The 56665-nt window shown below is 36.4% G+C and overlaps 3 protein-coding genes across 4 annotated transcripts; 2 read left to right on the forward strand and 1 right to left on the reverse strand.

Moving 5' to 3' along the window:
* The first annotated feature begins 1105 nt into the window (after positions 1 to 1105).
* Positions 1106 to 4576, forward strand: LOC128858584 (cap-specific mRNA (nucleoside-2'-O-)-methyltransferase 1). The gene is made up of 2 exons (XM_054094976.1): positions 1106 to 1838; positions 2845 to 4576. Exons 1-2 carry the CDS (start codon positions 1190 to 1192, stop codon positions 4536 to 4538), a joined length of 2343 nt encoding a protein of 780 aa, XP_053950951.1. The 5' UTR covers positions 1106 to 1189; the 3' UTR covers positions 4539 to 4576.
* Positions 4577 to 9655: 5079 nt separating this feature from the next.
* Positions 9656 to 46570, forward strand: LOC128858585 (structural maintenance of chromosomes protein 3). 2 transcript variants are annotated; one of them, XR_008454035.1, is made up of 8 exons: positions 9656 to 9817; positions 9868 to 9982; positions 12243 to 12382; positions 21413 to 23799; positions 32096 to 32828; positions 45280 to 45494; positions 45651 to 45732; positions 45909 to 46570. XR_008454035.1 is itself a non-coding variant. In XM_054094977.1 (7 exons), exons 1-6 carry the CDS (start codon positions 9803 to 9805, stop codon positions 45490 to 45492), a joined length of 3603 nt encoding a protein of 1200 aa, XP_053950952.1. In that variant the 5' UTR covers positions 9656 to 9802; the 3' UTR covers positions 45493 to 45494; positions 45651 to 46570. The 2 variants fall into 2 exon arrangements, 1 of the variants encoding a protein (XP_053950952.1); XM_054094977.1 differs by having other exon boundaries at positions 45651 to 46570.
* A 7122-nt stretch (positions 46571 to 53692) lies between these two features.
* On the reverse strand, positions 53693 to 54428 carry LOC128858586 (uncharacterized). Its single transcript, XM_054094978.1, has 2 exons — positions 54199 to 54428; positions 53693 to 54141 (listed from the first exon to the last, which is right to left on the reverse strand). Exons 1-2 carry the CDS (start codon positions 54397 to 54399, stop codon positions 53794 to 53796), a joined length of 549 nt encoding a protein of 182 aa, XP_053950953.1. The 5' UTR covers positions 54400 to 54428; the 3' UTR covers positions 53693 to 53793.
* Positions 54429 to 56665: the final 2237 nt, after the last annotated feature.

A 56665-nucleotide genomic window follows, 5' to 3' on the forward strand; every position in this document is an offset into this window, starting at 1 on the left:
TTCGGCCACGGGGGCCGCCAACAACATAGGTGACAAAAATTAGAGAGATGAAACTGTTAGCGAAGAACTGTAGTAATTAGAGTAGAACTGTAGTGAATATGAAATTACTAATAATACAATAAAAATAATAGTTATAAAAGGAAAAACAATGTTGACGATGGCGTTGGCAGCGATTGCGTGTGCTCCATTTTGTACGCTTATTTTATTCCTTTAAGTAGTCTTAGTCTTCAGTGTACCAAAGAGTAGCCTGGTGTTAACGGTCGAAAATTATTGGAGTCTGATGAAATCGGTGTAAGCGATAAAGTTTTTTGCAAGGAGGGTGTGAACACGGCATACTTTGATATTGTCGGTGGCACAAGTTTACTAACGGGTACCCTCTTTACGGGGTAGCTTCCCTCTTACTTAATTCCAAAATAGAATGCAAAACAACTTTATTTCACTGCCATGAATGTAAGGTATTATGCTGGAAACCGTCACCGGCATAAACGCAGTCCCCTGTCAGCTGTTACGTCAAACTAATAAGAACTCCATGTAAATGAAAAATTACTTCCTTCCGTATCGTAGTATCGTATATTTAATGGCAGGGTTTTTTTAAAATTCCCGTAGAACCCTGGGAGCGGATTGCTCTCTCACCACACAGTGTTGCCAAGCGGTAGGTTTCGAAGTCATTTACAAAATAAACTTAGAAAAATTATAATTTTTATTAAAATAACTTAAAAGCACTGTTGAATAATGTTAATTATAGATAAATGAACTATTTGCATTTGTTGGTTTTTGGCTTTGGTTTATTGATCAATGAAAAATTGTAACTGATAACGCGGATGTGTGAAAAAGTGTGTAAGCAAATATATCAATGGCAACATTGTGTATATACAACCAAACACATACACATACAAACCGATGTATTGTGTAAATATGTAACTAAACGAAGCAGTTGTTCTCTACGGGATGAGTTTAACTCAGTTTTGTGGTCGTTTGGGGCTGCGGTAAGGGACTACGTACATCGATCACTGTTCAGCATTAGTTGTTCACTGGATTGATAAGTTGCTTGTGTATAGTGCGCTTAATGTAGGTATATCTGTATTGAGTAGAACATATCGAGCTTTCGTGCTATTTTTTAATTTATCGATTAGTTGTTCAAAGTGTTTGACTGTTGTATATCCTTACAATAAATGTTGAGTTTGTGGTAATGGAAAGAGAAGAAAATATTTGCGAAGAAAATGTGGAGCCAATGGCGAAAAAGATTAAAACAGAATGGGTTAAAAGTTATTCTGACAAGGCACTACTCATGATGACCAAAATGGGATACGAAAAGAACAAAGGTCTGGGAAAACAGAATCAAGGTCGGCTTGAACCTATTGTTGCTGTACAACAGGATGGCAGAAAGGGGCTGGGGTTAAAAGCAGATGAATGTCAGTTAACTTTGGAATCTTTCGATATTTCCAGCGAAGTAATTAACTTACCTGAAAAATTTGCCTGGATTACTAATAGTTCACGGGAAGATTGGGAATTCGATGAATCCAATAATTGTATTGTCACAGGCCCTCGCAAACAAACGATTGAAGACGAATGCTTATATTGTGATCCAGATATTTTAAAAAATATTTTAGACGCTAAATCGGAATTTGACAAATTAAATGATAATGAGTTAAGACGAGCAAGAGCCCGTTCTAATCCCTTTGAAACAATTCGCAGCTCGATATTTTTGAATAGAGCCGCTGTTAAAATGGCTAACATCGACTCCATGTGTGATTACATGTTCACCAATCCTAGAGATAAGAATGGATCTTCGTTATTACATGGCAACGAACTTTTGTATTTTGCTGATATATGCGCAGGTATAACAATTATTATGGTGGTAAACATTCTTGTCTTGTTTGCAATTGGCTTTTTTTTAGTGTAAATTACAAAAAAGTACAATATTTATTTCGTGTTATTTTACCGTCTAAAAGTTTGCTGCTGATGACATCTAAGTTATATGCTGTTAAAACTCCTTCATCGATGGGGTTGGTCTTAGCTACAAATACCGTCAGTTAACAGTTTATTAAGTGAAATAAAATCTAAGTAGATTATCCTATTATTTTAGTGGTACCACTAAAAAGTGGGTGTGGCCCGCCACTTCTTTCTGATTTGATTTGGTTTAATACCATTTCTTGTGCAAATGTGTATAATGGGGATGCAAGAGAATGGGAGAGGTCGAAATTTAAAGTTTTTAAAATCAGTATATTCCAGAACACACAACCTATTTAACGAAATTAGTATCATTCCAAGGGGCTATTAAAAAACATTTCACTTGAAATACATAATATTTGAAATTTCCACAATTATTTAGTTGTACAGTAAACCTTTAAAATCAGTTTAAAGGTCCTACCGCACACTTCTATTTTTTGTGTGGGATGTGTAGGATGTATTTTATTATTATACCACAGAGATGTTTTGGACTCCTTGAGGTGCCAGCTCTGTGAGTCTGTTGGAACTGCAAAGTGCGAGCAACAATGGTATGCTCTTAATGAGTTTTACGGGCAGAACTCTTAATATGAATCAATACCTTGCAAGAAGTTCATCTAGCCGGAGATTTCCTTGAACAACTAAGAAAGGTGTCACCGTTATTAATCCCAAAATTTCGTTCAATGTTTTTAAAAAGGTAGCATTTCTGTTTGTTTCTATTTGTTTGTGATTTTGATAGTTTGCAATAAGTTTACTTTTCTGAATATTTACAAAGTGGAACTCTTGACTTAAATGAATTTATTTATTGAATATATATTTAGAACTATTATAAGAATATTAATATTTATAGGAAAGTTTTCATTTAAGTTTTGTATCTTATTCCTTTGTATTCAACAGGTCCTGGTGGATTTTCAGAATATGTTCTTTACAGGAAATCGTGGGAAGCAAAAGGATTTGGATTCACTTTACGGGGTCCTAACGATTTCAAGCTAGATAAATTTTTTGCAGGGTCGCCAGAGTCCTTCGACACTTTTTATGGGATAAGAAAAGATGGAAATATTTTCTTTAAAGACAACCAAGATTCCTTCGCAGAATACGTCTTAAAACATTGTAAAAGTGGTGTTCATTTTGTAATGGCGGATGGTGGTTTTTCAGTCGAAGGTCAAGAAAACATTCAAGAATTACTTTCCAAGCAACTATATCTGTGCCAATGTCTAATGGCATTGAAAATACTTCGAGTCAATGGCAGTTTTCTGTGCAAGATGTTTGATTTATTCACTCCATTTAGTGTAGGACTTGTATATTTAATGTATAAATGTTTTGAACAGATATCTATACTGAAACCAAATAGCAGTAGACCAGCAAATTCGGAGAGGTACTTAGTTTGTAAGTGGAAAAAATCTGATACAGATTCCGTTTGTAAATATTTAGATCACGTGAATGATATTTTTAATGCGGCTGACGAAGATGTTTTAGAGATTGTTAGCCGAGAGAACATTATGGCTGACAAAACTTTTCTAGATTATATTGTTAAAAGCAATAATGAAATTGGACAAAACCAAATTGTTGGGTTAAGGAAAATAGCAGTATATTGCAGAAATATACAACTGAGAGAAACAAAACAATCTGAAATCCGTAAACGATGTCTTGAGCTGTGGGGTCTTCCAGATAAACTTAGACAAGCCCCAGAATCCAAGTCTTCCGAAAAACTCCTCGAGGAGATTCTAGGAGATTGGAATGATAAGCTTTTATTTAATTTTACACCTACAGAATTGTGTACCGCAGTACAGTTACAAAACAACATTAATAGCATTTATGATTGGTATTTCGTCCCAATTGGTAGAGGTGAAACTAATATTAACGCTTGTTGTATGTTTTTATGTAAATCTAAAGGGTGTTTACTTCGTTATACTGATAGCAAAAAATGGGAACCAGTAGAATATATTTTTGAAGTATCTCCGAGGTCTATTTTTTATGGTGAAATTGTGTATGAATACACTGGCGAAGGTCGGACGCAAACACGAGTATGCGCTTTGCACATTATAGATGCTATTATGATTGGTGGGATAGATATAAGACGCCTAAAACTCTCTGAACGATCTCGTTTATGTCAAAAATATGCTCTCAGCCTTAATAAACCATACAAAGAAGGGAATTCGGGTCCCATTCGAAGCAAATGTTTATATAAATTAAAAGAGTTTCCTAATTTCTTTAACAATATGAGTTCACATGTACTGAAGGATAATTCAACGCGACTTGGATTATCTTTGTCATCGGAAAACAAATTTTTTGTTCCAGGGGGTATTTTACTATTATGTGAGATTTGTCACAACTTCTTTTCAACTATATCAAACTCAACACAAAAACTGTATTATTTTGATAAGCAAACAAAAACATCTTATTATAAAGATGGCATGCCAATTGAGATACAAAATGCTTTATACGCTTCATTTAGAAATACTTTTCAAAGACGATTATTATGGAAATGGACTAATTTGATGCAAGTTGAAGAAAAAAGTAAGCATCGGGAGAAAAATTTACTGTATCGAGAAGATTTTACAACATTTATATGCAATAAAGAAAAAATATGAAAAACGAGTAATGCACGGTGAATTTACTACAGGTGCTGATATTCATATAAATGTATGCCTTGTGGATCCATCACGGCAAATTTAGGTGGTCGTTTCCATGGCGAAATGGGGTAGGTAGGTAAGTAGAAGTAGCAGTCGGTCTCTGAATCAACTCATACCAATGCCGATCCATTGTGATACCAATGAAGCAGTTGATCTGGTTGACACTTATATCTCTAACGTCATCAGTATCATTCACAGTGAGGTAAAGTAAATGAACTTGGTGGCATTCTTGCAGCTTCTGCGATAGTCGAAATAAGGTACACCCAATCTTCGAGCATGTCGGAATTAGTTACCACCGCCAAGAGATTTGATCGATGCTTAGGTATCGGAATAAATATGTATATACTTCTCTAAAGATAGTCACATTTTGTCTAACCAGAAAGCAAATATAAACGAAATTCACTACACTGACTAGGAAAACGAGTGGAAACGCTTATTTTGGTTACAGTAGACACCAAACTGAACTTTATCGTAAAGCTTTGATCCATCAGCAAAGAGCCGTAAGCAATTTTTCCGATCAAGTATGTCATCAACCCACTCACCTCTAGCTTGAATTCTAGTACTATATAACTTAATAAAGTATGGTTCATTCAAACAATAGTCAAAAGAATTGGTTGGATCCAGACCGAGTGCTCTAGCGAAGTTTCTAACATTTAAAACGCGCCATTGATTAGTTGCGGCAGCCGAGCAGCGGAGTTACCTGCATTTTATTTACCAACGAAAACTAGGGGAGGTGAGAAGAAAAGAGTATTCAGAACATCAGAGGGTGTGCTTCTAATAGATCAGCTTATACATACATATGTATGTATGTACGTTGAACATTTTGAAGCCCGTTTCTAATCAGTATTGTCAAGAGCCGTCCACCAGACTATAATCTCGTAAAGGAATATAGAGGTATTATAACAGTCTTATACAGCCAGTGAGTGTTTGGCGTTAACTCCTACTTCTTGCCTTACAAAATTTAATGTTAGCTTTACAGATAGTGAATTTCTATATTTCATCGAGAATGGCTCTAATTCTATTTTTTGAAAGTTCACACCCAAACCGCTATATGTCTGCATTAGATCGTCGCTTATAAAACTTTCACATATAAGTAGATGATCTACTTTTTCGTGCTTAACTCCCAATCCATAAGTGCCTTTTTACACTTGGAAACATTTTGTTCGATGGAGAAGGACAGCAGCGGAAGAGAGAAGGGAATTTGTTTCCCGTACTGGCAACACGCTTTGTGATAGATAGATACTCAAGTTAAGTTTAAGTTAATTATTTATATATGAAGTATGAAGCACATGCGGGCCCTTTCCAATTATGTCTAATTCATATAAATACGTATAATCTCGAGTCCGGGCCCCATTTGAGAACTCCGGGCCCGGCGTGTCTTCCCATCCATTGATATCTCGCGTCTCTTTTTTCCTTGTTTCTTCGTTTATATTCGTCAATGTTCCGATATTTCCTTCTCTCATTCATCAAGTTCAGAATTTCATCATTCATCTATTTTTCTTATGCTACATTAATTTTGTTCCTAGTGTATTAGTTGTCAGTATTCTTATCTTGTCAACAGTATTATTCCAGCATTCAATCGGATTTTCACCAGTATTGCAACTTGTCAATATGGCGTAGCCGGAGTTGGACTGATGAGGGTTATTTTTTTGAGAGCAAACGAGTTTTTAATAAAGAAAACTACAACCACCCTATTTGTTTTGCTGACATGATAATCGAATTTTTGTGGAGTAAATCTATTTATAAAAAGCATGAGAACCCATTTACAAAACTGATCGAAGCCACACAATATACTTATAAATGGTTTGGGTTCTAATTACTTTATTACTTTTTGCAATATTAAATATCATTGTTTTTCTTCTTTGAGTTCAATACGTGCATAACATAATCCAGACAATCGCACTGTTTTTATTTTAAATTTCCTCCTGCATCGCTTATTTTGTATGTTTATATTTTCAAAAATGTTTCTCAATTTTAAATTACAGCAAAAAATATTGCAGATTTACAATCAACCCTCCAATGAACATCTCTGCACACGAACTTCGTTTTTATTTCAGGTGTATGGCAACACCAACTTTTCGTCAAATTACACAACTTTTAAGCTAAATACACACCAGGCAACCGTTGCAGCAACACGGCCATGTTGAAGCAACTGTTGCCTCGTGTGTAGCTGTGTTGCCAATTGATTTTCGTGTTGCTGCAACCGTTGCCTAAAATATCAAATAAATTTGATTTTTGGGATAGGTTGCTGCAACCGTTGCTTCGTGTGTATCATTGTTTACTGCTTTTACTCGTTCAGATTTTGAAAACAAGCGAAGAAGAAGGTTCGTGCGGAGTAAAATAAAGTGAAAAAGGAAAAAATGGCAATTGAAAATAATGAAAATTATGTTAATTTTATTAACGAATATAAAAATTTGACAGAGCTGTGGGATATAAGTAGTGAAAAAGTTAAAAATAGAAATTTTAGAAAAAAAGTATACGAAAAATTAAAAAATGAATACAATAGAATTGATAAAAATTTCAAGTCCGCAAAAAAGTTTCCTGTTGCAAGATACCGCAAAGTTATTGCCAGTATAATTTCTGCTGATATTGCCTCTCTCATTATAGTATCTTGTTTCGTTATTTTGGCCTTTACGAAGTCCAATAATTTTCTAAACAGGGCTTTTTCCATCCTCATGTAATTTTTATAGTCCGCTGGCTCATTTTCCTTCAGTTCTTTCAGCAGCCTCTCGTTCGAAAATTCGATTTTTTTAAAAGCCAATTTTTGTACCAAATTTTCTTTCTCTTCTTTTGTTGCATCTCTTCTTCCTCATTTTCGTACAAAAGTTCGTGAATTATAATAAGAGAAGTAATTTTACGTATTTCGTCGATCATTTAAAAATTTTAATTTTACGTATCTTCCGCTTGTACCTTTCCTGCACCACAGTTATACACAATACTGAGATTGAATCAACGGTCGCAACGTGTTTCTTAGACAAAGGCAACACGTTGCTTCAACGGTTGCCTCGTGTATATCAAGCTTTACATTAAATCACTTAAAAACTATGTCTCCGAAGGGTGCGGTTTTCAGTTTTAAGATGGGGATACACGTCTCAATCCCCCCTTTAAACCTTTTTTTCAAAGCGATATAAATTATACTAAATATTTCCCCTTTAAATCGCCATATCAGTGCATTTTGCACATTGCAAGTTGCAACTTTGAATAGACAGCTTCTCGTATCTTATCATCTGCTTAGCAGATTTGCCACACACTTAAAGCATTCGTATTATTTGTATTATACTGAAGACATATATGGCAGGTAGATGCCGCTATCATAACCGGTCTACGGCCACCAATCTGTGATTTGGTTTAATGTAAAGGCTAATGGCGCCTCCACTCACTGACGTGTATGTCGTGATTTACTCAAGATTAAACAAAACTTGTGCCCGTAGAAAACACTTGCTTTCGTTCGGTTACATATTTACACAATACATCGGTTTGTTTTTTATTGCATCGACACAGAGCTGCCATGCATATTTTTGCATACACACTTTTACACACATATCAGTTACAATTTTTCATTGTATAATAAATCAAAGAAAAAATCCAACAAATGTAAATAGTTCCTTTTCCTATTACTAACATTATTAAAAATCGTTTGTAATTATTTTCATAAAAAATTAAATCTAAAAGTTTATTTCGTTAACGACTCAAAATGTAATGTTTGGCAACACTGTGTGGTGAGAGAGCAACCAGCTGAATCCTTTTTACGGAACAATCAAAATTTTTCATTTACACAAGTACACGATACACGATACCGTCGTAAAGAGACGATGTTGACTTTTCATTTAAATGGCGCTCTTATGGTGCTCACACTCTCTAACGAAAACGTACGTTCTGTGTCAGCTAACGATGAAACTTATGAGAACGCCATGTAAAATAAAACTCACCACCGTTCCCTTGCCGTATCGAGTATGCATCTATGTAAATGAAAAATGTTGAATATTACATAAAAACGTGTCAGCTGGTTACTCAGGAACAGACAGGGACTACTGTAACGTCAGTGAGTGTGGGCACCTTTATAAGTTTAATCGTGTCAGCTCACACGGAAAGTAAGTATACAAATGCGGTGAATACAAATGTGGAAATAGCCCGAATTGGACTGACGAGGTTAATTTTTTTGAAGCGCGGTCGAAGGTGGCCTGCGCTAAAAGGAGTTCAACACAAAAATATTGTGAAGCGTGGCCGAAGGCGGCACTCGCAGAAAGGAGTACTACGCCAAAATACTGTGGGTGGTGTAGCCGTAGTTGAACTGATGAGGGTTATTTTTTTGAAGCGTTTCCGAAGGCCACCCACGCAGAAAAGCGTTCTGTGCAAAAATTCTACAAATATACAATAGGCCTTCTAGTCGACATTCCAGTAAAATTCACTTTTACATGTTTATATTTTCAAAAATGTTTTTCAATTCCAAGTTAAAGCACAAAAATACTTCAGATTTACAATCATCCTTCTCGTGACTATCTCTGCAGGCGAACTTCGTTTTTATTTGAGGTGTCTGGAAACACCAACTTTCGCTAAATTGCACAATAAATTACTTCAACTCTTTTGTGTTGCGAAAACTCACCGACCTAAACGCAGTCCCCCGTCAGCTATAACGATCAAACTAATGTAATGTAAAAGAAAAATCCATGCAACAGAAAAAGAGTGTCCATAAACGTGAGTCCTTTTACTACTTATTATAAAGTGTCATTCGAATTTCGAATGCGTATTGCTGCCATAATTTTTTGAAACTTCAGTAATCGTCGTTTATGGATATCCTCCAACTGTTTATTATTAGCAGCTAATTTCGCAATTAAATTAACTATTCCTTCTCCTTATCTTTCCTTCATATCGTTAATAATAATTAATATACAGTATTGGCAACTGATTGTCAAATTTGGAGGTAATCTGCCAGATGTGAACGGGTAGATTAATTTTGTGGATTTATTGGTAATTAATGAATATGTGAACGTACTTTTAATAGATATTTCACTTTCCCAAAAACATCGACATATTTATCGTTCATCAATAAACAAGGTTTTACGGGCCTCGAAGGTGTTTACAAACATCGATGTTGAATTTGCATCCCTAGCAGTGTAGCGAACAAATCCTTTTTGGCTTCAGTGGCATTGCTCCTTAACTAATTTTTCGATATTGCAAATGTTCTGATTGCTGGTCTGCAAGAAAATAAGAGGAATACAAAAATGCATATTAAACAGGTTAGCAATGATCATTTTGGTAACCAGTACACTCACTGAAAATATTACAGATTATAATCCAAGGGTTTAAAAGCTACAAAGATCAAACTGTGGTTGAGCCCTTTGACAAAAGGCACAATGTTGTTGTGGGTAGGAACGGATCTGGAAAGAGCAATTTCTTTTATGGTAAGTTATGGAAATTTGTCTATATACCATGAATATGTTTCATATTGTATATAAAGGTGCCGCGATTATGAGTGGCCGAATGGAATGTTTTCGTTAGATTATGAAATCTAGATAACGAAATGCATCCTAATTACCTGCTCAGTAATATGTAGCAAATGGTAGAATTTGGGAAAAGAAAAGTGGTTATTGAAAAGACTCGTTATCGGTGTCTCATTTTATAATAGTATTGGTTGTGTTTTACGGTGCATTTACGTACTTTCAAATTTGAATTTTTTTAAAATGGATTTAACTAGGGAAAACAAAGAACAAATACTTCTTGATTTTTTGTTTGAATATTCTGTGAGCAGTGATTTCAGTGATGATAGCGATTACAGTACCAAATTACTTGGCATTATACAAGGAGGAATGGAATAAGAGATTCTCACTAAACAACTTCGTCACTATAGTCTATATAAATGGCGATGTTGGAGCAGGTATATATTTTCATAGGCTTATACCTAATACCAGCAGTGTGTTCCAGCTGGAAGTACTGGCAATTGGAGAGCTGCGTGAGGGATGCGTGTGGTTGTCTACGTTGGCGCTGCTGTGCATTCTACTGATGTTGCGCTTGATGGTGATAGTCGGTAGTTGACACGTATGCGCATGTCCATTCTGGAATGGTGCGCAGGCCAGAGCAGCTCCGAAAATAGCTCCAGCCATTGCAAGAATGGCATCTGACTGAAGTCAGATTCCGAGGTACTGTTGCCTGACACACGGAACAGACTGCTGGTTAGTTCTCGCACTAGGATTGGAGCGGGAATTAGGAGAGGTTGGGAATGGGGATGGAGAACATTGTTAAGGTTGCGCCAACACATTTGTTGATGCGGTAGCCATAGGGCTACAGATGGTGCTAGATGTCGAGAGCAACACTTGGCCTCAAACCGTGTGCACCACTATCTGTGCATCTTATGGTCTGAGCAGGAGAACGGAGCGCATAGATTATTTTTGTTTGTCGTGTTCGTGTTGTCTTGATATTTTACTGGCACTGAGCATATATCAGCAAGCCTTTAACTTTCAAAGATTTCTCTGAGTTGCATATCAGGAGAGTTGTTGCCTTTGAGATGTTTTATGTTTTATATTATATATGTTATTGCGTCTATTACTAATTTTTATGACAAAATAATAAACCATTTTTGTATTTCATTATTGGCTGTGATAATTGTAATGTATTTGGGTGGAATATGCGTCAAATTTGTTTAGCATAGCATATCTGTTTAGTGGTCTGTCAGGAAGCTCCTTGGTATAGCTCTAAGTAGTTTATATATTGTTGGTAGTGAAACTTATCCACTAATGAAAAGCAGTGCCTTAAAATGTTTCTCTGAAGTTCCAAAGATTGATGCAGAGAAATTTCCCTACAGGTAATAAAAAATATTTTATCATTCTATGAATTTGAAATATGAATATGAAATTTCTATTGAATTACACACAAATTGTAGCAAAAACCTATAAAGATGCACAGTCATTCGCTAGGTATGGATAATACTTAACTACACTATTGCGTAAGCAAATGCTTATGTGTCCTACATGTAAAGGGTTTTCCAATAAGAGGTGTTATTTTGATATTCAAAGAAAAATGCTATTTTTTTAATATAAATGATCGGATGTTTATTTCATTATAAAAAGGAAGGTATGCCGATAATAGTGGAAAATAACATCAGGGAAATGACAACCACGACCACGCTTACAGGACAATATCCTTTTCATGAAATTTTCCATAACGGAATTGCAAAGTGGCTGCCCTATGTCCTCGATAGCCTCACGGATTCCATCTTGAGGTCTTGAATCGACCCTGGGCTTTCACGTGGCCCCAAAGAAAAAAGCCACAAGGTGTTAAATCACAATTGTGATTACCTTTTCGAGAGATAATACGGTCCGGGAACTTTTCCCGTAAACGATCAATGGTTTCGTTGCTTGTGTGGAACGTAGCGCCGTCTTGTTGAAAATAGACGTTGTCCAGATCAATACCATCCAATTCCGGCCATAAAAAATTGTTAATCATCTCTCTTGTTTAACACCTAACACCTGTTATTGGAAAACCCTTTAGAACATTGGGCATTGGGTCAAATTACATCTAATTTTTTCCGGTTCTAAAAAAAGCAGAATCCTGATATTACACGCGTTACCGGAACGACCCGACTTATATCCGACCAAGGACTCTAATAGCATTCCCCAAACAACAACGAACGATTTATGAATTAAATTAAAAACATTTTTTTTTCAGCAATACAGTTTGTCCTTAGTGATGAATTTACTCATCTCCGCCCGGAACAAAGACAGGCACTCTTGCACGAAGGAACCGGAGCTAGGGTGATTTCAGCCTACGTGGAAATCATTTTCGATAATAGTGATAATCGGGTTCCAGTAAGTATGACAACAATTCGAATATTCATGTGCATATGTACTTTTTACTTGAATAAGGATTTATTTTCCATCTCGCCTTAAATATGGTATGGTTTCATGTTATTTAAAATTTAGCTTTTTGCGATTTTTCGGACCAAAGTCTAGTTTATTGATTGAAAGAAATTATGCGAGTCCACTGTATCACCTCATCATATTCTTTGGCAAGCCAGTGAACTACACTAATTCAAAATAAAGAGCTTCAGAAACCGCTTAGGTCCCTTCATGGGTGCGTTGGGGGAAGCAATATTTACGTAATAACCGTCGTGAAAGCCTTTCGATGGTGTTGATACTCACATCTATTCCCTTTTTAGAAAGAACGCCATGCTTGGCGTAGTTTTAAAGAAGGGCCCTGCTTAAAAAGTTGGACAATCACTTTATCATATTTATTCATATTTTTTGTCTTCACACGCTTCAAGCCGCGCTCGGAAAAGTCAACAACATTTTTGTACACTTTATACCGCTGATTCCACATCACAACAAACGTTTTTGATTTTTTAAGACAATTTCGGTCTTTTCGAATGCGTGCATAAAAATACCGCCTCAAAACGATTCGCGTACTTTTCACTCATTTTAGTTTGGTTGCGTTTACTGGAAAGTTTCGAACGACTCTAACCTGTGTTAGCTCTGGCGTCATAACCCTTGAGTGCGACTATTATGCAGCAAAAAGCAGAACGAAATATAACTTGATGTTACAAGAAAAAAAAGACGGTTATTTTCTTCTGACACACTAAATCCGCGGCAACTCTCATTACCACTTGGGCAAGTAGATCAAACTACAGCTTAGGGTTATAGTCGACGACACACTAATGCCGACAGTAAACAACCCCAAAATTTTGGGAGTTACCATCTATAGTTTGGTGTCTTTCTCTGCGCACCAAACCGCCATTGCTACTGAACAAGGCGAGACAGAAGTTGCCAGAAGATATAGGGTTTTTCAGTAAAAGCGCTTCAACTTTTGAACTTTTTTGAATAAAACACAAACGGTTTGACTTTTTTAACTAATTTTTTTTTATTATCGAGTTTGAACATATACATTTAAGTATGAAATTCGATTTCTTTTGCATGACCACCGCGTGCACGTTTTACGAAGTCCAATCGTTGAACCCAATTTTCGACCACTCTTTTGCATAAATCGGCCGAAATTCCAGCAATTTCGCGTTCAATATTGGCTCTGAGCTCACAAATCGTCGCCGGCTTGTTACTGTATACCAATGACTTCACATAACCCCAAAATGGGACGGCTTGTTAAATGGACCGTAAAATGGACGTAATGCTCTTAAAGTAGCAGCAACAGAACGATTATTTTCATAAAAAATTTGCACGATTTGCAATCGTTGCTCAAGTGTGTAGCGTTCCATGATGAAATGTATACTAATGAAGTTTACAAATGACAAGCGAAAAATAAAAAATATTGCGTCGTTCGCCCTCCCTATCGGAAAAAAGTTGAAGCGCACCTATTGAATAACCCTATACAAGTTACCACCTCTGGAAATTTCGATAATTATTAAGTACAAGTATATAAGCAGAGGTGAACGTACGCAAAGCAAACAGTTGGAACAGCGTAACTTTACAACTTCTGGAAACAAAGAGTTGCAAGCACGGCTATGCGAGGATATGGAGGTATGTAGACGAATTTGTGTTCCAGCTGGCAGCTGTGGCAACCAAAGTGGAAGAGAAGGCAGATAATCCAGGAGTAGACATGCATGTGCTTATGGCTGTCATCACAGATCGATATTCGACATTCCTGCAAACCAGGATATTCGTATATACAAATTCGAAGCAGAAAAGACACATATTTATAACGACGCAGCCGGAAACGATGGTAAATACAGTGAAGATTGGCCTACCTATATATTCACATAAGTCGATCATCTCGTCTGTGAGAGATTAATCTGTAATTAAGAAAGAAATAGTCCAGAAATCGACGCATATTCTGTTTTATTACAATATATAAAAACGAATTTTTCATGCGTCTTGGCAAAAAATACGAGTTCCCTCATGTAGAAATTACGGTTGTTGTAAACCATATGCACTAAGGTATTCAATAAGAAAAACACAATTTTCTGGTTTGAAATACACTTTATTATTCGACACATTCGGTGCCCTGAACATCAATACACTTATTCCAACGAGATTCCAATTTATGGATTCCATCCCTGAAGTGAAACCTGGAAAGGCTACAAAATACGCTTCCACAGCTGTTATTATGACCTAATCATTTGTTGCCGGAATTTTTGCAGGTCTGGAACCAGATGACTTCTTCTGCAAACAAATTTACAGCCTTAGATATGGATGATGAAGAAGAATTTGCTCAAACTGCAAACAGTGGGCAAAGATTCACTGTCACAAAATGCAAATAAAGACGAAAAAGAAAAAAAATAATAAGCGACCGTCAATATACATATGTTCAAGGTGTAGAATGCATAAAAACATTAAATAGTGCTTTAAATGAAGTAGCAAATAACAGCTTCACTCTAAAAATTTTAGCAAATAATGCAGATGCACCACATGCTAAAAGAAAAAGGAACGAAACTGTATACATTTAGGCCAAAAAGTGAAAGAGGATTTAAAGTAGTCTTACGAAATATGCACCACTCTACAGACCAAGAAGAAATTAAAAAAGAACTAAACGAAAAAGGCCACAAAGTACTTAACATTACTAATATAATACAAAGATCAACAACTGCCATTATTTTTCATCGAACTACAAGCAAGTGATAACAACAAAGACATTTACTATATAAACAAGCTAATCAACTGCATACTCATTTTTGAAGCACCTCACCATAAGCGCACCATTTCACAGTGCACGAAATGCCAGAAATATGGGCACTCAAAAATTATTGTACGGATCCAGTATACGTGAAATGTGCTGGTAGGTATATTTCAATGGAATGCAAAAACCAAACAAAGAAAATTAAATGCCGCCAACTACAAAGGATGCGAAATTTATAAAGCACTTAAAATCCAAAGATTTCCATCTCTGCGTAATAAAGAACCAACATTAAACACGCATAAAAATAATACACCAATAACAACAGCCGTAACAAATATAATTCCCGGAGTAAGCTATGCTGATGTTGCATCTTCTTCAAGGGAACATAAAGCAGACCAGGAACTGATTAACAAATTTGAAAAAACAATGATATTGAAGAGCTTAAAGACATGGTATAATCCCTAGTCAACCAAATGACAAATATGATGAATATAATTACAATGCTTTTAACGAATATGAATGGACAAAAGTGATAAAACTCTAATTTGGAATGCAAATGGACTAACACAGAACTATTTAGAACTAAAAAAAAATTTTTAGTTGACAAAGACATTGACATAGCATTGGATGCAGTAACACACTTCACTGACATAAGTCTTCTGAAATTTCCCAAGTACAAAGTGTATGTGACAAACCATCCTGATGGAAGAGCCCACGGAGGGGCTGCTATAATTATTACATCAAGCATAACGCACAACTAACAACTCCAATATTCGACGCCTTATCTTCAATCCACGACAGTAGAAATCTATGACAAAAACAGACCAGTATCTATCTCCTACATTTATTGTTCACCTAGACACATAATAAACTCGGTGCAATATGACAAATACATAAAGATGCTTAAGAATAGATTTATTGCAGCTGGAGATCTCGAATCTTATTAACGCAATTAACAAAAACAATTGCAGATTTATAAGTGCCGGAGAACCTACCTATTGGCCAATTGACGTAAAGAAAATTCCAGACTTGATCAATTCTGCCAAAAACATAAGCCATAACCAATTGACAATTCAGTCGTGCTATGAATATGTAAGTTATATTAAATCTATAGACACATCTTTTCGCATACTTAATGACAGAACCAACTGGAAAAAATTCCACCACTTTATTGACGATCAACTTATATCAAATGTGACAATAAAAGTGCAACTGGCATTACTATTAAGACGCAAATTATAGGAAAAAGAAAGTTAAGAAAAAGATGGCAAAAAACAAGATCACCTAACGACAAAAGAAAACTAAACTTAGCTACAAAAATTCTAAAAGATACCTTAAACAAGAGAAATAACAAAGAAATCGAAAACTATTTGAAGAATCTGACTCCCAACCAAGATACAAACTACTCTTTATGGAAATGTACTAAAAAATTAAAAACTCAAATAAAACATCAACCATCATTAAAAAAAGACGACAATTCATGGGCTGTTACAAAAAATGAAAAAGCGAAAACATTGGCAAATTACTTCGAAAAAGTTCTACCAAATGACGAAGAAAAGAAATAAAAGAGAAAATGACGAATACACCCTAAATAATAGCTTGCATCAAAAAAGGAATAAAACATAAAAAAGCACCCGGATATGACATGATAACAGGAAAAGCATTAGCGGAGCTACCAACCAAGACATATATGTATTTGCGAAACGTTTTTAATACAATGTTTCGCTTACAATATTTTCCGAAACTCTGGAACTCTGGAAAGTGCCAGAGATTATTGCATTGCCAAAACCGGGTAAAGATCCAACTTCCGTGTCATCATATAGACCAATAAGCTTATTACCGACAATATTTAAAATTGCTGAAAAATTACTGCTTGATCGAATAAGCCAATTTCTATACCAAAAACGTATAATACCGGATCATCAATTTGGATTTAGAAAAAAACATTCCGACTATTCAACAGATCCATAGAATTACAAATAAAATCCAATCAGACTTTGAAAACAATCGATACTGTGTCGCAGTATATTTAGACGTAGCTAAAGCGTTTGACAAAGTGTGGCACAAAGGCTTACTCCAAAAAAATAAAAAGAATGCTACCTTTTGACTCTATCTCATCATAAAAAGCTACCTAACCGACCGAAGGTCCTATATTTAATATGACAATCCATGTTCAGATATTCCTCAAATAACTGCTGGAGTTCTGCAAGGAAGCGTTCTAGGACCTCTACTATATGTTTTATTCACCGCAGACATACCACCTCCTGCCGAAACCAATTCTTCAATGTCTACGTTCGCAGGCGATACAATACTATTAGCATCAGACAAAAGCTTAATTATCGCTACTGAAAAACTGCAGCGATACACAAACGCAGTTAAGGAATGGTTTGATAAAAAAATATGAAGGCAAAACCGTACAGGTTATATTTACTAACAAAACAAAATTTACTGCAGTTCCAATTAAAATAAATGGCAAAGCAATTACAATAGAACCAACTACTAAATACCTGGGAATTCACTTGGACTCCAAACTAAATTGGAATCACCACAAAAACAAAAATTAGTTATTAACATTATTACATATATTCGTAATAATATTAATACAATACTAGCTGAACCCGGTGCGCGTTGCTACGCCAACAACTAAAATAAATTTAAGAAAACAAACTTTAAAGACAAATCAGTACACAAATATTCAATTCGTTCTAAACCATTTTATTGATTCTGTTTATAACGAAGAATTCAGTTGAACGAGGCAAAAGTTGCTACTCTGCAGCGCCACCTGGTTGCGAGTGGCATCAAGGAGCACATTCTACAAACCTTCTCCGTGGAAAAATACATATTATATATGTATATACCTCCAACATCAGAAATAAAATACGAATGTTTGTCCATTTTATCATCAATAAAAAACATTTTTCTTACCCCAGATGCAGCTATGCACCCCCAAACCATTACATTTCCTCCTCATACTTGACGATAGGATTAAGATGTTTTCCATTCAGTTCTGTATTTTCATTTCGTCAAACTTTTGGAGGGTCATCTGATCCGAAAATATTAAATTTCGACTCATCACTGAATATGACGTTTTCCCAAAAAGAATCTGGCTCATTTATATAGCACTTGGCGAACTCCAATCTCTGCTTTTTGTTAATATCTGAAATTTAGGGTTAGCGGCGTTCCATTCTGCTATGATACCAGCGTTATGCAGACAATTACGGACTGTTTGTGGACTTACTTTTTTATGCAGAGACTCTTGAATATTTCAGCATAGTATCGGGATAATTATTTTTGGGTTTTGAGCGACTGATGCTACTATGTTGCGTTCCTCAGGTGAAGTCAATAATTTTCGCCTTCCGGCTTGGTGGTGATTAGTTTCCAATTTACCAGTATTAACGTAATTAGCAATAACACTTTGCACCCTAGAATGCGATTTGTCAATTGTTTTGGCAATTTCGCGCAGATACCAATTACAATTTAATTACAATTTTACGCATTTCTAATTGTAAATCCACACTTCGTCCCATTTTGTCACTTTCAATCAAGATATTACGCGCAACTCAAATTGAATCGGTGAGAAAACTAAAAAAAACAATTTTTTTTTTCGTTTTCAGCAATATTAGAAAAATACGAACGATTTTTACTGTTACTTTTGCAGCAACAATATCATGAGCTGAAAGTGTACGAATAAATGTTTTGCAGAATTTTGCCACGTCTGCCTGCTTTTCTTGAAACCATTCAGTGTGAGTTGAAATAACGGGAGTTTTGTTTGCGGCAATTCATTAGGAATGTAACATTCTTGCAGTGACCCAAAAAAAATATATATTGTCACAGCAAACATTTTGCGCTAAGCTAAAAAAATTTTTAAGTACTACGCAGGGTGTACGAATAAATTGTGTGACCGCTATAAATATGTATGTATGTATATACCATATTCTATTCTGAACGTAAACTTCTGCACACAAATGTCCTCGAATCGTGTATATTTCTTTATGGCTACATTAACACCACTTTTCCTTAAAATTGATTCAGCTTTCACGCAATAATCTTCTGATCTTGCTGTGGAGAGGTAATTTTTTTTGCCCTGTCTGGAGAAGTCGTAACGTTTTTAACTTCGGTATATCGATGCACCCTATTTATGACTTCTTCAAACATTTTTCTGTAGATGTACGAGAAATTTGTTTCCTTTTGGCTGCGTACATAGGAACTCTTCTTTGAATCATTTTTCATACGTGGAACTCATTTTGTAAAAACAACGTACGCTTTCTCAATTTTTCACAAATTGTACAATGCGTAGTCCAAAAAGGAGACGCCTATTTAGCAGCATTTACTTTTTTTTATAACCTTGTGTTGAAGTAAAAAATCGAAAATTTTTTTATGGCATATTCTAAAAGTACATACACCATCTCAAAAATATAAATTTAAAAAATCATAAAGATCGAAGCACTTGAACGTGGAAGCGGAAAAATTCTCCACACAGTTTCGTGGCAAATTTCGCTTGTTAACAATGGAGTGGGGAGCTGAGGATGGAAGGAACATTGCAGTAATTGCATTACATAATTGGAGTAAACGTGCAAGTGAAATTTACGAATTGCTGAAAAAACTTAATGTTTCGAGAATGTTTGTTTACCTCACCATCAATAGTTTTTCCCAAACGTCTGAAGGGACAGACAGAACAAGAGGTGGTCATCTTGGCGTGGTTCGAACCAGTGTAACCATAAAATCCTATCGAGAAAGAAATCGCGGAAATCCTCTGGAAAGCAGAAAATCATAGGGAAATGAATGTATCGATCAGATCAATGTCAAGACTAATTAGAGATGATCTTCACATGAAAGTCTTCCGTCACTCAACTGGTCATCTTTTGGCAACGCGCTTGAAGAAAATTAGACTTGGCAGATGCAAGCAACTTGTTCGGTGGCACGCGGTCAACGGCCATGAAGGATTTTTTAATAAACAAAATGACAAAAACTTCTAAAGACGCAAAAAATGTTATTCCAAGCGTTACCTGTGGCCACCACCCACCTTCCGTAATGGTTTGGTGGGGAGTGTTTTGTAAAGACGTTACAGCTCTTCATTTCTGCGGAAAAGTGGTTAAGAGGGTTGAAGCAGTTAAGCAGTACACCCTTCAATGGAGAGCGTTGGATCTTCCAGCAAGATTCCGCTCCAACCCATAAGACAAAAACCACCCAGCAGAGGCTAAAAAACAGTATTCCTTGGTTCATAACCGCAAAAGAATAGGCGCCTAGAAGTTCAGATCTGAATCCATTGGTTTACATTTTGTAGTCAGAATTGGAGAGCATGGCCTGTCGAAGACCTCTCAGAATTTTGGAGAGTCTCAAACAATCTTTGGTTCGATCAGCGACGTCAATATCCATGAAAACCGTCCGTGCTGCAATAGCTGAATGGCCTTATCGTTTCAAGGCTTGTGTAAAAGCAAATGGTGACCATGTCGAATAAAATCTATTTTTTTTTTTAATATTTACATGATTAAACAAAACTAACGTTAAAAAAAATTATATTGTAATTTCAGACCTATAACGGGCTTGGTGTAAACGCCAAGTTAACTCCGCCTGACTGGTTATGTTAACTAAATATGTACGTTTAAATTTTACTGAAAAACTGCTTGCTGAGTTTAGACGACGAACAAAATTAAACTAGCACCTAAAAACTGGCCCAAAAATAATTTGCTGCTTTTGTTTGTCTTTCGTCCATATTAATATTTGTACCCACGCTCAGTATGACTTAATTAAGATGAGTCTCCGAGCAAATCGTGTACACGCGGTGCAGCTAGGTAATGTAGAGCTTCGCTGCGAGACGTGTAATCGATATCAAAGTTGTTAACTTCGTAAACAATTTCCGTGCTGTAAATTCGCGTATGACACATTCTCCATACACGTCGCAAATTCTGCGTCTGTAGCTTTTGGACCTCAATGAAAAGCAAAGAAGAGCAAGTGTCGAATATGTTGATTTTTGCCTCCTGAATATTCCATTTCTAAGCAAAACTATAAAAAGATAAATAACTCAAAAAATCAATTAATATATTGTAGTTTTGTAGAGCAAAAAGCTATGAACTTATTCCCCAACCCAACATAATACTTGCCCTGGTGTAAGAGGTTTTTTGATCTATCAAATGGTTGATACTTTATACAAAAATATTGATAATTCTTTATGGAAAATAAGTCCTTCACTTAATGTTCGGTATAAAAACCAATTATTTTAAGTTTTATATTTTTATTAAACCAAGTGTATGAACTGTTTTAAATATTTATTATAGATAGACAAAGAAGAGATATATCTACGGAGAGTTATTGGTTCTAAGAAAGATCAATATTTTCTTAATAAAAAAGTAGTTCCAAGAACTGAAGTTGTGAACTTGCTCGAATCTGCTGGATTTTCAAACTCCAATCCTTACTACATCGTTAAGCAAGGCAAGATCAATCAAATGGCTACAGCCGCAGATTCATATAGATTAAAATTATTGCGGGAAGTAGCTGGCACGCGAGTTTATGATGAAAGAAAAGAAGAGTCACTCAATATTTTGCGCGAAACCGAAGGAAAGCTCGAAAAAATATCTGAGTATTTGAGAACTATAGAGGATCGCTTAAAAACTTTAGAAGAGGAAAAAGAGGAGTTGAAGGAGTACCAAAAATGGGATAAGGCAAGACGGATGCTAGAGTATATAATACACGAAACTGAATTAAAAGAGACCAAAAAGGCGCTCGATGACTTAAATGAACAAAAGAAATCGTCTGTCGATAAGAAAAAGATTTATAATATAGAAATCCAGAAGGCTCAAGAAAACATAAAGGACATCCAAAAACGCCTGAAAGATGCTAAAAAAGATGTAATATCAACGAAGGAAGAACGGTCAGTATTGTTGACAGAACAGCAACAACTTCTGCGTGAAAAAACAAAGCTTGACCTTATAATAATTGATCTGAATGATGAGGTTCAAGGTGACAATAAATCAAAGGAAAGAGCAGATCTTGAATTAAAAAAATTAAAAATAACCATTGCTGAAAAAGAAAGAGAGTTGGATGATGTTAAACCTAAATATGAAGCTATGAAGCGTAAGGAAGAAGAGTGTTCTCGCGAGCTTGCCTTAAAGGAGCAGAAAAGAAACGAGTTGTATGCGAAGCAAGGTCGAGGGTCGCAGTTCTCGTCAAGAGAGGAAAGAGACAAATGGATTTTAAATGAATTAAAATCACTAAGTAAACAAATAAGAGACAAAATAAATCATAACACAAAATTAGTTGAAGACTTGAAAAAAGATAGTAATGCTGAAGCCGATCTTAACCGAAAAATTGAAGAGCATTCCAATGAGCTGGAGCAACTTAGGCTTCAAATTGATGAGCACAACAAAAAATATTACGAATTGAAGAAAACAAAAGACCAGTTTCAAGCAATGAGAAATGAATTATGGCGGAAAGAAACTCAAATGACACAACAGCTACAAACCCACAAAGAAGAGCTTTCTAAAACAGATCAGGCACTTAGAAGTATGGCTGGAAAGCCTATATTAAACGGCCGAGATTCTGTTCGCAAAGTTTTGGACAACTTTTTTGAACGGGGAAGTCCTTTTGCTGAAATAGCCAAATCCTATTACGGCCCAGTGATTGAAAACTTTAGTTGCGATAAGACAATATATACAGCAGTAGAAGTTACGGCTGGAAATAGGTTATTCCATCACATTGTTGAATCTGATAAGGTCGGGACACAAATTTTAAAAGAAATGAATAAACTTAAACTGCCAGGAGAGGTAACATTCATGCCCCTAAATCGTTTACAGGTAAAAATACATGATTATCCTGATGATCCAGATTCTATTCCAATGCTCTCAAAACTCAAATATGATGAACAGCATGATAAAGCATTAAGATATATATTTGGAAAAACTTTAATATGTAGAAATTTAGAAAGAGCGACTGAGTTGGCCAAAAGTACTGGATTAGATTGTGTCACTTTAGATGGGGATCAAGTATCATCTAAAGGGTCCTTAACAGGTGGCTATTTCAATACGTCTAGATCACGTCTTGAAATACAAAAAAAACGTACCGAATACAACCAACAAATACGCGATTTTGAAAAAGAGCTTGGCAAGCTACGAAATGAGATAAAACAAACTGAGAATAGTATTAATTCAGTTGTTTCAGAAATGCAGAAAACAGAAACAAAACAAGGAAAAACCAAAGATATTTTTGAAAAACTACAAGGGGAAATCCGTTTGATGAAAGAAGAACTATTAAGAATTGAGAAATATAGATCAACGAGAGAAAGGTCTGCTAGTCAATGCAAATCGAGTTTAGAAGCAATGAATAGTACGAAAGCGGGATTGGAAGCTGAGCTTAATCAAGAACTGTTATCTAGTTTGTCGGTACAGGACCAACGAGAAATTGATCAACTTAATGAAGACATAAGAAAACTGAATCAAGAGAATAAAGAAGCATTCACGCAGAGAATGCAATTAGAAGTTGTAAAAAATAAACTTGACAATCTCTTAACCAATAATCTTTTTCGAAGACGAGATGAATTGATTACAGCACTTCAAGAAATATCTGTCGAAGATCGAAAACGTAAACTTATAAATTGTAAGAATGACCTAATATCTACAGAAAAAAGGATAAAAAAAGTGAATCTGGACTTGGAGGACATTGAGAAAAGGTATGTAATTTAATTTTTTTTTTTCTTCATAAACTATTTTTTCGATATGCATATTCTCAGAGTAATTTAGTCCTTTAATTAGACATTTTATACCACCATCGCTGCAGCGCACACGCCAATATAAACTCAAATCTTCCGTTCGTTCCGTTTGTTTGCTTAAGCGCCGATTATGAGGCGAATAGTGCCAAAGGCAATGATTCCCACTTCCTTCTATAATTGGTTGTTTTTTTATCTTGCGCCCAGGTGAGATTGTTGGTAGATAATATCTCGTGAAGGTTACGTCGCCAGGATCCTTTGGCTTCAACGCTAAGGTCATCGCTGGTTTTCTAAAAATATGTCGGATCCAAGCCCATTTCCTTTTACGGATTTCAATATTTTGTATGCGGTCTGAACATCGTGTGTGTAAATCAATGTTCACTATTCAGATTTCTGTCCACCCAGAGCGTATTATGTATGTTTTATTTTATCTTGCTAATATATCGCCCAGGATGCCATCTGCAGTAATTTAGCTACCAAGATATGTAAACTCCTGAAACTCGTCGATCTGTTGGCCAAAATGCATTAGCATTAATATTCAAGGATTTGATTTTCGTAATATTGACCTTCAATCCGTATTTTAAAGAGTATTCGCATAAATTACTCGACTTTGATTGAGGCTGGTTGCTTGTCATTTGTCATTTAAAGGGTATATGGTAGGGGAACTCAATGACATTATTTGACATAACTTTACACTTAAAGCTGAAGTATTGTGCTTTTATCAGATTTTAGAAGTCCGGTATATCTTTTCGTTAAAGTGCTCTGAATATGCTTTAGTGTTTAACATAAACGAATGCTTTTTGGAAATCCACAAACGTCATTTCATTGCATTTCATTGAGTTTTTCGATTATGATTTAATGAATGATTGGAACAGCGTGGAGGAGCCTCCGGAGTACTGCAGACAGGTCCAGATGCCGATCGGGACAATATGGAAGTCTGATGGCAGCAATAGAGAGACATTTCGGGAGTGACCACAGGCAAAAAATGTTCCAGATGGAACCGACGAACCGCTATCAGAAGGCAAATAAGAGCTTGCAAAAATACACGACAGTAATTGAGCGGTTGGCACATTAGTGAATGCGAAAGACACAGTAGACTTCGAAGAGAAGATAAAGTGCAGGCATTCATAAGAGGGATACGAGATCCGGACAGAAAACTGGCCGCATATTCAATAACCAAGGGGACGTTTCCTGAAACAGTGTAATTTGCGCTGTCACAGGAAACAGCAGTTCTCATGAGCAAGCCAGTGCACAAAGTCTATCGGGTTGATGTTGAAGAGCTTACGTTGATGGAGGAATTGTAGTATACCACGCAGCCAACCGAAGACGAATCCAGGAGGGGCTGACACTGACAATAGCGCTCCCGATGCACCACAGGCGTTAAATTAAAGCGAACCAGTTCTAATAGGCGAGAAATGGTTCGTACAACTTAATGCCCGCAGTCTCCGTCTCGAAAATTGGACGGAAAAGCAACAACTTGACGATAAGGGGAGCTGTAAATGGTCGTTACCAGGTGATTACTCTTGACACCGGTGCAACGAACTCGATCATCCGGTCAGATTTGGTAAATGACAAAGTGTAATTACTTGTTGGATACAAGCTACAGACATCTATAGGGGAGAGAGCTACCATTTCCGGAAATATAGTTTGCGAAGTCGTTATTGGAGCTTTGTTAGTGGTTCACACATTTTTACTTGCTGAAATCACGGATGAAGTAATAATTGGCGTAGATTTCATGTTGCTGCATGGATTTACGTTGGATTTGGATAAAAGGGTTCTATTGTGTCAGAATATGGAGGTACCGCCGAGCGCCGGATATGAGTCAAGTGTACAGGCCAGTAAAGTAACCCAAAGTCACCGTCACCCGACTCCGCCAATGTGAAAGTAGGCTGTGTAACAGACGAAGTGTGGGTCATAGAAGCTGCTAAGGAGACGGCAAACATAATCGTCTGAAGGATACTAGTGAAGACGAAAAAAAAAACAAGACGGTTCCAGTAAGGGTTCTAAATTATTTCAAGTCGCCAGTTATTTTTTTGATAAAGGAGCTGCAATTGGAAAATGTCAGGCTGTAGAAGCTATAGTAAACTGCGATGGACCACAACAGGAATGGGAAGAGTTCCAGGAAGCAGAAAGAAAAACCTACAATTTCATAAGGGTTTGGTAGCAAGAAGTAAGAGGGCTAGAGAGGACGAAAGCTAAGAAATTGCTGGAGAAATATGGCTACCTATTCAACGAATAGAAGCAGGAGATGCAAAGCCAATTCGCAAAGTTCCACGCGAAGAAGCAAATCAGATAATCCAGGATATGCAGTAAAGTGGAGTTATTGAGCCATTAATAAGTCTGTGGAGCTCAACGGCTGGTTAAGAAGAATAATGAAAGCACCCGATTTTATGTAGATTATAGAAAGCTGAATGCAGTCACGAAATAGGACAGCTACCCATTATCATGAATAGATGACATTATCGATACTCCACTGGAAACCGTGTTTTATGTAACTGAATGACATTATCATCATGAATAAAAATTTTAGCAACCATCTGAAATTTTGAAAAATTTGGAAGAAGTCCTTCAGCGCATCCCCTCCTCGGGATTATGATTGAATCCGAAGAGGTGTGCTTTGTTCAAAACAGAAGCCACGTATCTTGGATATAAGGTGACAACCGAGGGCATCGAAACCCACGACCGAGAAATGTGTACGAAGTGCAAAGTTTCATAGGACTGTGCACGCATTACCGTCGCTTTGATCCAGGGTTCGCCAGTTCGGAGTTCCACTATCTCACTAAGAAGAATTGCGCGTTTGTGTGGCACAAGAAACAGGGGGAAGCGTTTCTGCAATTGAAAGCGTTTCTTTGTACTGCACCTATGTTTGCGTATCCGGTCGCGGGAGAAAAGTTCGTTATTGATACAGATGCTAGAGGATACGGAATAGGTGGAGTACTGTCCCAAATCATCAATGGGCAAGAAAAAGTGGCCCCATACTATAGCAGTTCTCGAAAAACCGGAGATAAGTTACTGCGTGACCCGACGAGAACTGTTAGCTGTAGTTGAGTTCGTAAAACATTTCCACAAATACCTGTACGTCAACGATTCAAACTGTTCAAACATCGGGAAGAACAAATTGCACGGTGGATCGAAAGACTGCAAAGTTGCGACTTTGAGATCAAGCATCGAAAAGAGGAACAACATGGAAATGCTGACGCTTTATCTCGGCGATCTCGTGCTATAGAGTGTAAGTAAGTCGATAGGTCTTCAGGGATAGTTGGAATCAAGAGCAATAAGCAGAAGTTAATTGAATATTGACCTGGGAAAGATCATGGAAGCGAAAGACGCTGGAGAGAGACCATCTAAAAATGAAATGGCGAAAGAAAGCCCCAAGGCTAAGACGTATTGGGTACAGTGGACTAGGTTTAAAATAATTGCTGGAGTTGTGCATAGCGAGTGGGTAAGTGAAGATGGAAACCATTTCCGCGATCTGGACCAGAAGATTAAGGAGCAGTTTTACTGGGTAAATTGCAGAGAATCAGTAGCTGAATGGATTCGAAATCCCGTGGAGTGTATGGCAGCGAAAGGTCCAAAGGAGAGAAGTTGTGGAAGATTACAGCAACTACCAAACCAAGAGGTCAAAACTATTGTTGAGGTTTTTGTGTAGAATAAGGTGACTTGGTTTGGTACTGATGTGCATTCAGACCAAAGAAGGAACTTTAAATCCGCAGTATTTAAAATGTTCCTTGTTTTGAATTAAGAAAACACATACAACAACCTTGCACCCCCAACCGCACTCTGGAGGAGCACTTGCGAGAGGTAATTGGAAAGTGCCAATGAAATTGGGACAAACACATACAAATATTACTGTTCTATTCCTTAGGCGGCCGCCGTAGCCGAATGGGTTGGTGCGTGATTACCATTCGGAATTCACCGAGAGGTCGTTGGTTCGAATCTCGGTGAAAGCAAAATTAATAAAAACATTTTTCTAATAGCGGTCGCCCCTCGGCAGGCAATGGCAAACCTCCGAGTGTATTTCTGCCATGAAAAAGCTCCTCATAAAAATATCTGCCGTTCGGAGTCGGCTTGAAACTGTAGGTCCCTCCATTTGTGGAACAACATCAAGACGCACACCACAAATAGGAGGAGGAGCTCGGCCAAACACCTAACAGAAGTGTACGCGCCAATTATTTATTTTATTTTATTGCTTAGCTGTACATAAGACTACTGGCCAATCGCCTGCTATGACCATTTTTGGAAGCGATTTAAGGCTGAATCATCGTTCGGAAGAGGAGCCGCTCCTGAAGTGAAGGTAGATAGTCATTGGGAAACACTGCAGGATGACATGGAAGAATTACATAATCATGTGATACAGCATACCCAGCTAAAGAGTAACAATCTGTCCTTCATAGATTTGACCATGCTGTGAACTCCGAAAGATTCAGCGAAAGAAGTTTGGTACTTCTTTATAATCCGTAAAGAAAGAAAGGGATTTCTCCAAAACTACAAACGTCTTAGGAAGGTCCATACAAGATGATTAAAAGATTGAATTATGTGGTGTATGTTATACAGCAATGCGAAACTGGAAGTCAAACTAGTACATCTCGAAAGATTATATAAATATAATTAACGCGTACACCCTTTTTGAGTGTTTGGCCGAGCTCTTCCTCCTATTTGTGGTGTGCGTCTTGATGTTGTTCCACAAATGGAGGGACCTACAGTTTCAAGCCGACTCCGAACGGCAGATATTTTTATGAGGAGCTTTTTCATGGCAGAAATACACTCGGAGGTTTGCCATTGCCTGCCGAGGGGCGACCGCTATTAGAAAAATGTTTTTCTTAATTTTGGCGTTTTCACCGAGATTCGAACCAACGTCTCTCTGTGAATTCCAAATGGTAATCACGCACTAACCCATTCGGCTACGGCGGCCGCCGCTCCATTTATATCGAAAGATTTGGTGTTTAACCGGGACAATCAGACTTAAGCGGAGCACAGTGTTACAAAGTTTCGCGAACCGACTGGTAACAATAGCGAACGAAAGGCCAAAACGAAAACATGAACTGGCCTTGATGGCGACAGAAGGGAGCGAGGCAGTACACGCTTTCTGGGCCTATCGCTATATGAGTTAGACGAAAACGACAGGGTACTAGTAAGCTGCTGCTACAGCAAAACTCGCCAGAAGATACCAGCTACCAGATTTAGAAATTACAATAGTTATTAACCGCATGTTTATAAGCCGGGGTGCATACGCAAGGGGTATTCAGTTGGAACTTGTAAGTGAATAATCGAAAAGTAATAGAGTGATTCAGTCTTAAGGGGTTATACGCAGTTATGACTTTCAAAAAATCGATTTTTTATTGCATTTTTGTAATGTACATATATTCAAAAGTATACGCACGAAATTTGAAATAGATCTAAGCAATACTTTCGGAGTTATGTAGAGATGCCTCGGCACGTTTTAAGGTAGGTATTGAAACTTTAAACGTGTTTTTTTCAAAACGGCATTTTTCAAGTCGGTGTAAACGATATCTCGAAAACGGCTTGTTTGATCGGTCAACCGTTTTAACTCAATCTTTAAAGATACATTTTCTAGTAATTAATCGTTCCTTTTGTAAATCTGATACTTATTTTCCATTTTATAATCAATTTACGCCCAAATTTTAACGTAAAAATCGAAATCATTTCTTTTAAAAGCTGCCATTTTGTGAAAATTCACTATTTTGATTAGCCGAACGATTAATTACTAGATAATCTAATATATTAACAAAATTTGTTTGGTTTTTTGATTTCAGATAATCCAATCCTGAGTTACGATGTACACCGTAAATCGTCTTTTTTTAAAGGAGGTTCCAGAAATCGCCTGCAGCGCGCTCTATAATCAACATTTTCATAAATAAAAAATTTTGTTACGTTCTTGAAGGATGCTTTTATAACCGCCAAAAATTTTCAAATTAAAATATTCTGAAGTTTCTTCAGGATAAATCCTTGACAACCCGTCTTTTATTTGCTTCATAACTGCGTATAACCCCTTAAGGGGGTAGTATGGTTAATTCGGTGTAAAACAAGCATATTTTTCGAAATTTTTTTTGTCGACACAGTTGATTTATTCAAAATTTTAAAATTACTTCATTATAAAGTCATATTTAAAGAATATTGTGTGAAATTTTCATTGATTTTTATGAAGAAATGAGTTGGTGGCAGCGAATCTTCGCGGACGTCTCATAAAAAAGTTTGTCCCTCAGAACTCATTACTGGATCAACTAAAATCAAAAAACCAAATTGATTTCATCAGCTAATAAAGTTTCGCAGGTAACAACGTCGAATTTTTTTTTTTTTTTTTTTTTTTTTTTTTTAAAGCGCTTTGAAGTCAAAACACCGATTTTTCATAAAAAAAACTTGAAAACTTTGTTGTTTTAAAATATGACAAAATTTAAAAAAAAAAAAACTCGACGTCATTACCTCGTGAATAAAGTAAAGAAACAAAAAAACCAAATTTGAAAAGAATCGGTGCAGTAGATATGAATCTACAGTGGACACCGACCGTAAAAAAGGCAAGTGTGAGAAAAACGCGTTTAAAGATTTTCGGCAGCGTGAAATCCGGTTGGAGAGGTAGATACTTAATCCTTTGTGTCTTTGTCAATTTTACTCTAATGCACTTCAAACTTTCACACAATAATCTTAAGATGTTATAGAATAATTTAAAAAAAAAAAAAAAAAAAAAAAAAATACCATACTACCCCCTTAAGGGTAACGTGTACATTTAAAAGTATTTAGTTGGAAATAGAACTTGTAAGCGAAAAGTAATAGAGTGATTCAGTCTTAAGCTGAACGTGTAGATCTTAAGTATTGGAAATAAAGTAAAGCAAGAGTGTTGCCATTAATTTGTGTGTTTTATTCGTAACAATATTTTAAGGTTCACATTTTTTTCATTAAATCGTTTGATGCTAAAATGTTTTATTTGATGACTCTAAGTATGTAGTAGACTAAAAATAATTTTCTTTAGACCTTAAATGTGTGAAAAAAAGAAATTTCTTTTTAACTTAGATTGGTTTAAACTAGGGGTGGGATTATTTTCGAATAATATTCGAATAAACATTATTCGAATAAAACGAATAATACTATTCGTTTCAAATAATTCGAATAGTTCATTATTCGAATACCTTACTATTCGAATACCTCACTATTCGAATACTTTACTATTCGAATACCTCACTATTCGAATACCTTACTATTCAAATACCTTACTATTCGAATACCTCACTATATATTCATTTACATCAGGGAGAAAATGCTTTTAAAAATATAAAAATTACATTGGCCCTTCTTATGGTGCATGCACATGTACATAAACCGATTAGTAGTCCGCTAATCTAAATAAATATTTACCAAAAATATTCGAATAGTGAAGTATTCGAATAGTGATGTATTCGAATAGTAAGGTATTCGAATAGTAAGGTATTCGAATAGTGAGGTATTCGAATAGCATTATTCGAATAAACGAATAAAAAATTCGAATAAATATTATTCGAATTACGAATACCTCTCGAATAAAAGATTTTATTATTCGAATAATTTTTATTCGAATAGTCCCACCACTAGTTTAAACAAAATAATTGCTAATACATATTATTATTTGTTTTCCATTTTTTTTAATTTTACCAAGGCTAGGTTCCACGTAACAATAATTTAACAGTACAAAGCAGTAACTGAGGAAGAAAAACCGCTAAAAATTTTTGGAAATGGGTTTTTTATATAATATAGTTATTGAAAAATTTGCTTGGAACCGGTAACTCTTTAAAAAATGGGTTTGTCACTGTAAACCACTTGTAACAAACGTGGTGACCACTTTGCTTTCTTAGTGTAACGGCAACCCATCTAGAAATGATCGAAACTAGACAGCAAAAACTATCTATATAACACAAAAAGAATGGAGAAATCTCAACGAAACTTGTATGTAAGGCTATGTGCTTATTATTTAAGATGGAATAAACTGGTTACTTAACCAGGCCTTCTTCACACATGTAGTGGTATTCGAAAGCCCGTACATATTTGATTTGCTTCGTTATGAATACATTACTGTAATTATGAAGCTAAAGATGGAAAATGCAAAGCTTTCGGCTCTGAAATGTAGAAACTTAAACTTTTTCACAACTGTAGATATTAAATCTATTTAATGTTCGACTATCATGCTAGCCATATTATTGTTTTTATGGGTAAATGCATAAAATATTTTATTGAAAAAAATTAACTTTTTAATTGTTTTATGAAAATTTATTAGGGTTCAACAAGCAGTTCATCTTCAGAAGACTCTACAGCATGAGCTCGAGAATTGGATGCGAAAGGAGAAAGAAGCGGAAGAAAAAATTAATGAAGATTCCAAAAAAATGGAGAAATGGACATCGAAGGAAATTTTACTAAATCAGAAATTAGACGAATGCGCCGAAAAAATAGCCAGTTTAGGTGCTCTACCACAAGTTGATGGTGTTTATAGTAAAATGTCATTAAAATCGCTTTTTAAGGAGCTTGAAAAGGCGAATCAACATCTGAAAAAATATAACCATGTAAATAAAAAGGCTTTAGATCAATTTCTCAGTTTTTCTGAACAAAAAGAAAAACTGTATAAACGAAAAGATGAACTAGATGTTGGAGATCAAAAGATTCGGGAACTAATGAGAACTCTTGAAATGCAGAAAGTGGAGGCCATTCAATTTACTTTCAAGCAAGTCGCACAAAATTTCACCAAAGTATTTAAAAAACTAGTACCACAAGGTGCAGGTTATTTAATACTTAAAACAAAGGACAATGAGGATGAAAAAGATGATAAAGAGGTGGCTAATTCTGATGCATTTACTGGCATTGGTATTCGTGTGTCCTTCACAGGAGTGGATGCGGAAATGCGTGAAATGAATCAATTATCTGGTGGTCAGAAATCGTTGGTTGCGCTGGCATTAATTTTCGCAATTCAAAAATGTGATCCAGCTCCGTTTTATTTGTTCGATGAAATTGACCAGGTAACTTACAAATATAAAATTTTTATAACACATACTACTTACATATAAAACACAACTTTCTGTTGGGTATACATTTTTTGTTGAGTGTTCAGCTTCTCCTCTAATTTGTGATATGCGACTTAAAGGTTTTATAGTTTTATACCACTTTCAATTTGCAGATGGTTTATGGGGAGTTTTTTATGGCACAAAAATACACAAATAAGTAGCACTTACGAGCCGTCATAATGTGGACCGAAAAATTTAGGGAAGAGAAACCATCTACAGCCTTCTAGTGCTGTTGATAAAGTGGAGGAGAGAAAAGGGTTCTAGGCTGGAGAATTTCCTCAGGCCAGCTCCAAAGGGCATACTAAAGAATTTCAAGCGCCTAGCCGCCAGAGCCGAACATTTGCCGAGAAAGTCTCTCAATAGACTCTTTCTAAAAATCGAACTTCCTCCGAGCCTCTTGGTTTCCGATGCCGATAAAACAAAAGTTGGGATGTTGCCCTTGTTCCAAATGAGTAAATTCTAATTATAAAATTAAAAAAAGACTCACCTCGTTCGTTGATCTCGCTGCTGCCCCAAACGGTGTGTCTGGCATTCGCGTCGCAGCCGATCAGGATGCTCTCTTTCTTGGGCAGGAAAGTATCCGCCAAATGCTGCATCTTCTCTAGAGGCGCTGATCTGTCATGGGCCAGGTAGGCAGACATCAAGCAGAAGCACTGAGCTTTAGCGAAAGCCCTTCCCATCCCAGGCGTTGATAACCTTAGCGAGGCTCCTCCAGAAACTCCTTTGAGAACTAATTAGCATATTTTATCACCCGACAACCCCGACAGGTTTCACCCGAGTCGAAGAGAGGTGCTGGTCCTTTATGGGCTATGAGGTGTCTGACGACTATCCTAGAAATCCGTCCCTCAATAGCATCCCAAAGCGGCAACACTTCCCTTCCACTATTGGTTTTAGGGTCCACGAGTGCAACTTGGAGAAGATCCCTGGCCACCTCACTGTAAGCCGGCCGCAGCTGCCGCACTGGTTGAAGGGCCCTCAACACACTGAGCTGAGGAGTATTTGCTCTTCTTGGCTTCGCGTCTACTCACATCCTGTGAACGGTTACGCTTAGCCGGGCTCTGTGCCGATTTAGGCTGTTGATGTGGTTGTTGTTGTGGCTGGTTAATCTTAGATGCGGTCGCGGCCTCGCACTTAGCACGATCCTCTATGTCCCGCTAGTGCGTTTTACCGGCCTGTTCATTCTTGACAATCTTTGCCAAGATGAATTTCGCCCTTAGGTAACGTGCCTTGAGCAGGGCACCGGGTGATTTTTTCTTTTTAGTGACCTTCACAGTGGTCACCAGGGGATCATTGCCAGGGGTCACCTTGGCAGCCTGACCAGAAACCCCCATGGAAACTTTTCCAGAGGCCGCCTTGACTACCTCATCAGAGGTCGTCTTGGATGCTGACTGAACTCGGCTTGGCCTGAAAAGAGGGGTGTTGGGACGTGCACCGCTCGTCGTGCTTGGCTCGTGCATCCAAAAAAAAATTTTTACTAAACTTAAGGAAATGATGTACATTCATACACATGAATTTAACGTTAAAATCCAGATTATTTCCTAGTTTTAAGGAAAAAACGGCGTAATTTTAGTAATTTTTTACTATGAAGTTGAATCTAATTTTTGGAGTATGAACACATTTCAATTTCTCTTCACATTTTATTATTGGTTTGGAAAGAAACGATGCAATATTTGTGCATATTTTTGCATGAATCTACATATGTAAATAAATAAATAATTGGCGTGTACACTTCTGTTAGGTGTTTGGCCGAGCTCCTCCTCCTATTTGTGGTGTGCGTCTTGATGTTGTTCCACAAATGGAGGGACCTACAGTTTCAAGCCGACTCCGAACGGCAGATATTTTTATGAGGAGCTTTTTCAAGGCAGAAATACACTCGGAGGTTTGCCATTGCCTGCCGAGGGGCGACCGCTATTAGAAAAATGTTTTTATTAATTTTGCTTTCACCGAGATTCGAACCAACGACCTCTCTGTGAATTCCGAATGGTAATCACGCACCAACCCATTCGGCTACGGCGGCCGAATACATACATATGTATTTAAGAAAAAAAGGAGCGAGCTGGAGTAGTTTTCCCGTTAGTTTAGCATTAGTTACTAACCATGGTTTATTCCTTTATATCAAGTTTTTCCCAATTCACTGCTATTGTTGGACCAATGCGCGTCGCTAACCACTCCGTTCTTTCAGGTATTTTATTTGACATACAATATATATTTTTTTTGAATATACGGCAATGATTTTAAAAGTCGTCTGCTGGAAACTATTCATCTATAATAAATTGTCTGTACTTTAAAGCACCAGTAATAAAATTAAAAAATTTTTTCCATTTATTCTTGATGATTGAATTATTTACACCACTTAGAACATGAACTATTTCGATATTACTAAGGACATTAATCGTTAAATAACTTCGATATACACTATGGTCCAGTTCTTTATATATTCTGTTCGTACTGTTTAGTGCTCTTTTCCAAATTTTTTGCTTGTTAGTAATGCTAATACAATTCAGAAATATTTTGCTTATTTCTGGCCACTTTCTTTTTTCTAACAGCGTTTCGTCCCATTTCTAATTGGAGGCCAGCCAATCCTAATTGATTTCAAACCTTAGTGCAGAAAATATTTTTATTTAAAACTATTTTTGTTAGTTTATTGACAGTGTCGAAATAGTGTCTTATTTGTTTTTGTTGCTTGAGTTTTTGTTTTTCCAATGAATTTGAAGTTTGTTTTTATTAATTTCATTTAAATGGTGTCAATAAATATGAATCAGTATTGAATTTATTGAACACAATTGAATTTATTTTCAATGTCAAAACTCATTCTTGACATACTGTATAAATTGAAAAACAGAACCCCTAAAAACCCCTCTCAATGTTCATCATTGCATTAAAACAAAATCAAAATAACAAAGATATTTACGGCGTCAAGCATCTTGTAAATATGAGAATTATTGTACATACATTTGAGCCTCACACAAAATTTCACCAAAGTATTTAAAAAACTAGTACCACAAGGTGCAGGTTATTTGATACTTAAAACAAAGGACAATGAGGATGAAAAAGATGATAAAGAGGTGGCTAATTCTGATGCATTTACTGGCATTGGTATTCGTGTGTCCTTCACAGGAGTGGATGCGGAAATGCGTGAAATGAATCAATTATCTGGTGGTCAAAAATCGTTGGTTGCGCTGGCATTAATTTTCGCTATTCAAAAATGTGTAAAAAATAGAATTGCAGTTGAACATTTCAACAATTCCCTTCAGCAAGCAGCTTGGAACTCAACATCCCCCATAACCAAGCAACAACACCCCCATATATCTCTTGTGGTTCAAGAAACGCTAAAAGAAAAGCGCCTGGCGAGAAAAATGGCAACAAAGCACACCCGAAGACAAAAAAACTGAACTCGCTCGTACAAAAACTTAAAGAACTCGTTAAAAAAGAACGTGACATTGCACTTTAGAACCACCTCAGTAATCTCGATGCATTCCCCTCCTCTCAATACTCTCTATAGAAAGCAACAACAACAACAACAGCAACAGTCAGCCATCAAAATGGAAAATAATAAGTGGGCTAAATTAGATCTTGAAAAAGCTCATACATTTGCTCTTCACTTATCCCAAGTCTTTATACCACATGCAATTAAACCCTAAGCATTGCTAAAAACGTCTAATACAACCTGAAACTCGCACAAACTGGAAAAAGTGCTGAGAAAGTGGATTCTTATCGCCTCATCAGCTTAACTCACTCTTTATTATTATACTTTTACCTCAAAGACTGACACGTCTTTGTCAAAGAACAGTCTGAACTCTATGAAGGTTTAGCTGGCGAGTTTTGTTTGCACACAAGATCTACAAATCACAGAAGAAACTATGGTCGGAATTTTTGCAGATGACACCGCCCTGCTCGCTATAGACTCCTACCCCGAAGTGGCTTCCCTTAAATTCTGGAAAAGACTTAGTAAAATAGCTTATTGGCTGAAAGACTTGAAAATAAAAGCTAACGAGATGATATCTACTCAAGTTACCTTTACACTCAAACGAAACACTTGTCCGGCCGTTAAACTCAATAATGTAATCATTCCCCAAAATAATGTTACAAAATATCTTTTCATGCACTTCGATAGTAAACTTACATGGAAAATGCATATTTTCACCAAAAGTAAAGAACTTGGAATTAAATTCCGAAACCTATACTGGTTATTTACTCGAAATGCTCATGCTTTTCCTACACTACATCTTAAAACCAATATGGACCTATGGCATTCAACTCTGGGGCCCTGCAGCTAACTCTACTCGAAATACTCCAAAGATTCCAGTCAAAAACCCTAAGAATGATTACAAATGCACCATATTACATAACAAATGGCCAAATACATCGTGATCTCAAATTTCACACAATAGCTGAAGATATAAAAAAGCTTGCCACACTTCACAATAAAAGATTTTAATCACGCACAAACCCTTTAATCACAGAAATAATGCCCAATCCCATCTCTTTTAACAGACTGAAGAGGAAGTCAACAATGAACTTATTATGCTAATAAGCAAACATTTTAGAAATGGTTGCACCACTGGGTGCTTTCCATACATTTCTAATAAAATGTCTTAGTTTAAAGTACAAATATTGCTGAATGTTAAAAAACGGATTGCAATAAATAAATGGATTCACACAAAAAAAAAAAAAAACACACACCCAACCAAGAAGTTAGTGCGAGGTAACAGGCGGGAACATAGCTTTCTAAGCGATCGAAAATCTATAAAACAAATAATTAAGCCTTGCGTTTCTTATGCTTCTAAAACCTAGAAAATGCATAAGGCGGATGAAGAAAAGCTTAACATATTTGAGGGAAAACTTACGGCACATCCTTATAAAAGGGGTCTCCCAAGGAAAACCTGGATTGACGCTGATGATGGCGCCAAGATCTTTGCACTGAAAAACTAGAGAGTGTCTGCAAAGGATCGCGATCGTGATCGAAGCTATGGAAGGAGGCTAAGGTTCAATCTCGACCATCACGCCAACAATGATTATTTAATGGTTCCTTGCATAATTTTATTACGTAAATAAGCTTCGCTCGGTTATTACGAGTATTCTATTTATTTTCATTCAATGTTATCCATAGACGATGTGTGGTAATGATTGGGAGTAAGTGTTCGGGACCTTTCATTGCATCTCGAGGCAATATTTTGGGACCTCTATTCTTAGTTCAGTTTTCACATTTTCTAAAATCTGCTATTTTTTTTTAATTTAGAAACAATTAAATTAAATTTTAATTTACACATTTCAATACATTTGTTACCAGCTTTAATTCTTACACTTGGGTTTGACCGTGTAAAGCTACGGAACTTCGAGCAAAGAAGGGTATAAGAAGCTGTTTCTAGAGGGGAAAAGCAATCTACAAACCGCACAAAAGCTAGTAAATTGAATACTAACCAAGATGTAAGGCCCTAGAGCAAAAGGTTATCAATACTTGATGTTTCTTCTGATACTGATTTTTAGAATTATTTAAGAACAATTTAAACTGTATCGAATAAGCTATGACTGCAAAATATAATACTATTTTTGGTTTTTAATATTTTTGTTAAAAACTCTATTATAATTCGATACTATGTAAATTCATGTATTAATTTCTGTTAATATTTGTTTTACGTAAGAAAAGGGCGGCCGCCGTAGCTGTTGTTGTTGTTGTAGCAGTAAGAGAAGCCCCGTCAGTGTAGAGTATATCACCGGTCGTCTTCGTCAGTCTCATCTAAAGGTAGGCGCAGGAAACATGCTGTTTCGACAGGTTGGGTCCAGAGGGAGAGGGGTGTTGGATAAGTGGGTTCTAAAGGGTGTGTGAAAAGGTGGTTAGTGTCTTGCGGGGTGCCTTCACATGCCGGACATAAGTTAGGTATGTCGGAGTCAATTCTGAAAAAGTAGGAGTTTAACCTGCTGCAATATCCAGAACGTAATTGTGCCAGTGTTACGCGTGTCTCACGGGGAAGCTGGAGCTCTTCATCTGCAATGGGTAGCGCTTGGACTCCGATTACGGCATTCACTGGACGGGAGCTTATGAAGGTGGTAACAGTCTCCCGGTGGATTTCGTTTAATGTCTGTCTAAACAGTGTCCGATCCAGTTGCTCTCTGTTTGTTTTATCCAGGATCTCGTCGGCGTAGTGTAGTAGATGTCTCCTGACGTGCCTGGGAGGCGGCTCTGGCTCAAGCTGGTGACTGCAAGGGTGAAACCTACGGTAGCACCCTAACAGGAACTGCTTGTTGAGCAGTTTGTTATGCTCCTTGACAGGTAGAATATAGGCCTCGTTGTGAAGGTGTTGTATTGGGGGCATCAGGAGGTAGCCCGTCGCTGTCCGAATGGCATTATTTTGGCATGTCTGGAGCTTTATCCACTGCGTGTCACTAGTTCCAGTCGAGCAGACAGACGCAGCATAGTTTAAAACCGGCCGGCCGATTGCCTTAAATGTCGATATCAACAATTCTTTGTCTTTGCCCCAAGTGCTGCCGGCAAACGATTTAAGGACCTTGTTGTGATTTTGGACTCTATTGGCAATTGCAGTTGTATGCGCAGAGAAGGAGAGCAAACTGTTGCAGGTTAAACCCAAAATTTTGGGATTGTTTACGTGCCTACCGTTCGGAATTCGAAGAACGTAGGTTCGAATCTCCGTCAAACACCAAAATAAAGAGTTTTTTCTAATAGCGGTCGCCCCTCGGCAGGCAATAGCAAACCTCCGAATGTATTTCTGCGTCATGAAGAAGCTACTCATAAAAAAATGATGCCGTTCGGGGTCTGCTTAAATCTGTAGGCCCCTCTATTTGTGGAACAACATCAAGACACATGCCAGATCGCGATAAATGCTCGAACAAACGAGCGTTCGCAAAAAGGCTGCCTTCGTTTTTTTTAGAAATCGAACGAACAGCTTGTGCTCGCCGTAAGTGCGATAGCGATCGTTCGCCATTCCAACTATGGCATGTGTTTCTTTTCTCAGCATAAAAATAGGCAAAATACCAAATATTTTTTGTTACATTCTTAATTAATTAGTATTTAAGAGAATACATATATGTTTTTATCGACAATATTATTCAATAACTATTTATTTTTTAGTTATTTAATGACTCTTTGTGTTATTTTTGTGATAGTGTTTTGTTGTACGGCATGGTGCTTGGTTTCGAATGTTGTTGTACAGAATACATAATGCGTGATTTTTTAGCTATTATGTTTTTAAACAGTTGGTTTAAACAGCTGACGCACGTTTCGGGTTTTGTTTCACTGTCAAACATTTTCAGTTTGGTCTATAATTTAACCATGAATCGTCTTAGAAACGAACAACGCTTGCAAATCATTGAATTTTATTATAAAAATGCGTGTTCTGTTAAGAAAGTTTAGATCCACTTTTTTATCGAAAATTGTGTTTAGCGACGAAGCTCATTTTTGGATCAATGGATACGTAAGTAAGCAGAATTGTCGATTTTGGAGTGAAGATCAGCCAGAAGAATTGGAAGAGCTATCAATGTATCCAGAAAAAGTCCCAGTTTGGTGCGGTTTATGGGCCGGAGGTATCATTGGACCGTACTTCTTCAAAGATGCTGCGAATCGTAACGTAACTGTGAATGGTGAGCGCTACCGTGAAATGATATCCAACTTTTTTTTGCCCAAAATGCAAGAACTTGACTTGCATGACATGTGGTTTCAGCAAGACGGTGCCACATGCCACACAGCACACGTAACAATGGTCTTGCTGAGAGGCGAGTTCGGTGAACATTTTATTTCACGTTCGGGACCTGTCAATTGGCCACCCAGATCGTGCGATATAACGCCTTTAGATTATTTTTTGTGGGTCTATGTTAAAGCTCATGTCTATTCAGACAAGCCTGCATTAAAGCATTTATATGTGAGATTCCGGCCGAAACATTGGAAAGAGTATGCCAAAATTGGACTAAGCGGATGGATCATTTGAAGCGCAGTCGCGGTCAACATTTGCATGAAATAATGTTCAAACATTAAGGGGGGATTCTCATTCCCCGGCTTAAAAAAATCGATTCTTGTTTATTATACTTTCAAACAACTCTGCAAAATTTCATGACAAAATTCGTTAAACTGACGAAGTTATGCGTGATCAATGAACTCGGCGCGCTCCATAATACTGAGAAAGCGCGCGAGCTATAGCAATAGTTTTCTCAAAACAGCATTTTTCTATACGGCCGCCATGATATCTCGAGAACTATTCGGTTAATTGCTGTGAAATTTGACACGAATCTCGAAATAATATATGTCTCTATCATAAAATACGGAAAATAAGATACATACATGACTTTTTAAAAAACAAAACTTTGTCTTTCAAGCATCGCAGTTATATTATTGGGTGTGCAACTAAGTTTTAAAGGATTTAAAACATATAGTAATACTAGTGTCAAATTGTACTGAGTATTTGTGTAACGAGTTTCATGTGAAAGCGTCATCATTAAGTGTCGTTTCTTAGTTTGTGTCATTTCGTCGAAGTGTAAACAAAAAATTTTGTTATACAAAGACTATGTCAGCTTTTGTGCCTACAAAACTTCATTCGCGGGAAGCATTGCTATTTTGCTTCTATCTGAAGAAAAGTGCAGCGGAAAGTTATCGGATGCTGTGTGAGGCTTACGGTGAGAATGCTCCATCAATTTCAACCTGCGAGTACTGGTTCCGACGATTAAAAAGTGGTGACTTTGACACAGCCGACAAGGAGCGCGAAGAAAGGCCACTAACTTTTGAAGACGCCGAATTGGAGACAATTTTGGACGAAGACCCGTGTCAAGCCCAAGAAGAACTTGCGACAACGTTAGGCGTGACTCATCAAGCCATCTCAAAGCAGCTGAAAGCCATTGGAATGGTCCAGAAAGTCGGAAACTGGGTGCCTTACGAACTCAAACCAAGGGATATCGAACGCCGTGTCACTGCTTCCGAAATGCTGCTTCAACGATACAAAGCGAAGTCGTTTTTGCATCGCATTATTACTGGCGATGAGAAATGGATTCACTACGACAATCCGAAGCGCAAGGCAGCGTATGTTAAGCGTGGCGAACCCGGACCATCGACGCCAAAGCCAAATATCCATGGCAGCAAGGTAATGCTCTGCGTTTGGTGGGGCCAGAAGGGAATCGTTTACCACGAACTACTGAAAAGTGGTCAGACGATAAACGGAGCACTCTACTGACAACAACTTATGCGATTGAAGTGAGCAATTGCGGAAAAACGTCCGGAATGGGAAACCAGATATGAGACATTGATCTTTCATCATGACAATGCTCGGCCGCATGTCGCACAAGTGGTCAAAACCTATCTCGATTGTAGCGGATGGGAAGTTCTACCCCACCCGCCTTATAGCCCAGATCTTGCACCATCAGATTACCATTTGTTCCGGTCGATGCAGAATGCCCTTACGGGAGTGCGTTTCACTTCGGTTGAAGGTATCCAAAATTGGCTTGATGAGTTCTTCGCCTCCAAAAGCGAGCAGTTTTATTGGGACGGAATCCGTGCATTACCAGAGAAGTGGGAAAAAGTTATAGCTAGTGATGGACAGTATTTTGGTTAAAATAGGTTGTACCAATTTTTAACAATAAATTTTTGAAATCGAAAAAAAACCTTTAAAACTTAGTTGCACACCCAATAATTTTCGAAAATTTTTTTTTCAATAGCTCATACTGAAACTATATTCATAAGGAATAAAATGCCATTTGAATTGTTCCTTTCAGACAACCTGGAGCTGAGTTATCGTGGCAGCCAGCGACCAGGAATTTTCATAGAAATTTCACCTCGAGCGTTGTCAAAGCCACCATTTTCAAGAAAATCGACCAAAAATTATATAATGCATAATAAATATGGCTGTAAATTTTCCAAAAGATTCAACTGATAGTTTTCTCAATAAAAATTCGTAAAAACCCGTATTTTTTGGCGTTTGAAATGGGAGTCCCCCCTTAAATTATATGGACTGTACTATCGATTTAAATAAAAATGCCATGCATTTTTCTGAATTTTACGTTTTGAAAAACTTTCCTATACCTCTTAAAAAATCACCATTTATATTCTAACATGTTTAAGATCACAAAGCCATAAAAACAACTTAATACCAGTTAATAATATTTTTGAAACAATTCAAACGCAAACTCTTAAATATCTCAATATAAGAAAAAATGGATTTAACACGTTGGCTGCCAATGTATCACTGGTAATCATTTCAGAAGCCTACCCCCAGGTGCCAATGTATCACCGGTGATCATTTCAAAAAACTACCCTCAGGTGCCAATATATCACCAGTGATACACGCTTAGGCCCCTAGATTTTAGGGGCTGGGACCCTAACGGAAGGAGTTTTGGGAAAATTGAAAAATTTTTTTTAAAAGAAAAAATATTTTATTTCATAGTAAAATACAAAGTTTTGAAATATATTAATACGAAATTAAAAATGAGAAAATTCAATTCAATTCTGGAAAAAGAAAAAACTATATTTTTTGTTTTTAATTTTAATGGAGTTGTTGAAAATGTTTAAGACATAGGTATGGTGACCTCCGACATTGGGCGCAGTATGTTGCCACTAGTTTGGCCTTCTTCCTGGCGACTGACGACGAGTTTGTCGTCTTTAGTTCTGAATAGCACATGCCGCAACGATGTCTCTTGCGCCTACCATCCTTTGTTGCTTCTGTCGACGTTATTAAAAGGTGTTTTCCCATGAAAAGGATAAAGCTTTGACGAAAGTCAGATATTTGCATTTTATAAGTTTTTGACACTGTTTCAGAAGTGCGAAGTGAATGAATTTGAGCAAGATCTGGAACCGGTTACGAGCCATAACTTGTGGGACGAATGCGTTTTTGAACAATGTGCTTGGTTTCCAATAGTCGGTTATTGCAGGGTATTTTACCATTCCCATATACATGACTATGGCCAGAAACTCCATGATCTCCAGGCGATCAGTATCTTTCCACATATTCATCCTATTGCTGCTGCGAGTACCGATGCCAGTTACTTGAGAGTTTGCATTCCTATTTGTCTCTTCAACAATAATATCCAATATCTCATCGGTCAAAAACTTTCTGTAATATTGAAATGGCGTACCGGCATCATATTGCAAAACCTGGGGTGGATTGGTAAATTCTTCTAATTTCTTCAAAGTCTCTCCGGTAGCAGGCGAGGTCCATGCTGTCGTAGTTTTCGTCTGTTCTTCATCAGCAGTATTATTAACATTTGTAGCACTAACATCGAGGTCTTCATCAATACTGTCATCACTCCTTGTATCACTGCCTGAATCTGGGATGTACTCATCTTCATCTGGACTAAAATCCTCACCACTAACACTGGAATTTCCCATTGAATTCAACGCGTCACGTGTTTCCTCGGAATTCATAACTTCACAACTTCACTTCACTATATTTCACTGTAATTTGCAACCAACTGCTCGCTATGAACTCAAGTTTGATACTGATTTATTTTTATTTACTTCTTCGAAATGTGATGACCGGTGATCACATTTCAAAAAAAATAAGAATAGTTTAAAAAAAACGGCAAGTGGTCACCGGTGAACACAGCACAAAAACGTGCTCATACGCGTCAGGAGCGTGACTTTTATTCCTGGTAAAAATATCTCGTTAAAATTCAAACGGGAACATGATTTTTTTTTGCTTGGCACCTGGGGGTAGATTTTTTTTGTGATCACCGGTAATACGTGGCAGCCAACGTGTTAAACCACTTTCAAAATAAACGGCTCAAATAATGTGCACTGTAAAGGCCGAGAGCGAAACAGTAGTGGTGACCTACACTAAAACGTGGGATTCACCGAGAACACCCTCGACCTTCTTGGTAGCCCTGATGCAGCTTACTTGATATCAGCTGGACAACTACTGGAAATCCGTCTAAACTTCCTAGCAGAAGCACCTGTTTTAACAAACGATCGTGACCACATACACCAGTGGTGGGGAAAGTAAGTCCAACGGGAATGCCTATCTTATGAACGTCTTCAACGAACGACTTAGGAAACCCGGAGGAGTCAAATCGCCCGATATCTCTCCTTTCCCCAGTAATGAAGACATTTTAAGCCCAACTACCCCCGGTCTTAACTAAATGCTTGAGCCCAACTACACATCAACATGGCTTCTGCAAACTGCCTAAACACTGGCCAGGCATTTGTAAACCGCTTCAATGACATAATAATAATATCATTTCTTTAAAGATCTCTAGGGGTCCTGTTACCTATTTAAAGACATAGGTACAATTGAAAGGCACTCGTCACTGAAAGAAACTTTACATTCAAGTTTTATTCATGCAATATATACTTTTAATAGTATTTTGCCAATTTATAACAATTGTTTCCATTTATCCTAATATCCAATAAAACTATATACTACATTTTATTTCCTTAACCTTACATTAATTATATCCACTAACATTTTATTTTCAGGCGCTCGATGCTCAACATAGAAAAGCAGTCGCAGATATGATACATGAATTAAGTGACCAGGCTCAGTTTATAACAACAACATTTAGGCCAGAACTTCTAGAGAATGCTCATAAGTTCTATGGCGTTCGTTTTCGAAATAAAGTCAGTCACATAGATTGTGTTACCAAGGAGCAAGCAAAAGACTTTGTTGAAGATGATAATACCCACTCCTAGATGTAATAAATTACATTAGAAATAAAAATTACTTTAATAAAAAATATATGTTTATATAGAGTATATTAGCGATCACATAGTGATTAAAATTCCACCAGTTTTATCTTTATCTTTCTCTTTATCCTTCTCTCCCGGAAACTACATTTTGCCTCATCTAGAAAGGACGTTAGTTGTTAAGCACATGTATACAAGCAGAGGTGCATGCGCTCAAGGGAATCAGTCTTAAGTTGAACTGTAAACGTAACGTGCAAAATAACATAAGCTGAGTGACATTAAAATTAATCAATTATGTTATATCTTCTTCTTTTATATATAAAAATGAATGTTTGTCTGTATGCCATCGATGAACTCAAAAACTACTGGACCGATTATTATACAAATTGGTATATGCATATATGTATTTTCCCACGGGGAAGGATTGTAGAATAAGCTCATTGATGCCGAGTAGCAAAGTAGCAACTTTTGCCCCGTTCAACCGATATTAGCAGCCAAAAACATCAATGTCAATACCATCAACTGCACCATTCAGCATGGAATACCCAGTGAAATGACAACATAAAATTCCATCGATACTGTGGCGAATCAACACGAGGTTGTCAGCTATCCAACTGAATTCTTGAATTCGCTTGATTTTCCACGCATGCCGCCGCACGTTCTTACATTGAAAATTGGCGTATCTATCATTCTTCTCCGAAATATAAATCCACCACGACTTTGCAACAGAACCAGACTCTCAGTCAAGAAAATGATGGACAATGTTATCGGGGCAACAATTTTGACGGGAAAATTTTAAAGGCGAAGACGTACTGTTGCCACGTATCCCAATGATCCCGACAGATATGCCATTCGAATTTCAACGTTTACAGTTCCCGGTGCGACTCGCTTTCGCAATGACTATTAACAAAGCACAAGGACAATCGTTACAAGTGTGTGGATTAAATTTGGAGAATCCATGCTTCGGACATGGACAACCCTATGTGGCTTGCTCACGTGTCGGAAAACCTCCTGATTTATTCGTCTACTCACCAGATGGAAAAACAAGAAATATTGTGTATCCCACAGCCCTTCAATAAACTTCGTAATATCACAATTTTTTCGAAATAAACAAAATGGATAAAATGGTATAGAATGAATTGAATATTTCTGTACTGATTTTTCTTTAAAGTTATTCTTCTTAAATTTATTTTTTTTATTATATTTATTTGGCGTACAGCTAGTGAGTTATATAAATAAATAAATTTAAGGTTTGTCCCCGTACTTTTCCTGTAATAATTTTAATTACGTATCCATTTTAAGTCAACGTGTTTGCAATATTTTGCGCACTAGATAAAAATTCAACAAATTGAAAATAACGCGAAGTAAAAATAAAATTTAGCTTAGGGTATATTCAGAAACGCATTATAAATGCGCAGTAATTGCAGCGCTGGCAGCACTGCCAATGTGACAAGTGTTGCAATTGATAGATTGGCAGTATTAAAATTTTTCCTGCAAATAATGCGCGACGTTTGATACAAAAATGGCGTTTTCGAACGCGATGCATTTGCAGTACTGCCATATTTGCATTTCTGAACGCATTGCCAACACTGCAAAAGTACGTTGCGCATTATAATGCGTTATTGAATATACCCTTAGTTCAGCAAAAGTTTGAAAATTCGAAGTGAGTATTTGCTTTCTTTTATCATCATTGCGCAAGTAAACATTTTTTCCCCCAATTTTCGTATTATGTGTATTAGTAAACTCAACATACAAATGGTTTTAATTAAGTCTACCCTGTAACTAGTTAGGAATACCGCTTCCCGTTTTTGTCTGAATTATTGGTTTCCTCCATTTCTTTAAAAAATTTCGGTAAGTTTTCGCCGAGGCCTGGTATTAAGTATTTGTAAATCCATTTTTAAAGTTATTGTTATAATCTGTTTATGAGGTTTTTGCACAGTGCAATATTTATTAAAATTTTGGAACTCTCTATTCGGAAATTAAACCTACGATGACAAAATATGTGCAAATATAATATATATGGGGCATTCTTTCTGAACGTGAGACCCCCTGCCCCCAGAATAGATTTTGACGAAAAGAGGTCTATGAGGGCTTAAAATGTAGGTAATTATGTTTACTTTCGAAAGCAAAGTGGCACTTCTTGAAATTCAAAATGGCGGATCCTTCCTTCCTTATACTCCACAAGCTTGCTCACAAGAAAATTTTGCTTGCGCAATTTAAGGAAGATCGTGTTCTACGACTTATACAACCTTTAGAGCCAATTTAAAGACTTAATTAAATGACAGGTGTCACTATTGCTGTCAATAATTGAAAAGTCATTTAATTAAGTCTTTAAATTGGCTCTAAAGGTTGTATAAGTCGCAGAACACGATCTTCCTTAAATTGCGCAAGCAAAATTTTCTTGTGAGCAAGCTTGTGGAGTATAAGGAAGGAAGGATCCGCCATTTTGAATTTCAAGAAGTGCCACTTTGCTTTCGAAAGTAAACATAATTACCTACCTGTCCCCACGACAGTCGGTTCTACGTAACCGGAACGACCCGGATTTATATCCGGCCAAGGACTGTCACTTCAGCAGTATTCCTCGTATATGCACGGGGAATATTTATGCTGCTACAACAACAACAACCTACATTTTAAGCCCTCATAGACCTCTTTTCGTCAAAATCTATTCTGGGGCAGGGGGTCTCACGTTCAGAAAGAATGCCCCATATGTATATACGGTATGTTAAGAATGAGTTTTAACAAAGAAAATGAAAATTCTTCAGCTTTGTTAAGAAATTTAATTTATTAATATATTTTTTCCACTTTCTGAGGGAGTGCGCAAAACAACAAATTGCCTGTCACATGCATATATGTATATACACATATATAAATAACAGTAAGTAGCCTAGTAAAAAGTTCCGTACTGGACATTTCTATGCTCGGGGAAATTTCAAGTCATTATTTTTTGTTCTCTCATAGTAGGTTAATATTGAATTAGTATGTTCCCTTCCGTATGAAGTAGTTCAATTGGGAAAAATGCACATACAGTGTATCACTAAAGTAAGTATGCAGCGATGATTTCACCATGGTACAAAAGAAATAAAACTCAAAAGTAACACTACGAAAACAAAATACAATTTTATTTATTTTTCAAAGTCTTATATACATATTTACAACAAAAAATAATATAAAAGTAATTCTTGTTTTAGCCAGATCGGCTTAATATGAAAAAAGTCTTAAAATCACATCACAAAAATAAGTATGCATTCAATCAAAAACCGAATTCAAGAAAAAATTTTAAAATTATAATAAACTGTTAATATTTCGTTGGATAGCCTTTACTCTTTTTGACAGCTTTTAACCGCGATGACATAGAGTTTACCAGGTTCTGAGTCACAGAAGTTGGAATCTTTCCCCATTCCTCCATAAGTGCTTAAGTGGCAAAGATGACCTAGCCATTTATTTTATGTTTCCTTTTTTGTCTGTCAAGATGTTCCCACAAATGTTCAATGACATTCAAATCTGGCGATTGAGGTGGTGTTTTTAATTGCTTTGGTGTGTTATACAGCAGCCATTCTCTCACAACTAGAGCAGTATGCTTGGGGTCATTGTCCTGTTGGAAGACAAATGATCGCTCAAGCCCCAATTTTAATGCACTTTGCTTCAAATTATCCTTCAAAATGTTGAGATAAACAGTTTTGTCCATTATCCCTTCAATCACAACCAGATTTCCTACACCAGAAGCCGCCATACAACCCCACACCATTATTGAACCGCCACCATGTTTAACTGTGCCGGTCATGTTTTGAGGATCGAGTTCTGAATTTACTTTTCTCCATACTTTTTCTCGTCCGTCGGAACCAAAAATATTAAATTTACTCTCGTCAGAGAAAATAACGGTATTCCAAAAGTTTTGGTCTTTGTTTTCGTACAGTTTACTTAATTTTAGCTTGAATTCACTTTATAACTTTAAAAATAATTCGCGCTTACACAAGGAAACAAATTTGATGGTTTTTGTCGCAAATAAATCACATAAAGACTAACGAAATACACAAATTTGCGAACTGCATACATACTTTTGTAATATGATTTTTAACGTTTCCTACGTAATGACGCCAGACAAGATAACGGAACAATATGTCGGCATCGTGTCTTTTATATTCTTGTTAGGGATTCTGCATAGCAATTACATATGTACATACATTTGATAAAAATATGTCGGATTATTTTGGGAATAAATTCACATATTCGGCTGTTAATCATGGAGCATACTTACTTTAGTGATACACTGTATGTATATGTGACTTAATCGTCTCTCGTTTGTATCATCTTTTTCATGGTGTCGTGTTTTACTAAATTACTTTAATTATACGAGTACCCTTACTACTGGACCACTTATGAGCCTTATAAAATCTATAGTTTCGCTTGATATCGATGCTGTTTTGCCGAGATCTCTGCTTGTGTCTAAGATTAGATAATTTACAATTAGGTTCTATACTACTTGTTACAGCTTCTGTAATAATAGGCTTAAAATTAAAGTAATGAAATGAATATTTATAAAGTAAGTTTAAAGTCGCTCAAAAATCGCGTTGAAAGCGGCAAGTCAGTTGCTCTTTAGTCCGAATCACTAACTTTAAACGATCCGACAACTTTTGTTCTTGTCTACAATACTTACCATTTGAACTAACGATTGTACAAATTACAAACTTATTATTTACTACCTATTAAACTTATTATTTGATAACTTTTGGAATTTGGGGAATTTCAATAAACAAAATTTATATTTACATGGAGTTACCGAACAGCATATTGTGCAACGTAAACGCTTGAGAAACGGCAAAGGTTCGCCAAGAAATTACACTTTCAAATATTACTTAAAAACTACTCACGGAAATGTGTCAGTATGTAAAAAATTATTTTTGAGTACTTTTAATATATCAGTATTACAAAGTATTTAGAAATGTAAAAATATTGGAAGTGGTTTGCGTGGATCTTTTAGGAAAATTAATGAAGAGAATAGAGAAGCCGTAAAAAATTAAATATAAAATCTTTTCCTCAATATTTTCCATTCTCATTACACAAGGTCTCATAATCCAAGTAGAAGGTACTTACACCCTGAATTAAATGTTACTAAAATGTTTAATTTATACGAGTACCTGGAAGAGTGTAAACAAAAAAATATAAGCAATGTTAATGAGCGGACATATAGAAAATTTAAAAAAACGAATTTAATTTACATTTTCATCACCCTCAAAGAAAAACTTGCCAAAAATGTTATCAATTGAATATTAAAATTAAAGTATCTTGTAATACGGAAGAAAAGGAAAAACTCACGGAAGAGCATAATATTCATTTAAGATGTGCTGAATTGACCAGAAAATCATTAAAAGAAGATCAAGATTTGGCCCGAATAATCCAAATGTTTATTTCGCTTTTTCATTCGACTTAGAAAAGGCGTTACATTTTCCAAAATTGTCTGTTTCCATCGCCTATTACAAACGTAACATGTACATTTTAAAACTAGGTTGTCATAATTTTCACAATAATGAAGTTTACATGCATGCCTGGGATGAAACTGTGGCATCGAGAGGTTCTCAAAAAGTAGTATCTTGTATATTAAAACACCTCAAAAATCTTAAAAATCAGAAACATATCATAGCTTACAGCGATATGTATACTGGGCAGAACAGGAATATAAAAGTGGCAGTAACATGGTTGACCATAAGTTTTTAGTATCAGGACATTCATTTCTGCCAAATGATAGTGATTTTGGAGTAATAGAAATTGCTTTGAGGAAAAATAATTTAATGTAAGTCCCCCAGGATTACTATGAAACCATAAAAACATGTCGAAAGAGTAACAAATTTATATAACTAAAATGAAACGTGAAGATTTTTTTTCTAAAGGGTGGTTAAATTTCAAGGGCCGATTGAACCACACCTAAACGTCAAGCTTTTTTCTGCATTTCATTTGACATTTTTCAATTTCAAACTAACTCAATTTGAACCATGGAAAGATACACAATCGAGCAACGCGTTAAAGTTATTCAGATATATTATGAAAACGGGCGTTCAAATCAAAATGCATATCGCGCCCATCGTGATTTTTTCGGTCAATTTAATCGTCCAAATGTGCGTACAATCGGAAAAACTGTGCAAAAGTTTGAGCAAACCGGGTCGGTAGGAGACGTGAAAACACCAGTACATGCTCGTACTGCAGAAAATATTACTGCTGTTTGCGATAGTGTGGTTGAAAAGCCGTCCACCTCAAATCGTCGTCGTGCCTAACAATTGCACCTCTCACGCTCGTCGTTGATGAACATTATGCATAAAGACTTGAATTTACACTCTTACAAGGTGCAATTGACTTAAGGGGTTATATACCTTGTGTTTTTCAAAAAAATCAAAATAAATTTTATTTCTTTATCGTAAAGTACAATCCCTTGAGAACATTTTCCAAAAATTTCATAGAGATCTGAGCAATAGATCGAAAGTTACAGCGTTTTAAATTGTGCGTCGTCACGTCCTGAGCGTACGGCCTCATGCGGCGCTTGAAACTTTAAACGCGATTATCTCAAAAACGTGTTTTTCCAAAAATGCTTTTGCGGTGGACGCGATTGCAAAAAAAGTATTCAACCGATTTTTATAATTTTTTTTTTAAATTGTTCGTAATTGATGTCGCCTCTTAGTGAACGATCAACTTTTTATGTATAAATTTTTATTTTGCAGATATGAATTTTTTAATGCCAATTTTAGGACTGTAGAAGTGGACTTTTTTAAAAACATGTTCCTATTTTCACAAAAATCAAAATATTTAATATATTGATCGTTCACTAAGAAGATATAACCCTATACTAATGAAATCTTTTCGATTTTTTGATTTCAGTTGACTTGGTGGACTTGAATCGCGTCCACCGCAAGCCTCTTCCAAAAAAAGGGTCTTGGGGGAAAACGCCATAACTCCGCCATTTTTAAATATTTTTACACAAACAAAGCCTTTTTTTTTTCTTTAAACATTGTAATATCCAATAATAAAAACTTTTATACAATAAAATTATTGCTACATATCTTTAAAAAAAAACCCAACTTTCGCTAATTTCACCGGACCACAAGGTATATAACCCCTTAAGAACTAAAGCCTCTTGACCATTTCAAATCGTCAATGGTCAGAATGGTGGCAGGAAATGGCAACAGTGAAAGACCAATTTTCGAAGAAAATCATCTTCAGTGATGAGGCACATTTTCACCTCAGTGGATTCGTCAATAAGCAGAATTGCCTCATTTGGGCGAATGATAATCCAAGAGTGATTGCCGAAAAACCAATGCACCCACAAAGAATGACTGTTTGGTTTTGTTTTTTTCCAAATTAAGGCCGGTCAGGCAGTTACTGTGCATAGTGTTCGCTATCGTGAGATGATAACGAACTTTTTATGGCCCGAATTGGAAGATCTGGATGTAGTTTCCACAGGATGGTGCCATTTGTCGCACAGCTAACGAAATAATGGCTCTTTTGCGCGAAAAATTTGAAGGCCGAATAATTTAACGTTGCAGCGATGTCAATTGGCCGCCAAGATCATGTAATTTGACACCGTTGGACTTCTTTCTTTGAGGTTATTTGAAAGAAAAGGTGTACGTCGATAAGCCAGCAAAAATTCAATAAGTTCACTAGACAGGACTAGTTGACTGGGGCGGGAAAAGCCCGAGTTATGATAATGAATACCGGCTGCCATGGGAATGTGAATGAATGTTTATATGTATTACCTTTATGGGTGATTTATAAATCAGTTTATATCCAGTATTTCTAAATTATTTAATTTCATATTTTAATTTTATATTGCTAAATATCAAATATAAAAAAAAACGCACATTAAACCATTTATAATTAAAGTAATGTTAAACAATTTTACCGAGCTTTCCTGATTTGAAATTGTGGCATAAATAAAAAAAATTGTGCAAGGTGCGGAAAAATATGGCAGAACAGGGCTTGAATATGAATTCAATATACGCCACAAAAACCACATGAATTATCTCGTCGACTGTACTCATCAATTATGAGTCCCTCAGTAGCTTGAAATTTCTTATTAGCAAATCTCGAATCAGCGCTGACGCCATATCAGACTGTTGCAAATCATTTCTTTAAGAAACTTTTCCATGTGCCCCATAAACTGCTTATACAATACTATAAAGTATTCCATTCGCGGTATAATCGCAAATATAAAACCAACTTTTAGCATTAAAACTAATTAGATTAAAATTTTTACTCCAAAAAATTAATAAAATTACTATTTTAAAACGAATTTCTGTACATAACACTCCAAACATAAGATCATCTTATAGCAAACGCTGCTTCGTTGACGGCATTTAAAGCGAAAATTTCGTAAAAACAGAGCTCAATATTTTTAAATTCCAGCTTTGATATCTCGTAGGGTGTTATTAATCGGCTTAATACAAATTCATTGCAAATTATTAACGCAGCAAATCCAAATATCCAATAGCACTCGTCTATAGCAAATGATAAAACGAATAACAATGCTGAGCTGTACATTACAGATATACCAGACACAATCTTTTTGATTTTCATATGTTTCCAATGTGCAAACGTTGAAATTACGGCTAAGGTTGCTGCTCCGTATAAGAATATACCAGTCGTCACGTCCGCAAGTTGACATGCATCCTTTATAACCAAAATAGGAATTATATTTAGTTGAAACATAATTATTAAATCCCACACCGATGAATTAAAAAGCGAGCCATTAGGATGTGTGAAGGAGAGAATCCCCAGAATGCCACACAACATTTGTATTGCAAACATTCCTCGGCTAAGAGTTGCCTCCTCTTCTACCCATTTTAAAGCCCATCCCGAAATTATAATAATACATATATTTGCTGCACAGAGCACAACCCCACAACCAAAATTTTGAGAAAAATTCATTTCAATAGTTCATCGTTTAGAGATTAAGAAGAACATCGATACCTCGATACCATAGATAATCTCGATACATCAACCAATATTGGGAGTACACGACCGATATCATGAGAGGTACTGTATTGGCCTCTGGTCACGGTCCAGCATGCTTGTCGGGTGTCGTCGTGACACACGTATTTGTTGTCGGCTACACGTACGATGCTTGATGAAAATCAAAAATTTTTGATATTTTCGTTTGACGCTTACTTTTTTGATCGTGTCGGAGTCTGATGGACAAAACAGCAGGGTTGTATTTAGCATTGAGGTTAGTATTTAGCGTGCGGTTGCCCAATAGTATATTACTCGTAAACACCTACATATACTAAAAATAAACACAATCCGTATGAAATATGTACATAAATAAGCAAAAAATTTAAAAATGTATATGTAAATGAAATTATTTAAAACTGATATACATAAGTAATTTAATAATAATAAAGTTATGAACCCGAAAAACATAAGTTATAATTAAAAACATGACTTATGACAACATGTTTCCGAGTCCATTCGCATAAAATTTTTATATTCGTCTTTACATGATATTTTTAATTCACTTAAAAGATGCTCATGAGTAAACTTTTTACGTTTTGCGTACTGGCTTTTCATCCACACTTTTTTTTTAATCTCTTTTCTTCTTTTTTTTTTAACAAAACTGCAATAGTTGCAAGTAATAAAAATTCATCATCCGATGAAGACATATTTACTTCTAAATACAACTGTGGATTGATCGCTTTTTGTTTTGAACGTTACCGGGCAAACGACAAGCACCCGACACGCCCACATATAAAGTGCTTGGCAAGCAATGCTGGACCGTAACCAGAGGCCATATAGAATAACAACATAAAGTACGTTCACTTATGCAGTAATTAACAATAAATCCACAATATTAATGTACACGTTCACAATGGTAGATTACCGGCAAAATAAAAACTAAATGAAATGAATGCCGGCAAAGATAATAGGTCTGTAAATATATTTGTAATAAAATTTTTGTTAAATACATATTATTAATTATGGATTCATTTTACAGAAAAAAGCGAGTGTCCATAAACGTTTTGTCCTCTTATTACTTATTATAAAATGTAATATAGAATATCTCATGCGTATTGCTGCCATAATTTTTTGCAACCTCAGTAAACTTCGCTTACGGATTTGCTCCAACTGTTTATTGTGCAATTAAATAAGCTATTTTTTCTCTTTGTCCTTTCTTCATATCGTTAATAATAATTAAACAAACCAACAACACCGAATATTCAACCAAAATAATTTGTTTAAGGAAAAACCTCTCAAAGCTGTATCAACAGCTGATTGTCAATTTTGCAGGTAATCTGCCATATGAACGGGTAGATAAATTTGGTCGATTTATAGGTGATTAATGCATATGTGAACGTGTTATAATGCCCATTTTATCCGCACTTTGTACTAAATTATCTTTTAGCAGATCCAGATACATCTCTTTATTCATGTTTTCCTCGATAAATGCTAAATTTCCTACATCTGAATAGGACAAGCAACCCCATACTATCACACTGCCCCCGCCGGGTTTAACTGTAGAGCGCAAATTACATGGTTGAACAGCGGTGTTTGGTTTTATCCAAACGCAGGACTTCCCATCAGACCTGAAAAGGTTAAATTTGCTCTCATCCGCAAAAACAACGGACTTCCAGAACGAAATGTCTTTGCTCAAATGTTGTCTGCAAAACTCTATTCTTTGTTTCCTATTACGAGCATTAATCAATGACTTAATTCGGGCAGTCCTTCCATGAAAATTTTCTTCGCGAAGAACTCCGCGAACAGTTTCAGGGTTACAAATCTTGCCTAAGTATTTTTCGACTTCGTTCGTTAATTTTGGAGCTTTTAAATCCGGGAAATCGAGGAACAATCCACCACTTATCTGCATCATTAAATATTTTATTTAGCGCAGATCTGCCTTATCTTCTATCCTGTTTTCGTGGCGAAACCTTTTTATAATGTGCTGGACAGTTGAGGAACTGTTAGCAACAATTTATGCAATTTCTCTTTATAATGACGAATAACGTCTTCCCTTTTTTCAAGTGAGGTCCGTTTTCCCATTTTTCTTTACAAACATTTTTTGAGAATGACTTAAGTCGCTAAGCTAAACAGAACAAAAAACATTTCACCGTTTTTGCATTCTCAGAGAAAATAAAAAAAAAAACATTGCATCATTTTAGCTGTAAGCATATAATGATGAGAAAACTATTTGTTTCTACAT

Source organism: Anastrepha ludens, chromosome 3, assembly GCF_028408465.1.
Source record: "Anastrepha ludens isolate Willacy chromosome 3, idAnaLude1.1, whole genome shotgun sequence".
Lineage (NCBI taxonomy): Eukaryota > Metazoa > Arthropoda > Insecta > Diptera > Tephritidae > Anastrepha > Anastrepha ludens.

What these genes read in the sequence shown, in the direction of transcription:
- LOC128858586 (XM_054094978.1), bottom strand. Translation starts at nt 54,399, where the DNA reads ATGAATTTTTCTCAAAATTTTGGTTGTGGGGTTGTGCTCTGTGCAGCA. An exon ending in GCTCGCTTTTTAATTCATCG is followed by an intron (nt 54,142 to 54,198) that starts GTGTGGGATTTA and finishes TTGGTTATAAAG; the next exon opens with GATGCATGTCAACTTGCGGA.
- LOC128858585 (XM_054094977.1), top strand. An exon ending in AAAGAGCAATTTCTTTTATG is followed by an intron (nt 9,983 to 12,242) that starts GTAAGTTATGGA and finishes TTTTTTTTTCAG; the next exon opens with CAATACAGTTTGTCCTTAGT. An exon ending in ATAGTGATAATCGGGTTCCA is followed by an intron (nt 12,383 to 21,412) that starts GTAAGTATGACA and finishes TATTTATTATAG; the next exon opens with ATAGACAAAGAAGAGATATA.
- LOC128858584 (XM_054094976.1), top strand. Translation starts at nt 1,190, where the DNA reads ATGGAAAGAGAAGAAAATATTTGCGAAGAAAATGTGGAGCCAATGGCG. An exon ending in TTTTGCTGATATATGCGCAG is followed by an intron (nt 1,839 to 2,844) that starts GTATAACAATTA and finishes TGTATTCAACAG; the next exon opens with GTCCTGGTGGATTTTCAGAA.